Source organism: Meriones unguiculatus, chromosome 11 (assembly GCF_030254825.1).
Source record: "Meriones unguiculatus strain TT.TT164.6M chromosome 11, Bangor_MerUng_6.1, whole genome shotgun sequence".
NCBI lineage: Eukaryota > Metazoa > Chordata > Mammalia > Rodentia > Muridae > Meriones > Meriones unguiculatus.
In genome coordinates, this window is record NC_083359.1 from 77,995,227 (window position 1) to 78,067,315 (window position 72,089).

The 72,089-nt window shown below is 45.0% G+C and overlaps 1 protein-coding gene across 4 annotated transcripts; it reads right to left on the reverse strand.

Moving 5' to 3' along the window:
- Positions 1-370: 370 nt before the first annotated feature.
- Positions 371-42,893, reverse strand: Fam20b (FAM20B glycosaminoglycan xylosylkinase). Of its 4 annotated transcripts, XM_021660294.2 has the most exons (9): positions 30,774-31,020; positions 30,082-30,150; positions 29,495-29,995; positions 22,792-22,878; positions 18,713-18,822; positions 13,500-13,671; positions 10,867-11,058; positions 9,784-9,843; positions 371-4,084 (listed from the first exon to the last, which is right to left on the reverse strand). In XM_021660294.2, the coding sequence occupies exons 3-9, from the start codon at positions 29,869-29,871 to the stop codon at positions 3,853-3,855; spliced, it is 1,230 nt and encodes a 409-aa protein (XP_021515969.1). In that variant the 5' UTR covers positions 29,872-29,995; positions 30,082-30,150; positions 30,774-31,020; the 3' UTR covers positions 371-3,852. The 4 variants fall into 4 exon arrangements, with proteins under 4 accessions (XP_021515969.1, XP_060220478.1, XP_021515962.1 ...); XM_060364495.1 differs by lacking the exons at positions 30,082-30,150; positions 30,774-31,020 and adding an exon at positions 42,645-42,893; XM_021660287.2 differs by lacking the exons at positions 30,082-30,150; positions 30,774-31,020 and adding an exon at positions 42,189-42,391.
- Between the last annotated feature and the right edge of the window lie 29,196 nt (positions 42,894-72,089).

A 72,089-nucleotide genomic window follows, 5' to 3' on the forward strand; every position in this document is an offset into this window, starting at 1 on the left:
TATTTAGTATTTATAATTCTTCATCTCCAAGCGGCTGCAAAAAAGGAGCTTTTTTTCTTAGTGGGTGCTAGGAGTTGAACCTGGGTCCTCTGGAAGAACAGTCAGTGCTGTTAACCACTGGGCCATCTCTCCAGCCCACGAAAGGAGTTAATAATTAACATCTCAGAGGCACTAAAGACTGGTCTGGTACAGCTATGTGAGGGCTTTTCAAAGACCTGTGAGGAAGACTAAGGCTCTCAACCACTGGAAGTAATCCCTAAGTTTAAGTAGAGGCAAAGAATGTAACATCCTTTTAAAAACAGCAGGTAGGAAAATGAACAGAAAGCACCAGGGAGGAAAAAAAGATTAATAGGAAAACATCATACAATAATATATATTAAAATCTTTATTTTTTTTTCAGAATTGAAACCCATACAACACATTAGAAATTTGTTTGATGTCTTACCAAGTACATCCTCTATCTGCATAACAACTCCAAGAGGAAATCCTAGGTAGATCAAACAAGAGGGTAGTGATGCCTACACCACCCTTTGGACAAATAAATTAGCTTCCCAGTAAGTCACTCCCAGCTTCCCCCGAATTTATGAGGATCACCATAGGTCCTAAAAGCTTGTGGCAGACAGCAGCCAGGCCCCACTCACCACCCAGGCTGGAGAAATAGGGGGGAAAGGCCAGCCTCCCCACGGAGTGTATTTCACAGTCAGGCCACCTGGCTTATCAGACTGCTCAGGAAATGTTAGATGAACATCCTACCTTTAACAGCCAAGTCCTTTCTCAGTGTCAGTATCTCCTCGTGTCAAAGCAGGACCATTATCCTCGGCAGAACGCATAATGGCCACACTAAGCCAAACACTACCACGTGCCTATCCTGAAATCCAGATCTCTTGGGACTCCCAGGAGAGCTTGCTGACAACAACTGTTCATGATCACAGGATAACCAGAGAGTTGCAGGGAGGGATAGGAGGAGAGACTGAGGGAAGATAATGCATGGGGATGGAAAGCCAGTGTGAGCATTTTAAAGAAAACCTGAATTTCTTTGGATGGCAATGCTGTCTCCAGCACTGGGAAAATTGAGAAACCGTCAGGATTCACTTGGCTAAAATAACCTATAATGAATGTACCTGAATTCCTCTATTTTCTTCTTAAAATTTAGATTGACACTTTAACCCTGAGTGCAAACAGGGAGACATACCTTAAGAAATACCAAACATCCTCAGCAAATCAGAGTCTACTGTTTTAAAAGAAAATTACTTACAACCCTCTCCAAAGTACAATGCAGCCTTAGATTAAGGAACAGTTTGAGAACAAAAATCCTATACCCGAATCTCCCCATTTCAACTTCAGAATACATGTCTTTAGGAAGGGGAGGGAACGAGGATAGAGCAGTGGGTTCTGGCTTCTTGGGTTTGTCCTGAATGCATCCATCTGTGTGGATATTCAGCTGCCAAACTTAGAGCTGACCAAATCTCCCCCCCCCCACACCACTGCCTTGACTGTAACAGCCCTAATTCTAGCAAACGAACCGAAAGAGGCCAGGGTTACAATACTTTTCAAATACGTATCTGTCTTTTTCCCCCAACAGAACTTCGTATCTATAGCTAGCCCCAACCCCGGCGCCACACCGAGACTCACCCAGATATGCCTTCCCTAGCTTAATCCAACCCCCAGCTTAGAACACAGAGTTATATTCTAACCGCATGTCACAGCTGACTCTATTGATGCAATTCTAACTTTGTCCACTGTGGAGGTGCCTGCTGATGCCAGAGGTGTGAAAATGAGGCGGGAGATGACTTTTCTGTAACTGCTCTGAAGGAGAGAGTTTTTCGAAGTAGCTTTCCTGCCTGCTCTTTTCGCCAGGAGGACTGTGTCTTCAACACTGCAGCTGAGGCTGCTTGCCTGGGAACAGTTCCTACTCACTTCCCAGGGTGTCTGACAGAATGCCCATTGCCAGCTTAGTCAGCACTGAGGGCAGGGCTCACTGCAGTCCGCTCTGCTGGCTCCCAGCATCTGGCGCCCCCTTTCACAAGTGCTAACTAGGCTAAGCTCAAGTTCAACTGTGAATTTCCTTGGATGGATGTACATAGCATCAGTGTCCAACCCTGGAAAATGGACTCAATACCTCCTTTTGTTGACACCATTTTAGTGTTTTGTGCTAATATTTGTTTTCTTAAGTTCAACACACCAAAAACAAAACAAAACAAAAAACACAGCCTATTCCTTAATCTACCTCAAAATGTACATAAGATGTACAAACGTTCCTAATTTCTTGCCACTTAAATGAGGTTGTAGGCTATGAGGTTTCAGTGTGAGGAACCTGGGGGAATAAACTCAGACGGTGGTGGCCTCAAGCCAGGCTCCATGGCTGGCACTCAATGTCAAGCACAATGCTGAGAGGCTAGTCTTAAACTGGACAGGATGTAGAGGCAACATTCAGCTGAGTGGACACTGCCCCAGACATATTCCCTAGCTCTGCAGTTCACCGCAGCTGCCTACATGTCAAATGACTGCCACGACGGACATGGATGGAAGACTCTCCTCCACCATGGGCTCAGAACTCCAAACGAGACAGGACAGAATCTGGATTTGATATAAACCAAAATATTAAGGCTCTCTGTGGTGATCTCCTCAGTTCCAAGGCTCAGAAGGCTTAAAATCTTCCACTCTTCTACCTGTGGGGCTACAGCACAAACTTGGTGCAGCCACCAGCAGGACGCTTTCTCATAAGACAGACAGATACACGGCCATCAACCTCCTCGGAACAGCAGCATCACTCATCAAACTCCTCACAGGCCATTCACTTCCCAGGATATGAGCTCACCTCAGAGGAGAAACGCGAGCCGGCCATGGTAGCTCCTACCTACAATCCTAGCATGTGGAAGGCTGAGGCCAGAGGATGGCTGCCAGTTCAAAGCGAGCCTGGATTCCATAGTAAGTTCCAGATCAGCATGGGCTAGAGTAAGAGTCTATATAGTCTACCTCAAAATAAACAATGCTATTCAGAGAAAAAGAAAGGGGGAAAAAAGAAAGAAAAAATGAGGATGGCAGAGATCGAAGGTCCCTGACTTGTATTATTTTAGCTTGTTTTGCTACTTGGGGCAAAAGGTAGGTAAATTAGTGTCCATAGAGGATCATGCTTGGGTAGTAATAACAGTTCCTCTAGAGATGGTTTTGGTTAATTTGAACACAACGGGGGATGACTGTTTGCTTTGGACACATCTAAAACCTAAATCAAGGGGAAGCTTGATTTTCACTAAAATCGTCCTCCTGGTTCTACAGAGTGAGTCCCTCCCTCTTCTCTTCCCTGAGATGTCAGATCCACACCACCCAATAGCTAACAGCCCCGACACCTTCCTGCCCTCCCCCTTCCTCCAATCTACCTTAAAAATGGGTCTCCTGCAGCAGACTGCTATTTTGTCTGATGCCACAATGGAGGAGCAGTACATTTTCCACTCTTACTAGTCCTGTTTTTGTTTTTTAAAGACACAGGGGACTGCAAAGTGTTTCCACAGAATCCACGGGTATGGAGAAAGGATGGCAAGGTTCACCCAAGACACACACCCTGGAATAATTCCTTAGCCAGCGTCACAGCTGCTTATCCTTTGGTGTGGGAATAGAGACTGCACAGAGCTGGTGCCTGCTGCCTGGCAGCCGCCTGCCGAGGGCGTCAGGTGACTCGCTGACACTGGTCTTTAGCTTCCACTGCAGAAAACAACCAGCACTCCCAGGGCTACTCTGTCTTCTACCACCAGAGCCGGCTGCTGGCCACTCCCAGGCTGTCACATGCCATTTGGAATTCATTGTGCTGTTTCTCTATCTTTGTAAAAATCAGTTCCACTTGTTCCGTGCTGAGAGTTACAAGTGGGAGAGAGGCATCCTGTCTTCCACCAGCACAGTATCCATCCCAAACTGGTCCGTACACTGCTTGACAGTGGCCAGGACATTGCGAAGGCGCTGGTCCACAGTGTTCAAGTGTGGGTCGGAGAGCACGGGGGAGATGGGGTCGTGGGCCATGGCAGATGTTAAGGCAGACTTCAGCACACCATTCTTTAGGCAGTTCAGTCTATTCCAAGTCGAAACCCGAATACTGAAAGAAAAAGTTTGAAAATAAATCACAAAACACCTTACTATCCAATCAGCTTTAAAGCTTGCATGGCAGAAAAGTTTTTGTTGTTTTTGTTTTTAAAAATCACTTCTAGTTCAGACTTGTCTCGTATTAGAAGTAAGCTGTATTGCCATGATATACATTTGTGGGGTAACTGGAGATATATACAAAGATTACACATAATCAAAGCAGTAAGAGAAATTGAACCAATCTAAATGTCTAACAACTGAGAGGTACTTCGCATTATGGCTAATCTATCAGGAAACACCATTCAGCCATAAAAAGGTTTGAAAATTGAGTGGCACGTGGAAATGTCCATGTTATTATGTTAGGGTTGAGAAAGTTACAGAGAAAAACTTTCATTCCTTGCTGTGGGAAAACTAAAGTGCACAATTAGCATGATGAGACTGAACGAAGTACACTGTGTTAATAGAAGCTATCCTTAGACACCCAGGGAAGATTTTAACTTCACTATTCAAATGGTTCTGAATTTAAAAAGTCCACCATTGATAATAGAAAAACATTAACTTTAAAAATATTTTTTGCTGAGCAATGTTAGTGCACACTTGAGCCTTTAGTCCCAGCACTCAGGAGGCAGAGGAAGAGGCAGGCAGATCTCTGTGAGTTCAAGGGCAGTCTGATCTACAGATTGAGTTCCAGGTCAGCCAGAGCTACACAGAAAAACCTTGTCTCAAAACACCACCACCACCAAAAAAACCAAAACCAACAACAAAACAACAACAAAAAACAACCCTACTTTCTTGGGAATGGAGATGGCTCAGCCCTTAACAAGCATTTATTGCTCTTGGAAAGGACCTGACTTCAGTTCCCAGAACCCACTTTGAGCTGCAACAGCTGCCTGTTAACTACAGCTTCAGGGGACCTAAAACCTTCTTCTGGCCTCTGCAGGCACCGGCTTCAGGAGCACATAGTCCCACACACAGACAGACAGGCAGGCAGGCAGTAACACACATACACACACACACACGCACACGCGTGCGCACGTAATTTAAAAATTTTAAAGAGATTATCTGTTTTCCTAAGTGACTTCACTAACTACTTGCTATTTATACTTACTACTACTAACTACTTGGTACTTATCACTGATAAAACTCATACGGGAATTTGGATGCCATCATAACAGTATTAAGAGCTGAGACCCTCAAGAGGTGAGCAACTGGTGAGGGCAGAGGTCTCAGTGGCGCTGATGCTACTCTCTGCTCTTCGGTTTCCTGACATGTGGTAACAGTGCAAAAGGTCTTTTGGGATGCCAGTATTTGGATATTGAGCTTCTCATCTTCTAGAGTTTGAGCCAATACATTTCTGTCTGGGATTGGTAAGATAGCTTTAAATAGGTAAAGGCAGTTGTCACATAGGCCTAGTGACCAAAGTTTGATCCCTGGAGCCCAGTGTAAAGGTGGGAGAAGAACCATGTGAATAGCTGTCCTCTGACTCCACCCCCACAGCACAGTACACAAACCCACAAGCCCACACCTACACCATGCATACAATGCAAATACTAACAGCAAGATAAAATAAATGGAAGAGAAATGTCTTGGTTTATATCTTTCTGTTATAGCGGAATGAAATGGACTAAGTGACCAACTAAAGAGAATTTATTATGTCAGAAGAGACGATTTAACCTCTCTGTAGACAGAGCAGAGGTAACAGACAGAATGTAGATCTGTAGCAGCGGTAACCAGGCAGGCAGAAATGTCTGGCTTGTTGTTGTTGTTGTTGTTGTTGTTTTTATCAATACATTTTTATTATTAATACTATAAAAAAAAGTTAGCAAGGAAAAGTTAATTTGTCTAAGAAAACATATTCATTGTCACTCAGAACTCTCTGGCCTTCAGTCATTTTCAATAGATATGTCTGTGATGCCAGAAGGCATTGTTGCTCATTTCTCATGTACACGCAATAACAAGCCAAGGCCATCCCTATTAAGACATGTAACTTACAAGACTAGACTCTGAAGCAAAACCAGCCTGCTTTTGTTGTTAATTTTCTCTACTGCTAATTTTTTCTCTTCAAAACCGTTTTTTTTTATTTTAATTTTATTAATTACAGTTTATTCACTTTGTATACCAGCTGTAGCTCCCTTCCCCCTTTCCTCTCAATCCCACCCTCCTTCTTCTCCTATGCCCCTCCCCCAGTCCAATGATACGGGAGGTTCTCCTCTTCCTTCTGACCCTAGTCTATCAGGCCTCATCAGGACTGGCTTCATTGTCTTCCTCTGTGGCCTGGTAAGGCTGTTCCCCTCTCAGGTGGAGATGATCAAAGAGTCAGCCCATGAGTTCATGTCAGAGACAGTCCCTGTTCCTACTACTGGGGAACCCTCTTGAACACTGAGCTGCCACGGGTTACATCTGTGCATGGCCCTTGTTTGGAATATCAGTCTCAGAAAAGAAAAGACCCCTGTGCCCAAATTTTTTGGTTCTGTTGCTCAACTTGTAGAGCTCCTGTCCCATCAGGTCTTTCTATCTCTCCCTTCTTTTGTAAGAGTCCCTGCACTCTGCCCAAAGTTTGGCTATGAATCTCAGCATCTGCTTCAATATCCTGCAGAATAGAGTCTTTCAGAGGCCCTCTGTAATAGGCTCCAGTCCTGTTACCTCTTTTCTCCCTCTTCCGATGTCCATCCTGTTTGCCTTTCTAAATGAAAATTGAGCATCTTACCAGGGTCCTCCTTCTTGATTAGCTTCCTTAGGTGTACAGATTTTAGTATGTTTATCCTGTATGTCTAATATCCACTTATAAGTGAGTATATACCATGTGTCTTTCTACTTCTGGGATCCCACCATTTGCCTGCAAATTTCATGATTTCCTTGTTTTTAATTGCTGAGTAGTATTCCATTGTGTAAATGTACCACAATATCTGTATCCATTCCTCAACTGAGGGGCATTTGAGTTGTTTCCAGCTTCTGGCTATTACAAATAAAGCTGCTATGAACATGGTCGAGCAAATGTCCTTGTTGTATACTTGAGCATCTTTTGGATATATGCCCAGGAGTGGTATAGCTAGGTCTTGAGGTAGCAATATTCCTAATTGTCTGAGAAAGTGCCAGATTGATTTCCAAAGTGGTTGTACAAGTTTACATTCCCACCAGCAGTGGAGTAGGGTTCCCCTTTCTCCACATCCTTTCCAACACGTATTGTCCCTTGTTTTTGATCTTAGCCATTCTGATGAGTATAAGGTGAATCTCAGGGTGGTTTTGATTTGCATTTAGAAGTACACTGTTTTAAAAGAAGGAAGATCTGTCTTTGTACAAAGCACAGAAGAGATGGACTAAGTATGACTGCCAGTTTTCTTATTCTGAATTGTGCTTTAAATGCCTGAGAGCTTTGTCACTTGACTGACTCAGCACCAACTTCACTCTTCAGTATATGCTTCTCCCAAATGGACAGAATTCCTTTAAGGATGTCTGCTCAGCCAGGCACTGTGCCACACACCTGTATTCCCAGCACTCAGGGAGGCAGAGGCAGGTGGTTCTCTGTGCATTTGAGGGCAACCTGGTCTACAAAGCAAGTCCAGGACAGCTAAGGGTACACAGAGAAACCCGTCTCAAAAAACCAAAACCAAGCCAAACCCAAACAAAACAAAAAACATCTGCTCATAAGCCTTCCTAGTAGAGGGCAGTGCAGCAGGAAGGGGCTGTCTCACACCTCTGGCTACTGTAAGGTAGATAGCTCAGTGGTGCAGGAAAGAGGTCACCAGACTCTGGCCCAGCCACATCGTCAGAAGACTTCATGCAAGCTCATGAAGCTGCAGCCTTGCCTGCTGATAACTTCCCTGACCCTTTCTCAGACAGGGTCTCATGTAGCCCAGACACTGAATCTGCTGTACAGCCCAGAAGGACACTGAACTCCTTCTTCTCCTACTACCACCTCCCAAATGCTGGGGTTACAGCACTCTGGCTCCTGAGGCTGTCTCGACTATAGGATGCAGTATGGCATCTGCCTGCTCTGATTCATTCTGCAGGCCCACAGATGTGCCTTGAAGGGGGCAGATCAGATACCAGTTGCTAACTGCCTCTATCCTCCCTGTTCTCAGTTTCCCAATACTGGTAAGGATTAGGGCTAACCAGGAAAATAAGTATTACCTTCTAGAGAACCCTGTTTCCTACTGAAAAAGAAAAGGCTGAGTATCGTGGTACAACCTGTAGTCCCGGGACTTGGAAAACTGAGGCAAGGATCCTGGGATTTTGAGGCGAGTCTAGACTATATATGGAGAGTGTGTGGGAGGGAGGGAAGGAGAGAAGGAAGGAAGGAAGGAAGGGGAAAGGGGAAGAAATAGAAAAGGAGGGAAAAGAAGGAAAGGAAGGAAGAAAAAAGAATGAATGGAGATGGGTAGGCTGAAGAGATAGCTCAGGAGGCTGGAGAGATGGCTCAGTGGTTAAGATCACTGTCTGTTCTTCTAAAGGCCCTGGCTTCAATTCCCAGCACCCACATGGCAGTTCACAAAACTGTCTATAACGCCAACTCCAAGGGATTTGAAACCTTAACACCAATGCACATAAAATTAAATATTTTTTTTTTTTTAGAAAAAGAGAGATGCTCACTGAGTAGAGTGCTTGCCTGCAAGCCCAAAGACTCGAGTTTGATCCTTACAATTCATGTAAAAAGAAGTTGGGCATAGTGGTACATAATCTCAGAGTCTAAGAGATGGAGACAGGGAGATCCTTGGGACTTACTGGCCACCAGCCTAGTCAGTTCCACCACAACAAAAGACCTTGTCTCAAAAAAGGGAAGAGGTGGATAGTGCCTGAAAATGACACCCAACATTGTCCTCTAGTCTACACAGACACTAGGGTACACACCTGCACACCTGCACAAATATAACAAAAGAAGTCGGGGGGGGGGGGGGGTCAGGAGGAACTGTAGTATAGCTCATTGGTAAAGCACTTGCCTAGAAGGCACAAAACCTGAATGTAGTCCCAGCACTGGAAAAACAAACAAACAGACAGGAAGAGAGAGAAAGGAGGCAAAGCCACAGGTGCTGTGTTTCTAGGCTGACCAGCAGCCAAATGAGGCAAACTTCAAAGTCAGTCCAGGAGCAGGACTGAAGCAGGAGCAGGCCAGGCTTAATTTATTTAATCTTCTTGACTTCTCAATTTCTTTATTCTCTAATATATATCACTTATTAAGTACTTAGAGAAAGTTATTTTTTGGTTTAGGTAATTTCAACCTAAAATACTCAAACTCTAGGTGAGAGGACTTGAAACCACAAGGTAAACCAGATACAGCAACTAAGAATACAGATTGTAACAGATTAAAAAAATTTTTTTGAGATTTTTTTTCACTATGTAGCCCTGGCCATCCCAGAACTCACTATGTACATCAGGGCAGCCTCAAATTCAGAGATCCATCTGCTTTTGTCTCCTAGGAGCTGGGGCTAAGGCCCAGCTAGACTGTTTTTAGCAGATGCTAGGGATGTTAAGCCAAACACACACACATTACTATAGATACTACAAACTTACTGATAATTCAAAATTCAAAATTAATTCTGAGCTTTGGGTGACCTGCCTCTGCCTTTCCAGCAGCTCTGTCAGGATTCACAGGGTTTCCAGGTTGTAGAAGAAGGAAAAGCAACTGGGATGTTTTAAGGTCAAGAAGACTGATGTGCCGGTGCCTGACCCTGAAGGAGGAAATGCAGGCAGGCACAGCTGCTGTGGGTAACTTACATGCAGCACTGATAGAGAGGGGCCAGAATGCTTCTCTCATCCAGCGAGGGGTTCCCAAAGCTGAAAATCAAATTCAAACAACCAATGAGCTGCAAGTACTTACTTCCTTCTCAGCATCAAAAAAGAACATATTCCACAAAAACCCAACTGTGATCCTAGATAATTTCATGCTCCAACAGCTCAGATCATTTAAATTAAAAATAAGGCAGGCATGACTAATAGGCTCAGGATCATTAACAGCCTGAACTAAAGTATCAAACAGCAAATAAACTCATGTAACAAGGACCCTTTTCTTGCCAAGATGCTGGGGCATAACTGTGGGACCACACTGTGAGTTCTTAGTCCAAAGGGAGAATTCTAAAGGCCTGGAAAGAAACCCAGGCTCTCTCTGCTGGTTTCCCCAAAAGGCAGGTGGCTATTACTTCCAGAATCACTAAAACCTTATTCCTGCAAACAAGCCTGATGGCAACTTCAAACCACAAAAACTGCCCAGGGCTTTCACAGGCTGAGACGGCAGGAAAGGAATGGTGACTCTGGGAAAACGGTCACCCTTTCTCCCCGAGGACAGTGCAGGGAAAGCAGCTGCTATCCTTTGAATATTTGTGCTGCCCACAAATTGTTGCTCCTTAATCCCCAGTGCAAGGCTGTAAGAGGTGAGGCTTTGGGAGATTAAGTCCAGGACAGTCTGACCACCAGTCCTCCCGCCCCAGCCCCCATGCTCCTCTGCTAAGGCAGAGTGAGCAGCCTTGGACAGCAGCAAGAGGTGAAGAAGTGTCGGGAGGTGGGGCCCAGCAGAAGGAAGTTAGATCACGGCATGCATTCTTGATGGGGATTTCAGGACCTTAGCCTCTCTGCTTCTCAGATGCCACGAGGCCAGCAGCTTTGCTCTAAATGTGTTCCCATCGATTATGATTCTGCCTCATCAAAAGCAATGACACCAATAAGCTTCTGAAACCATGAGCTGAATAAGCATCTCATTCCTACAGGCTGATTCAGTCTTTCCGAAGCTGACTACCACGGTACCCTAGAGAATGGCCCTCTTTCCCACAGACACTGACAAAAGACAGCCCTGTTGCTCTGTACCTTTTGGCATTATCAAGAAGAATAAGCATGCTAGCGCCTTCATCATCTTGAAAGCTTTCATAGTGGTGGCGGTCGGCATTGCCAATCAAGTAATCAAAGACAGCAGTGTCGATGATGTCCAAGAGGCGCGGGCCTGAGTCATAGGGGGACGTTTTCTTCACAGCATCGCAGTAGCTCTCATCATATTCCCACCTGGAGGCGAGAGGCGTCGTAAGGGTTACTGAGTGCCAACCACACCTGACTGCAGTTTAGCTGCTAAGAGTCCCGTGAAGGCCATGTGCTAACAGTTTGGCTGCCAGCCTGTGATGTTATTAGAAGGTGGAGCCTTGTTGGGAGAAAGCCTAGAAGGTGGACACAGTCGCCTTGGCCTTCCTTCTCTCACTGTTTGCTTCCCAGCCACCACAAGGAGAGACGCTTTCCTCCACAGCCTACCTGTATTGCGTTGACACTGTCCTACCAAAGCCCAAAGCAGCAAAGCAGACCAAGCTGGGCTGAAATATCAGAAACTGAGTTAGAAGAACCTTTCTTCGTTTAAAGTAGTATGTATTTTGTTAGACAGAAAGCTAATGCAGAAAACTGGTAACAAGACAGGCTCATTGCTGTGACTCCCTGACAGTGAGGTTCTCAGGCCTTTGGGATTGGCTTGCAAAATTAGAAAAGTTTAGAGGAGCAAGCTATGGAAATTAGAGACTGCTGGGAGGTTCTGGTGGGGGATCAGAGGCTGACAGCACTACAGAGAGCAAAAGCTGTGTGCTGATAGGTTTGGGAGTAGACTGGGACTCCATTGAGAAATGGGCTAGAGGCTAATCATGCTACATTCTTAAGAAAACCTGTGTTTTGTCCACATGCTGAGGCTTTGTAGAATGTCTTATATGGCAGAGGCAACCTGAAGGCAGCAGTGTGGGACTTACTGGCTGCTTTTGGCCATATTTACTGTGAGAAGTGGAAGCAAAATGCAGAGTAAATAGACCTGAAACACTTGTAATTGAACCAAGAAGCACAAATAAAGTTCAAGCCAAGATAGGCACAACTGCTGAAGAGACCAGAGCCAATAAAAAAAGCAAGAGCTTTACAGTAGGATGGTAGGAAAGGTACCTTGAGGCATCTCAGGAACCTGCGAAACCCTGCCCATCCCAGGCTAAACTTTTGTGTTCAAGCATCAAGGCACTCAAGAGGCCACTGTGGTCCAAGAGGGCTTGGATGAGCTCAAGAGTGCCAGACCTTGGCATCACCCAAGTGATGCAAGTGTAGCAGGCATGCCTAATATAAGAACTGTGGACCACTTCCACTGAGATTCCAAAGTGGTCCTGAGAGGGGACAGACAGGGCTGAAATTCTGGCCAACAGCCCAAGAGTGTGAAGCTGGAGGATATAACATCTGTTCTTGCTTTTGTCTAATCCTGGCTCTTCTCCTATTCTTTGGAATGTCACTGCTTCTCCAGTGCCACTGTCTCTTTCGATCATATAACTTGTTATTTTAATTTTTAGGGCTCATAGCTTAAGATTTGCCTAATGTTTCAGGGACTTTAGATGTAGGCCTCTTAGCAATACCGGTACAGTTAAGACTTGAGAACTCTTGGACGTGGGCCAAATGCATGAGACAGACATGAGCCTGTAGAGGCCAGCCTCAAATGCTACGGCTTATATCTTAAAAACAACAACAAAAAAAAAATATTGTGTGTGTGTGTGTGTTGTGCATGTGTACATCACCTGTGTGTGTGTACATATATATATACATATATATGTATATGTATAACATATATATATGTATATATATATATATATACATATATATATACACACACACACACAAGTGTACCACGTGTACACAGGTGCTGGTGGAGGCCTGAAAAGGCTGTTGGGTTTCTGAAGTGAAGTTACAGGTAGTTGGGAACCCCAAATGTGAGAGTTGTAAATGAAATCCAGGTCCTTTGCAAGATCAGCAAGCGCTCTTGACCCGAGCTCTCTCTCCAGGTCCCCATGGTTTATATTTTAAATGTCCCCTAAAGACCACGTTCTAAAGCGCTGGCTCAACCTGGGAGCTTTCAGGAGCTCCTGGACCTTTACAGTACGATGGAAGCTTAGTCATGGGGAACATGCCTTGAAGGGGATATGGGGGGTCTTTCAGGAAGTCCCTGCTTAGCCGGTTTGCCCCGGCCTTTCTGTCTTTGCTTTCCAGCAGCAACAAGATAAGCAGCCTCTGCCACCACATGCTTCTGCAGTGATATACTGTACCACCAGGAGCCCAAAGCAATGTGGCCAAGTGACTACAAAGTGAACTTCTCAAACTCTGAGCCAAAATTAACCTCTCCTCTTCCCCCCCCCCCCACCAAGACAAGGTTTGTCTATGTAGCCCTGGCTGTCCTAGAACTCACTGTGTACATTAAACTGACCTAGAACTCAGAGGTCTGCCTTCCTCTGCTGGGATTAAAGGTGCCCAGTGTAATCCCTCTTCTTTTTAGTGATGGAAAGATGGTTGACACACTGGTACTGCTGAAAATAGGGCCCTTCTTAGGCAGGTTTGCCCTAATTCACAATTGTTCTTACTCTGGGACAGATGGCTGGCTCCCACTGAGGAAAGACTACTGGCCTGGTACAGCAAAGGATTAAGTCATGGCTCACAGGAGCATTTACCTGGCCAGTTTGCCTTCTCGGTAAGTCCTGCCCCAGGGGTGTCGATGCTTCTGCAGAGGCCACACATCTGGAAGCCAGAGTGTGACAGATCCCTCCATCATGTCTCCATCAGCACATGCTGGCTCTGTTTCTCGGCAATAATAGCACTTCCCATAGAAACAAGTATTGTTCCCTGCAGGATTGAAATGCACCAGGTATTAAGGAAGAAAATTAAGAATCCAATTTCTCCCCCAAACAAGAGTGAACAGCTAAATAAACAAGCCCCACGAACATTAAAATCCCGACGTTACTTCATTTCACACATGTGTTTCGCTATGGAGGTAATAAAGGCAGACAGTGTAACAAAATCTGCAGTGAATGAGAGACTATACTAGAAAGCAAATCTTCCTGTATCTCTTCCTACCCGGCCTCTCTCCCAGAAGCCAACAGCCATCACAGTCTTTCTCTCAACTCACAATATTTAAAAGAGAGCAATGTCTTCCTGTTCTTTATCAGAGATCAGGTTTTGCCCAAAATACCCTGAGGAGAGAGAGCAGACACATACTTAATTTGGTCACATATGGGGCAGGCAGGAGCCTGTAAGTAAACAGACTGAGGATAATGGAACGAGACTTCTCACAGATGGGAAAGTTAACACAGAACATACTATGGCAGGAATAAATCCTGCCATGAATTAGAATCAGAGATTCTGATTTCAGTACACACCCAGAAATAAAGACACAGATGTATGTGTGTACATTCATACATGTTCCTGTGCGTGTATGTGTGTGTATGCATTTCCTACTCTGCCCCTTAAGAGAACCTGGAAACAATGAAATCCAGGACCTGCTTAAACCTCAGTTCCCGTCCTCCCTCTCTTCTTGTAGTAACAGGGCCGCATGGATGCAGGGCAAGCGCTCTTTCCACTTCTAAGGCTAGCCCGGAAGCTTATACCACAAGGCCCAGCTTCACATATCACTTTCTAAAGACCATTTGTTTTGATATGTTTTTTCTTTTTCTTTTTTTTTTTTCTTTGTTACTCTTTTGTTTTTCCAGACAGGGTTTCTCTGTGTAGCCCTGGCTGTCCTGGAACTTGCTCTGTAGACCAGGCTGGCTTTGAATTCATATAGATCTGCCTGCAGCACTCCCAAGTACTGGAACTAAAGGCATGCGACACCAGCCTGGCTCTAAAGACCATTTTAATTCTACATTAAAAAAAAAAAAAAAGGCCGCTTGTTGAACAAGCAACTGCCTCCAGGCCCGAATCAGGGAAGGCACTGTTGAGCTTGGACCATCCTGATACACCAGTAAGGAAGTGCTCAGAGAACACTGAGACTGGTCCAAAAGGACATGGAGCTGGTCTGTAGGGTTCCCACTGGCTATGTCTTCAGTCAGAATATCAACATAAAAAAAATTAAAAATTGCAACTCAGAAAGTTAAGTCAGTGAGTTCCTCATGATATGAATAAGGAAATGTATGAGGGCTGTTCTTGTCTAAACAGAATGCCTACGAAGAAGTCTATAAAGCAATGTCAGAATTATAAATTACCATTTCAAAACAATCATGATAACTGATTCAAACACAGGTGATCACTGTGCTAAACGGGCGGGTTAAAGCTTGGTAAGAAATGGAATGCTTATATAGTCCTACCTGGGATGTGATGCTCAGGGGTGGAGCTTTTGCTTAGCATACCCGAGGCTCTAGAGTCAGTCTCCAACACTGGCCAATGGGATGGGGCGGGGAAGCAACTAGATGTTAAATGGCCTGTCTATAAGAAGCACCTCTCCAGCTCTGCAATTACACGTCATCACCACCCTGGAGAGCTTGAGGCCTTTTACATTTTGATAGCTAGTTAACAGTTCCCTCTTGATGGGGACTTTAAATCCAGCACTTGGGGTAAACAGAGGATGTCTGTGACTTTGAGACCATCTTGGTCTACATAGGGAGTACCAAGAGAGCCAGGGCTATACAGAGAGGCCCTGCCTCAGAAAACCAACCAAACAACCACACAACCAAAAGGCCCCCTATTTGCTCTAATTTTAGGATCATTTTCACAGTTCCTTACTTTTTCTCTGACCTTTAAGAGTCTTGTCTGTCTTTCTCTAAACTATGTTGGTATTTCTAATGTAATCAAGTTAAATTTTTTTATTTAATTTTTCTTACTTTTGGTTTTTGTGAGACAGGGTTTTTCTGTGTAGCCTTGGCTGTCCTGGACTCTCTTTGTAGACCAGGCTGGCCTTGAATTCACAGTGATCTGCCTGCCTCTGCCTCCCTGAGTGCTGGGATTACAGGCATGTGCCACTGTACCCAGATAAATTTATATTTTTATTGTTGTAATTATAATCATTCTATGTGTTACTTTTAACTGGTTGGAATATATATATATATATATATATATATATATATATATATATATATAAAGGTTGCCCTGCAATGGAACAACACACTTTTAATCCCAGCACTCAGCAGGCAGGGGCATGTAGATCTCTGAGTTCAAGGCCAGTCTGGGCTACAGCTGAAGTTCCAGAACAGCCAGGGCTAGAGAGAAATCCTGTTAACAAACTAAATTAATTACTGATTCAAAAAAACGAAAACACACAAAACAAAACAAAGCAACTAAGACACGATATGGGGTAAAATCCAAACACTTGGTTTTAGTAAATAAGAATCTTACTTAGGGACTGGATAGCTCAGTGGTTAAGAACACTGTTGCTCTTCCAAAGGACCGGGTTCAATTCCCAGCACCCACATGGCAGCTCACAACTGTCTGTAACCTCAATTCCAAGGGGTCTGACACCTTCACACTAATGCACGTAAAATAAAAAATTAAATAAATTATTTTTAAAAAGAATCTTACTTAGGCAGGGTGTGGTGGCACATGCCTGTAATCCCAGCACTTGGGGAGGCAAAGGCAGGTAGACCTCTGTGAATTCAAAGCCAGCCTGGACTACAAAGAAAGTCCAGGACAGCCAAGGCTATACAGAGAAACCCTGTCTCAAACAAACAAACAAACAAACAAACAAACAAACGAATCTTATTTAGGAAAAGTATAATGTATTAGCTAAGAATTTATGGCTTATTCAGATTTCTGGAGTAAAATACATGTGGGAGTTGGGGCTGGAGAGTGACCCAGAGACTTGCGCACACTAAGCAAGGACTCTGGCACTACGCTCATGCTTAGCACGACGCTGAGCATGCAATTACAGCTCTCAAGCATGTTCATTCCTGTACTGTGAGCTGGTGAGCAGGAAACAAGCCTATTCAATGCTTGGTGTGTGTCTGACACTAAATGTGTTTTTTTCCTGACTTCAGTCCCCATTACACTCAGCCTCTGAGCCTCTGTCCACTAAGTGGACATACTCAACTCTGGAAATGCTTATCTGATCACGAAGCTCTCGATACTCTGCTTGACTGAACTATCAAATCTAAGCCTCCATCTCAGGCTTTTCTCCTTTAGTTACTAAATGACTAGCTCAACAACCTCTGAGATGATCCCGAAACAAAATATCCCAAATCAGATGCGGTATCTCTTTCTGTAGCACTTCCCTCCTCCCTCCCCCCGACACCCGGCTGAGCGCTTCTATATTCACTTAGCTATCCAATCTAGAAACCTGGAGTCATTCCTAAGTCTTCCTTTCTGCTCACTGCGACGTTCCAGTCCTCTTAACTTCTATCCACCCTTAGCTTCACTCTGCCTCTCAAAATCCCTTCGACAGCCTGCAAGGGCTCTCACCTTCTGAGTCTCCCCATTGCCATTCACCCTCTACAGTATGGCCACAATTGGCTTTCTAAGTTCAGATCTGACTGCCCGTGTTCAGATTCCCTCCGCAGCTCCCCAGTGCCTGAAGAAAGTGTTGACCACTGAGCAGGAAGCATAGGCCCTTCAGTGACCTGTCCTGACTACTTCCCCTGCTCATTGGCTAAACCCACACGCTCCTTCCACCTGAGCTCACACTTGTCCTGCAAGTCTGTCCTCAGCCTAGATCAATGTTAACTGGAGGGCTGGTGGGGTGAACTGGACAGGAACAAATATCCAGCTTTACTTTCTCTAACGTCTAACGCTTCTCTAGTGTTTCAACCAATTATGACAATAGGAACCATAACTTTCCTGTCACTTGGTCACTAAGAGAAATCAGAGTTTTCTGTATTACATTACCATTCTTATAGATTTTTTTAAACAGGTATTGCTTTACCTCATTTTTAAATATGAATCTATTCAGTCTAGTAAAAAGCAAGGTGAAGTTCAATTTTCAAAGTCTGTTTCAAAATTTATACCATGAAGTAGAGCACTGACTCATCAAGAAGCCAAGACAAGAGAGCACGGCACCTCTATATTCTTCTGTTTTATCTTTCACACAACAACAACAAGACTGAGTAGGTCGCCTGCATCACAGTACGGTAACAGGGACCTGGGCCGGGAGAGTCATGCCTAGGTCCACGAGTCATAAGCTAACCCTTCACGGAAGAGCAGTAGCCCGAATGCTACAGCAGAACTTCCGGTCACCTTAGAGTCGCTCAAGTGTCAATTCTTTATCACGTATTTCTGTTTATGTGTGCGTATGTTTCTGTGGAGGGGGAAACGTGCAGACCAGAAGCTGACCGAGTGCCTTCCTCAACTGTTCCCCACCTTAGTTTTTGCCCAGGGCCTTCCACTGAACCTGCAATTTGACTACACTGGGCGGGTAGTGAGTGCCAAGGATTTGCCTGTTTCCTCAGCACCGGTATTACACGTGCCCACTTCCATGTCTGTTTTTTCACACAGGTGTGGGGACCCAAACTCAGGTCCTCATGCTTGCACAGCAAGCACTTTACAGACTGAGCCCTCTCCTGGGCCCTTGGGTTTCACTTCTCAAAAGACAGTTTCCAAGAAAACACATATATTAAAAAAAAAAAAAAAAAACAATCAGGACAATGATATGCAGATAGTAATTGATTTAGGCAAATTCCTGCATTTGAGACTTAACTGGAAGATCAAGCAGAAATAAAGTTACTGCTTTCACTATTGATAAATGACTTCACTTCTTACTTCAAGAAAATATATTAGGGAGAAATTCTCATTTCCCACCCTCACTATTAGATCTAATTTCCACACTAACACGAGACCAGGCTGCCTATTTGCTTTTATGTTCCCTTGAGTTCTTTAGGAATGAAAGATGCAACTGACTTGCTCAGTGATGCCCCAGTTGTTTACCTTCTGATCACGCCCTATTTAAACACCCTCTACGATCTCTTACCTACAGTTAGGAAGGTGCTCAGCAGCTGCTCCGTGGCAACAGGCTTGATCTCTGTTCGCAGATTAATATACCTGCCAACGACCAAGGGAGCTCGGCGGAAACCCAGAATCCTAGTTTTGACGGTTGAAGAGAGAAGAGAAAAATCTTTGGAGATACATTTAAGTAAGTTTCAAAAACCATGGTCAATCCTGTTAAAGATATCAAGCTCTTAGAGGTGGGTAGGCAGGTGAGTAAATCTTGGGTTTTAGAGGTACATTTATCCACGAGTTTGTCAAGATGTACATTATTCAGTAGTTCAGCAAAAAAGAAAGGGGCAGGTCAGGTGAAATGTAAGAAACTGTTAAGCCTAAAGGACAGAACATGGGTTTGTCACAGTACCCTCTGCTTCTGATAGAAATTTTTCATAATTAAAACTAGAATAAGTGTTAACAAAGCATTAAAAAAAAACACTGTGCTTAGACTCAGATGGATTAAAAGCTTTGATAAAACACACCCACAGGGCAGTTTAAATAAACACACATTTGATGCTCTTTCTAATAGTTAAGCCCTAGAAAATAATTCTTTGTTTTTATTTCTTTGCTTTTTTTTTTTTTTTTTTAAAAAAAAAAAAACAGGGTTTCTCCGTGTAATAGCCCTGGAACTGGCTTTGCAGACAAGACTAGTTTTGTACACACAGAAATCTGTGTGCCTCTGCCTCCCAGTGCTGGGATTAAAGGTGCCACCATGCCCATTTGTTGTTGTTTTTATTTTTTGAGAGTCTTATTATGTAGTGTCTGCTGGCCTAGAACTGCTAAGTAGGCCACGAGGCCTCAAACTCAGAGATCCTTCGCCTCCCAAGGCTGGGTTAAACTTGTATACCACCACACCTGTTACTGCCCTTTAAAAATGTCATTTCCTGGTCAAAAAATACATATTCCCTAAAGAAAATTTAGAGAGGCAGAACTTAAAAACAATGATGAAGAAAACTAAGGTCGTCCTTAATTCTCAAGCTTAGCAACTACATTTTGACATAAGCATTTTCTCTCACATTTGTAAAAACACACGGGTATGTATAAACATACACCTAAATTTGACTTATCTTCTTTCTTTCTAAACAGGATCTTACTCTGTAGCCCAGGTCACCTGTGAATTCTTGCCTCAGCCTGCTGGGCTCATAGGCATGAGCCATCATACCTGGCTTAATAGTAACCGTAGCTGTACAGAGGATAGTTCACTACTTAAGAAACAAATGCTATGGAAAGATATATATATATATCTATATATATATATAATGGGGAGGATACAAGATAAAATAATAATGATACCTCAGTCTACATACATTAGGCTGATGAAATTTACTATGTTGGGTATGCTGATCTAGACGTGAATAAGGCTCTCTTCGTGATCTGCTAGTGTCCAATAAACAGAAAGCAGAAGGAGGGAAGAAAGTAGACAGAAAGGTAGAGGACAGTCTAATTCTAGTGTGCCAGTGAGTGAGGGGTTGGATTTATGGAACTCTGCCTGTAGTTCCTCTAAGAGGCTGCAAACATCCACAGTATTATAATCATGTAACTTTTTCCCTATCTAGAGATTTAAGTTACTATCAAGTTTTCTCTACTATAAAACACTAGTAAGAAATGTCTGTATCTACATACTTTTTAGTTTTCTTTTGTACTTTCATAGTACTTCTTAGAAATATCTTAGATATACACTAAAAGGTAGTTACATTTATTCAAAGGCTATGAACAGTAAGACTTCTGATACAAAATGACATAGTTCTTAACAGAAAGAACAAAATTAACAATGCTTTAAGCCATATGAATTCAATATATGCCTGACAATAAAACATTATTTAAAAAAAAAATCTTTGTCATTTCAGCAGGTGAAAATAGTAAGCCATGGTTTCCAAAGGATTTTTAAACATTTCTAGCAACAAGAAACCTGTCCAATGTTTATTCGCACTAATAATTGCTATCTATTCTCTTACCTATGAACGGTATTTAGCCATGTTACTTGTTTTTACAGTAGCCTGGGCTAGCCTCAAACTCCTCCTGCTCCTTTCTTAACTGTATAAGCACAAGAATTACAGGTGTGCACAACCTGCTCAGTTCTACCTGTGTTTTCTTCTTCTTTTTTTTTTTTTTGGTGTGTGTGGGGGGGGGGGTGGAGGGTTGAGCCAGTGTTTCTCCATGTAGCTCTGGCTGTCCTGGAACTCTCTCTGTAGACCAGGCTGGCCTTGAACTCACAAAGACACACGTGCCTCTGCCTCTGGAGTGCTGGGATTAAAGGCATGAACCAGCACCACCTGGCTTCTTTCTTTGTTTTTAGGTTTTCAAGTCAGGCTTTCTCTGTGTAACAGAAAAGCATTTATTGGGGCTAGATATGGCTCAGTAGTTAAGAACACTGACTGTTTGTCCAGAGGACCTGGGTTCAAATCCCAGCACCCATAAGGCAGCTAGCTCTAAGTGATGTGACACTCTCATACACATACATGCAGGCAAAACATCATTTTTAATAAGTATTTATTTTAGGAGCTGGAGAGATTGCTCAGAGGTTAAGAGTACTGACTCCTCTTCCAGAAGTCCTGAGATCAATTCCTATCTTCTACATGGTGGCTTGCAACCATCTACAATGAGATCTGGTGCCCTCTCCTGGCATGTGGATGTACATGCAGACAGAACATTGTATACACAATAAATCTTTTTTTTTTAAAGTATTTATTTTACTTTATGTATATGAATGTTTTACTTGCAAGTCTGTTGGCTCCCTGAAACTGAGGTTGCAAATGGTTGTATGAGTGCTGAGAATAAAACTCAGGTCCTCAGAAAGAGCAGCAATAAGTGCTCTTAACCATTAAGCTATCTCTCCAACCCCCAATTCTCTGTGTTCATGGCCCATATTCTACTTCTCTCTGTGTGTGTGTGTAAACATGAGAATTCTTCTCAACCAAGAAAAGGACAAAAATTTGCCTTTTCTTTTCTGATTTCCTCATTTTATAAACAGCTTCTCTTTTCATGCTTTCTTTTCACTGCTAGGGGTCACCTACTGGACAAGTGCTCTACCCCTGAGCCACCTCCCCTCCCTAGCCCACAATCACATCTTTTAGTGTTTGTCACTATAAACTGAGTGCATTTGGGGGGAGAGGGGACCACAATTTGGCTAAGAGGTACCTGTAGAAACAGTATCAATCTTTCTACAAAGCCCTATACCTCTAGTTTTCTGAAACAAAGTGTTGCTATGTGTGGGTTGGTTTTACTCTCACTATGTAGGCCAAACCAGCCTTAAATTCCCAGTCCCCATGCCTCTGTCTCCCTCATACTGAGATTACAGGTGTGTGCCACCACAGCCAGCTACTGGTTTTATATTAGAATTTATGGTGATTTTGTTGTTGTTGTTAATCACTCTGATTTTGAAGCTGTATGTATATTTTATAAAGAACAACAAAATCCATTCTCAATTCCATACAATATATTTTCAGTTATGGGAGGTATTATTTACAACAGAAACAAAACAAGTATGAGGCCCAATTAATGAGGCCAATTCAATGTAGAGATTTGAATTCAACTTTCTGCTTTCATTCTGACATTTTATTTACCAACTAATACCTTCAACCATGATAACATAAGGCGTGCCAAGAACGAAGTGAAGTAACAGGAAGTACAAGTCTGTGGTTGCAAGTATTTAACCCCATTGTAGCTGGAGAGATGACTATGGTCAGGAGCACTTGCTCCTCTTGCAGAGGACCTCAATTTGGTTCCCAGCATCCCCACAACAGCTCACATCTGTAACTCCAGTTCCAGGGACTCCACTGCCCTCTTCTGGCCTCCCTGGGCACTAGACACACATTGATACACAGACATACATGTAAGTGAAACACCCATAATATAAAAGAAAAATAAATGCCTTAAAAATTTACTGTATTTTTTAGGCAGCACGCAAGTATTAAGTACTTACAGAACTACAATGGTACTAACTGATCAGCTATCAGCAGGGAACGAGCCCTGGTACTGCCACTTCACTCACTTCCGGAGGAAGCCCACAAGTTCTCTTTGAAAGAGATGACGAAAAAGAAGCAAGGAAATGTAAGAGGTTACACATACCTGTCCAAATGAAAGGCTGCCACCTCTGCATTGTGTCTGTCATAACCAGCGTATGGCTCCCCTTCTATCACATAGTCTCTACTATACCTGCAAAGGGAATGGGAGGCACAGACACAGACGTCAACTACATCAGCATTGGCAGTGACAGCACAGAGAGAGAATCCACACTTCAGCAAGCCTGATCCGTTCCAGACTCCTTCTCTGTCAGCCTTGAGCACTGGGTGTTAACACAAATGGCTGGCAGATGAAGATGAGTTGATAAGAAAACCAGACTACTGCTTCTAACCTTAGAAATCATTCTTTGAATAAAACATGGATGACATTAGGTTATATATATATAAAAAAGTCCGTATAGTTTAAGTAGAACCACAAGGTGAGTTTCTGGAAGGAAAGAACCATCTTTGTATCTCCAACATAGTATTCTACCCAGAGTCATGCTGCTTAATAAATGTCTTTTAAAATGCTTATTAAAGTGACTGAAAAAAAGAAAAAAAAGAATGACTTTACTTAGAAGAATGCCTATTGTAAAGCTACTGAAGCTTAAACTTCTTGGGGACGCTCTTCCTGACACCTCTGTTTTGATGATGGAAAGGCAAAGGTGCTTCTGCAAGCAGCAGTTTGAATAACCATTCCTTTTCTCTTTTCAAGTTTATCCTGGACTGGTACTGAAAGGACAGCCCTGAGCAAACCTTTCAGTGTCCCAGCGATCTCTTATCTGTAAGACCAGGACTGGGCTTTCCTTCAAGGACTCATTTTTAAAGATACAATTTAAAGTTGCTAATTGGGAAGGAGAAAGTATTAAACTCACCCGTGGCTGTGTGCCTGCATTTCTGAACCAAAGGGATCTACAGGGCAAACTATGACATAGAAGCTGAGACTCAGTGAAGAGCAGTCCCACTGGACATGGGATTTCTGATGCTGAAACAGTGGTCATCAAGTGGAAAATGAAACCACTAGAAGTAATGACTGTCAACGCTCTTAGAATACAAAGTGAAGCTTTATTCTAAAGCATAGTTTCAAGGCACAGTGATGGAGGAATCCTATCAGCAGGCAACCGTGCATCTCCATCCTAGCCTGAACCACATACCATGCATTACAGTTCCTAGTACAAGTAATTAGCTTCTTAGGTGTACACTGGCTGCCTTGACATTGTCAGTTTAAAGACACCACTACAGCAAAAGCTGACACTGTAACACGCACTTCTCCTTTACACAGGTGTAGGTGGCCATACAGCCCGACATCTCAGGACTTCAGCATAATCACAAGAAAATACAAGCTGAGGCAGCCTCCCATTGAAGCATTACAAACCTCTCCAATATATCTAAAGGCTGCTCAGGAAGAAGTGCATGGACCTAGAGAAACCTAGGAACACTGAGGGTAGGCTTGAGAGTAAGGAGGAGTAAGAATTAAAATGAAGAAAATGACCTGGAGGTGACAGGAGCTTCACAAGAAGACCAACAGAGACAATGAACCAGGGCCAAGAGGAACTTGCTGAGACTGAAGCATCAACCCTGCACCTTGCATGTAGGGGACCTAGGCCCCCTACAAAGATGTAGCAATGGGCAGCTCAGGCCTCATGTGGGTCTCCTATAAAAGGGAGCGGGGGATATCTCTGCCATATCTCTCCTGGCAGCTTTTCAATTACTTCCCCCTGGAGGGACTGCCTTGCCAGGCCAAAGGGGAAGAGGACTTGCTCAGCCCTGATACGCTGATGAGCTGGGGTGGATAAGAAGAGGGAGCTCCCCTTTTCTAAGGAATAGGGGGGAGGGAGAGGAAAGCAAGGGTGGGACTGGGATGTAAGGAGGGATGGGGCTATAACCAGGATATAAAGTGAGTGAGTGAGTGAGTGAGTGAGTGAATGACTAAATAAATAAATAAATAATTTTTTTTTTTTAAAACGAAAGAAAAAAAATGCAGGAAGCACACTGAAGTCAAGAATTCTGTGCTGAATGTGTTTGTGTGTTTTTGTATGTGCACAAGTTTGGGTGCGAACGCATGTAACATGCTTGTGGAGGCTAGAGGATAACCACAGTGTTATTCCTGAAGCACCATTAACTTTTTAAAGAGTGTTTCTCATTGACATGGAACTTACTGGTTGGCCAGTGGGACGCGGGGAGCCACCTGACTCTGCCTCCTCAGTGCTGAGATTACAAGCATATATCACCATGCCTGTCTTTGTTCACACAAGTGTGTGTGCACAGATGTGTTTGCCTGTGTGTGTGGCCAGAGGCTAATGCAGGGGATCTTTCCTCTATGCTTCCTACCTTATTATTTTTGAGACACATCTCTTACTGCTTTAGCCAGTGTGGTAGTTTGAATAAGAATGGCCCCCAAGGGCTCATATATTTGAATGCTTAGTCATCATCAGGAAGTGGTACTATCTGAAAGGATTATAAGGATTAGGAGGTGTGGCCTTGTTGGAGGTTTGGACTTGTTAGAGGAAATGTGCCACTGAGGATGGGCTTTGAGGTTTCAAAAGCCCATGCCAGTGCCCCCACCTTTGCTTGTGGATCAGGATGTAGCTCTCCAGCACCATGCCTGCCTGCCTGCTGCCTTGCTCGCTGCCAGGAGGATAACAGACTAAGCCTCTGAAACTATAGGCAGGCCCCCAATTAAATGCTTTCTTTTAACAAGAGTTGCCTTGGTCTTGGTGTCTCTTTATAGCAGGAGAACACTGACTAGGACAGGTAGACGGTGAGCTAGCAAGCCCCGGGGATCCACCCGTCTCTACCTACCCTGTGCAAGGACTGCAGTCACCCTCCTGGTTTTTCACATAGGTGCTAGGGATCCAAGCTCAGGCTCTCATGCTTTGCACACCAAGCAGTTTACCCACTGAGCCATATCCCAGCCCACTCCTGTTGATTTTTATGTGGTTTCTGAGGATAAAGTTAGCAAATGAACCACCTTCTTAGCCCCAAGGTCTGAATTCTTTTTGTCCCAGGAGACGGGGTTTCTCTGTTTAGCCTGTAGACCAGGCTAGCCTCGAACTCAGAGATCTGCCTGCCTCTGCCTCCTGAGTGCTGGGATTAAAGGTGTGTGCCACCAGGCTCTGCTCAAGGTCTGAATTCTTAGCTCACATTTTAGCTAAGTGAGATAGAAAGTCAGGATTCTGGATCTTGCTTTCCTCACCTGTAACCTCCAAGGGCCCTTTTAGCACATACTAAGATCATTCACTCACTTTTACCTAGTCTTAGGTCCCTGCTTTACACCCTTTTTCCAATATAACTGCAGTTTTTGCCTATAAAAATCAATTTACTTCTAGAATGGATACATCTACAATGAAAAAAAAACTTTTATAATGTAGTAAAAACATAAATAATAGTGTCACACTGATCCCTATATAGCATCTACCTCTATATAACTCCCACCTCTGAAAAAGGGGCATGAACAACCAGCCTCCAGAAAGCTAAGACCACAGAGGCCATTTAAGAAAGGTGTACGTCTTGACTAGACCTAATTCTCCTCTCAGCAGGGAATGATCCATCTTAAGTCACTGACAGAGCAGCAGAATTCATACAGTAACTGCCAATAAAATCACTCATCCTTCTAGTGAAGGACATCAGAGTCTGACTAAGGACATTAGTTTGCAGTTACAGCAGGACTATGTGTAGCTTTTGAGACCCTACAGGTCAGAACAGCTCTTTGCTGAGTATTCAAGGGCTACAGTGAGTTTCTCTGAGTACCTCAACCTACATCTAGTCTCTCTCGTTTGTGACAGTGTCTGGAGTGAAACACATGTTAGTGTGTCCACCTAAGTCAGACACCTTGCTAGGTAGGAGAGGAGACTGCCTGGAAATGGAGTAGAAATGTTCTGTTCAGGAGATGGCAGAGAAGAGCTGCGGCACCTTTCCTGACAAAACAAAGGGCAAAGGGAGAATAAGGCTGAGCACAGACAGGAAGGCCAGACTCTGGGGACCTCCACCACTAGGCTGTGGAGGGTGGATTGTGTGGGGCACAGTGAGATGACCCTGAATGTTTTACAGCTGGGGAGCACAGCAATAATAGGAAGGAGCTAGGCAGAGTGGCACAGGTCTGTAACCCCAGCACTAAGACGCAAGGCAGGCAGAGCTGAGCTAAAGGCCACCCTGGTCTACATAATGAGTTCCAGGTCAGCTAGGGCTACAATAGAGACCCTGTCTAAGAAACGAGGGGAGGAGAGGGGAAGGAGAGTGGAATGGCATTCTGGATCTGGACGGAGAAGGTAGTGGACGGCACAGTGATAAAAGAATATGAGATGAAGCAGAAGTGAGAAGGGCTTATGCATTCACCCTTTGCCACCTCTCCTACTCATCAGTCCGGTCTTTCTAGCCTCCATTATACCTTCCTTGAACACCTCAAGCACATCTGCAAAACCCATGGTCTACAACTGCCAGAAATATGTCTTCCCACATACTTAATACTGTATCACCCTTCGTTTTCTAGTGTACAAACAGTAGTTGTGGATCATTTAAACACAGAATAGTCATAATTAATTTCTTTCCATACAATTTTTCATCTCCATACTCCACACGTCCCTGCACTGCCTATGCTATTAACCCCTTAAGCTACAAACCAAGAGATCAAGAACTACACTTCAAAACTAACTTACTAGGCTACTGAGATGGCTCAGCAGGTGAAAGCACTTGCCACCAAGCTGATGACATGAGTGCTTTCCCCAGGACCCACATGGTGGAAGGAAAAAACTGATTTCCACAAGTTGTCCTTGACTTCCAAACACACATGGCACAAGTACATAACGTATACACGCAAATGTACACACGTATGTGCATAACATATACAAGTGTATGTTCGTGCGCGCACACACACACACACAAACCCTCAGTTAATAATGTCTGATTGTCACAGTTGGCCCTCCTCATCATCAAGCTTACTGGAAGAAACTCTGTAGGTAGAACAGCTCTTTAAATTCTGATGGATCTGGGGACAAACTCCAGCTCTACTAAATCACTATGAGGAACGTCCAACCAGCTTCTTGTCGTAGAAACAGAAACTGAATTGACTCAGGCATGTTGGCAAATGGTGTGAACTCAAGAGAAACTAGATCTCAAGCCTACATAACCACTTACCCACAATAACAACCAGCCAGACTTTTTTTTTCTTCCTTCTCTCTTCTTCCTTTTCCTCCTTTTAAAATCATTACCTTGAACTGGAACTCTTACCTCAGTGCTGGGATAATAGGTTTGCATGACCACAACAGCTCGACTAAATTCTTTGTTTTGTTCTTTGAGACAAGGTCTCTCTATACAGTTAGCTTAAACTCGCTATGTAGACCAGGCTGGCCTCAAATTCACAGAGATTCTCCTGCCTCTGCCTCCTGAGTGCTGGGATTAAAGATGTGCACCAACACACCTAGATTCTGTGTTTTTTTTTTTTTTTAACTTGTCCAATACTTTCCAGGTTCAGAAAAACTGACCCCTTTCATTTCTGCTTTTTACCTACTGATAAATGCATAATAAGGGAGTTAAATTTTATACAGCTTTCCCCATATTATATTCCCCATATTATATCCTCTAGCAAGAAATCTAAAGTTTCACAGAAAGATGAAAAAATGTTCAGTGTCAGACTCTGAAAACATTCATTGCTGACTTATTCTAGCAAAAGAATGTGAATCATCACACATTCAAACTTCACTCACAGAAAACTAGGAAAACAATAGAAAGATCAGCAGGTATCAGGGGTTCAAGAGCAGACAGGGAAGCATGAAGCCCAGAGGATTTTTAGGGCTGAGACACTATTCCATAAGATATTACAGTGATGAACATTTATTTACACACAAACTAGAACCTCCAAGAGTGAACCATAATGTAAACCATGGCCCTTTGTTTTTGTTTAGGTGTGTGTGTTTAAACAGGGTCTCACTATGTAGCTCTGGAACTCACTATATCCACCAGACTGGCTTCAAACTCAGAGATCTGTCTGCCTCTGACTCCCAAGTGCTAGGATTAAAGGTGTGTGCCACTAGGCTCAGCAAACCATGGACTTTAATGAACAACATTAGTAATGGGAAAACTGAAGAGAAAAGTCAATAATGGGACTTATGTGTATTCTTCCTTAAATGTTCCATGAACCTGAAACAAAAACAAAACATAATGGAAGCCCTAGATGAGAGAATCAAGGCCTCAGCATTGATAGGCAACATCCCCCATTCAAAGTCCATTCTAATTCTATACCCTGATCTTTGGCTATCCAGTGTTTTAGCTGTACTTTAGGAGAGAAAGGCAACAAATTGTTTATTTTCTACTCAATTCATTTTGTATCTCTCATCCTTGCCACACTGAAGATATTTAATATATCAGAAATCAACAGCCAGGCATGGAAGCTCAGGCCTGCATGATGGAGGAGGATCACCAAGTTGAAGCCTGTCTGGGTGAAACTGACTCAAACAAAGCCCCAGAGAAATCAAGATCAGCTCTGTTCAAAAGTTCAGTTATTTGTTTGTGTTTTACTATATACAGCCCAGGCTGCCCTCAAATTTGTAACAACCCTTCTACTTCACCCTACTGAGTGCAGAGGTCTGAACCACCAAAATCGGCTATCATATATTTCTTCAAAGAATCACTGAACCTTCAAAAGTAGAAAGACTTTGGGATGTTACAGTCACGCTCCGTCATTTTACTGAAAAGAACAGCAAGAAGGCTCTATATAAACCCCAAGCTAAATGGCTCAATAGCCAGCATGTACACCTTCCGGGACGAAGACTCACCGCTTAGGTTTGAAGACAACTTTCTGTCCTCCTTCAAGTATCAGTAAAGCTTTCAGCTGTGTCCCTTTGTAGCCCACATCAGCTTTAATGATTTTCTTAGTGGCCATGGCATGCATGACGGCTCCCAGCTCTGGTGTCTCTTCAGGGTACACTTCCCGGGGCACCACCCACTGGGCTGCGATCTCCCATGGAGACTGCAGGGTGTGGTCCAACTTAGGTGCCAGCTCCACCCGCAAGCCAGCCATCATTCGGTGAAAAGCCCTCTGGTCCTCTCGGTTGGCAGCTGACGAATCTAGGTTATCTATCAGGAAAACTTTGGTGAAGATAAAGATGACGAGGAGTATTGCTAACAGCACAACTCGCTGCTTTAGCTTCATGTTGGCCTCTTCTCCTTCTCCTGCACCCACTTTCTTGCTGGCTTGAACAAGGAGAGCAGGTGGTGATGATTAGCAAGGCGAGTCCATGATTACATGTTTCTTCACTGCAGTGCCTCCGCAATTCCTGCAGGCCAAAGTACAAAGCACGATTTGATGAGGAATTCCATCCTTCTACCTCTACGATTTGCAAGCCTCTAATATGTTACTTACCCTTTTAGTGATTCACTGCTAATACTGAGCTTGAGAAGGCCCAGTAACTGAAAACAGCATGGGGAAGGCCTAAAAAGGAAGAATTGGGTACATGGAAAAATATGAGAAACACATTCCCATTTTAATTAGGAAGGGGGTGATCTAGGAGCCATTCAGCTGCTATATATACTTCAAAAAAAATTATCAAAATGAGGAGAGTAAAATGAAAAGCAAAACACTGAGCTATGCATCGTTCTTAACTCCAAGTTTTACTGTTCAAGATCTTTAAGTGAACCTTTGTCACGTCTGATCATTTCCCAGTCCCTTTCTACACATAAGTTTTTGCTACCTTGCGCAAGAGGAACTCCCAAGAATACCAACAAGGATCCAGGAGAGAGCTTATCTCTTTTTCAAATACAAACAGCCAACAATCAGACAGACCATAGCTGTTGTATGTGTGATTAAGCATAACACTCAGACACTCTCCGTAATCAGACCTCCACTAATTATTTTTCCTGGTAAAATATCGATAATCAAATCTGGATGAAAAGTAAGGAAAAAATATTTCTCCAAACCAGCTGGCAGTTGAGAGAATATGTTCAGACAGCTCACGATCTAATGACAGCAACACTGCTATGTCTTGAATGGTGAGGGGAACAGCAAGGATGCTAATGTCATGGACCAAAAGAGTGCTGCTTCCAGTGTGGGCTTACCATATTCTGGGCAATTCTCAAGACAGAGGGTGTCAAAACATGCAATTCACTTTTATTTGTATGCTGAAAGGCTGCTTTCCACTGTTTTTTTTTTTTTTTTCTCTTCTGTTACAGTTGTTTGCTTGCTTGTTTTAAAAGACTAGGTGTCGCGTAGTCAAGGCCAAACTCGTGATCTTCCTGCTAATATCTCCCAAGTGCTGTGATCACAGACATTTTAAAATGTGCGCAGGCCTACTCTGCTATATGCCTACGGTCAGAACAGCAATGGGACAGAATAAACGACAAGGTATTAGGGTGTTGCTTCATTCTGCAATTCATTCAACAACTCAAACCATTAATCTAAGAAATAAGACCAGTACAAAACACAGAGCAAACAACTGCACCGCGACACTCCCGTCTACATCTGAGGCTTCTTCGTTAACAAATGGAAACAATCCAAAAACAAAATTCTGAGCAATGCCTTGCCTTGAGCCAGATGATATGACATTCATTTGCAACAACCGATCACTCCTTCCTGTTCTTTCCATGTAGGAAGCAGAAAGCGAGAGTTAAATTCAAGTCCTAATTATGCCCAGCCACCTGTTCTGTTTCATCACCATTTCTCATCACACTGTTAAGCTGGAACAAAGGCTGTGTGAGTGCAACTAAAAATGTAATTGTTTTTATTTAGTTATTTTTTAAGTTAGCACACAAAGTAATGGGTTTCATTATGCTAACTGTAATTGTGATGGTATCGGATCTGGCGTGGAACTCAGTAAAAGCAGTTCCTGGTAATTAGGCACACCAGCAGTGTTAGGAGAGTGGATTTCAATATTAGCTCTAATGATCCTGTTGTTTCATTCATTTGTTCAATAGTACACATTGCAGGGTGCAGTGACACAGGAAACAGGAATCCAGCAGCATCTTTAGTGCCTCCAACCCAAATAGTCACAGATGAACACTGGACAGTCTGGCTGAAGGGGACAGCTACACAGGCTTTGCCTATGAAATATACTTTGGGACTAAAGTCTGGTTACCTAGACTTTGATAGTACATATCTAATGGCTGTGCATATTTTATGCAGAATAAAGACTCTTCCCTCTTATTACAGACACGGAGCACATCCAGACCTGTCTTTGTTTTGTTGTGGCTGGTCTTCCTCCATCCCCACTTGGAGAGACTGCACACGCGTACCACCCATCAGGCTTGGGCCTGTTTTGTTTATTGTGCTAGGGATGGTACCCAGGGCCTTGTGAATGCTAACCAAGTGCTCTACCACTGAGCTATACACCCCAGCCATACCTGTCTTTCTGTCTAATCACCAACACAACAGGAAGCTTAATCAGTTCCAAAATTAAAATAAAGGTTCAAATCCCGAAACCCAATTTGTAGGTGTTTAAGTTTTGAAAGCTCATTACCTTTTGAAGAACATACTCATCGATTCAGGGTTGCAAAGAATTCATTTATTCAGGCAGAACAGAAATTTATATTGGGGGAATTGAATTCAATCCTTACATTATCACTATTCATCTTTGAGGAATTATAGTGACAGCAGATGTGAAAAAAGGGAGGTGAGCTTTCAAGTTTGTGACTGATGAGTTGCCACATCCAGTAAAATAAGACTGCAGCATAGAACTATTCTATTTTTTTTTTACATTTCTTTTTTTTTTATTTATTTACTATTTATAGTTTTCTGCCTGCATATACGCCTGCAAGCCAGAAGAGGGCACCAAAACTCACTATAGATGGCTGTGAGCCACCATGTGGGTGCTGGGAATTCTCTCAGGACCTCTGGAAGAGCAGTGCCCTTAACCCCTGAGCCATCTCTCCAGCTTCTCTTTTCTTTTTTGGAAGAAGAGGAACTGTTTCAGACAGGACTTCACTGTGTAGTGCAGGCCGGCCTTGATCCACTGCCATCTTGGCGCTAGGACTGCAGGCTATGCCTGCACATCTGCCACTGACTGCTTGGCCCTGTTCTTTACCTCTCTTTTCCACTTACACAGCTCTAGCTCAGTTCCTCTTACCCGACCCTGGAAAGAACAGGTTTCTGGACCTACAGGCTTCAATAAAGCCTAACTGGTAATGGGTCTTGACCCTGTGGGGTCAAACAACCCTTTCACGGGGGTCGCCTGAGACCATGGGAAAACACAGATGTTTACATTACCATTCCGAACAGTAGCAAAAATGAAGTAGCAAGGGAAATAATGTTACGGTTGGGGGGTCTCTGCAACATGAGGAACTGTATTGAGGGGTCTCGCCATTAGGAAAGTTGAGAACCTCTGCTCTAAGTGATTTTGAGTGAGGCGGCCCTCTCCCTGGCCATCTTGGCCTCCAATGAACTAACTTACTGATGCTGGTTCTCCCTTGGACGTATGCCCTCAAACACCCCCTTTCTCCTTATCTCTGCTCTCAAGGCCCAGCTCAAAGGTTTCTAGGCCCGCCCCACCCTCTGTTAATACCTCCCTCCCTCTGACCAGTGCACAGCTACCTTCTGCCTTGAATTGCCTTGTCCATGGTTCCTAATTCCCTGCTCAGAAACAAGGCTCGTTAGGAGAATCCCCCTCGCTCCTTTACATTGAGAAAGGGTGCCAAGACCCGGCTTCCAGGTTATCTCACTGTCCTTTTCTTTTTGACTGAGAAAAGCAGTAAACTATATACTCTGCAAGCTCAATTTTTAAGATCCTCCACTTCAGATACAAGAAAACCAAAGCAGGGTCGCTGGGTATATTCCAAGCTGTTCAGGAAAACCCCCTAGCGTTCCCAAAGTAGCACTGCACGCCTGCTCCCCTTTATGTCCTCACCTCTCGCTGCAAACGCTCGCACAGTGAGACACTGTCCATTACACGAGTCATTTGTCTTCATGCTTGTTGTGTGGAGCACAGCCTACTTCAAAGAACAAGTAGACTCACCTCAGAAAGTGTTAAAAGAGGCGGTGCACACGGAACATTGCCAGCAGTCTCCATGCTACAAGCTGGATCCCTTATGTCACTCCCCAGCAGCTTGGGGCTGGGGCTCGCCACACGCTCACTCTTACACATGTACACCACAATCCTGCGTGTTGACACGTTTGGAAGGGCAAACCTTTGACTGTAAAGAGCTTCACAGATTCAAAGGGAAGGAAATGTTTTATCTTAGTATAAAGGTCTCTGGTCGAGAATCTAGTATTCTGCAAAGATATATAGAAACGTCTATAAACTGTACATGGGCCTATAAACTGTGCGACTAAAATTCACGTACGTGGCAGCTATGGAGCGGGAGAACACCTGGCCCAATACTGGGGGAGGGAGGTCCTTTAAGTCACAGCTCTAGGGAGGCTTCCGGCCTCATTAATAGCTGAGCCCCTTTGACTTGACAATGTCACATAATCCCAACTTTCATTCACAGCAATGAAAAGTGAAAGTTCCAGTAAAAGTGAACAGAAGTTTCACTTTTTTTTTTTTATATATAATGTCCAGTCATATTAGGCTCTTCCCACATAAATGGAAATCTAAAGACTGTACAGTACCTCAAAACAAGTAAAAATTCAGTCACAAGCACTTTGTACAGAGGACTAGGGGATCTGTGACACAGGGAGACGTTATTAATTAGCAAGTATGGGGTCATATTCTCTCCCTGTCCCCATCCTGAGTAGAAACTATAAGGTCCCTTTTTTACCAGTCAATCACTTTGGAAAGTTCTGGTTTCAGCGCAACTAAAAATCTGGTAAGTGTAAGAAAAAAATAAGATCTCAATGCAAAGTTCTTACATTTGTATATTTATTGTGACTACATGGAGGAACCTAAGAGTCCTTGTGAGGCCTGGGGATTGAGATCATGGGTCATCGGGGCTGGAGCCAAGTGTCTTAACCTGGAGAGGCTATCTATACTCAGATAGCTCTAGACTGCATTTAATTAGGATTTTCATGTTGACTGTTTCCACAGATAAACATCAATATAATGCCTCCCACCAAAGGGCGGGGTTTATTTTTTCTCCTGATTTGAGCTGGCTTTGCAGCTTGCTTTGATCAAAAGGCTATGCAAGTGACTGTGTTCCACTTCTGAGCCTAGGCATTAAGATACCTGGCAGCTTCCGAATTCACTTTTTGGATCTAGCTACTATGTAAAGACACTTCGGTTAGAGAGTCACATGAGTGACCTATGTGGAGGCTTGTTGTGCCCAGTCTGGCCATCCCAGCCGAAACACCAGAAGGTGAGTGAAGTGATCAAAGGCATTGCAGTCCCAGTGAGTTCTGAGGTGAACGGAGCCACACAGGAGACCTCAGCCTGTAGCGGGTGGGCAGTAACCAACCAGCTGAGGACGCAGAACCTGGGACCACATCCTGTCTTCAGCAAATCCATTTCGAAGCAGCTGTACATTGTTATGTCTCCTAATAACTCTTTCAGTGTTGTTAAATGTACAGGGGTAAGAGGGGTAGAAAAAAACAAGGTACAGGCTGAAAACAATTTAGGGATGGGGGTCAGTGACACTAAATTGATCATTAAGCGTAAAGACCAGACTGGAAAATAGTCATATCGGGTTATATTTGTAAATGATTATCGATGCCGTCTATGGAGCAACAGTTATTATAAAAGTGATGTGCCCTTTCTTTCTGCCATGTATTGTAGACATTTAAGAAGAAACAGTCACAAAAAAAAAAGAAGAAGAAGAAGAAGCAGAAGAAACAGTCTCTAAGAGTAACACAGGAAGTAGATCCTCAACCTGACTGCGTTATTCAATGTCACGGCTGTGATCAAATGCTTGACAAACTAACTTAAAAGAGGAGACATTTATTTGCGTGTGGGTTTGGAGGTTCCAGCCCATGGGCAGCCAGTTCCACTGCTTTTGTGCCCAAGATGAGGCAAAACATTATGACAGAAAGCACTTGGCAGAGCAAAGACACTCAGCACATGGTGGCCAGAAAGCAGAGAAAGAAAAGGTCTAGGAATGAGAGATACACTCTTCAAAAGCACCCCATTGACCTACTTCCAGCTAGGCCACTAATAGCCACTCACCTATGAACTCATCGATGGATTCTGATGAATCTAGCACACTCATAATTCAATGAATTCCCAAGAGCCTCACCTCTAAACACTGCACTGGGGCCAAGCTTCAAGACACAATTTTGGGAGAGTCATTTTATATCCAACCCTAACATAGATCATTTACTAAAATCTACTTACAATTTACTTATAATTATACAGTGCAATCAAGGCTAACACCTCATATTCTTACAACTACACATGCTCAGTGTATACTGCCTACCCTCTGTATTTCAATCAAAGCCAATAGCAAAACTCCTAACCCTTTAGCACAGAAGGAAAAAAAAATACTTTCACCCCAATGTACTGACCCCTGAATTTTAACTGGCACTGACATTACAGCAGCAAGTCACATTATTATTAGCTGCCCTTTAGCAATAATAAAATTCTACCACGATCAGTGTAACTAGAACAGATGGGAAGCATGGGCCTAAGTTCTATTTCACACGAAAATCAGAAATACAGCATGCCCTTCACAAACAGTTCACTCAAAAAACTAGCTGTGTTTAAAGATAATGACTCTGTTCTTAAAACTGTTTAAGGCTTAAATCTCCTAAAACTTAAAGCTACAGGTATAAAAAAAAAATTCTAATTCCTGCACAGTCCAAATTGGTCTATTAGATTTTCCTTAATATTTTCACTTCCATTTAAACATCCATACAATATGTATAAAATAAGAATCTTCCATGTGAGGTCTTTTAACAGTTCCCTGTGAAGGACGTCAACTAAAAAACGACCACCAGGCTTTAATGAAGCATTAAGGAAACCACCCCCAGGTGAAAAATGGCAACAAAAAACTATTGTCTCTTAAAAATAAATACATAAAGCAAGTAAGAAAACATTGCACCCTACCCCCAGTTACACCTTAATTCAGGACAACCTTCTCACCTTCAAAAAAATAAAAATAAAATAAAGAAAGAAAGAAAAGAAAAACAATTATACCTTTACCAAGACAGAGACAGGCATTATTCAGTGACCCAGACACTCAGTTGAAAGTGCTTTACAGAGTGTAACGAGGCTCCTCTGTCCTCGGTGTGTCATTAGTCAGTTACCAGCACATAACCACCATTTAAGGCTGCGTAGAAGAATGTTATTCATATATACAGTGGGAATATGGAATTTCAAGTATTTCCCTCTAGTTTTTTTTTTTAAGTCAGAACTGCCTCCAGGTACAAATCACTAGTTCACAAATATATATATGTGTATGTGTGTTCGTAATAATAACGCCTCAATATTTATTGATTGATTGCCTAATTGATTGACTAGACAGAATCTCAGTATATTGCTGCCCAGGCTGGCCTAGACCTCTTGGGCTCAAATGACCCTTCTAGCAGGGACATGTAAGTATCTGCCAGGCCCATTTAGCACCTTAGTTTCCACCCGTATGCTTCATGGTATGCCAACGTGTCAAGCTGACACACCACAGGAAATCACTTTAGAAGTAACAGAAAGTCGTGGGTCTACGCTGAAAGGATGGCTAGGAAGCGCCAAATATGATCACTTTTTTAGAGTATGAAGGCTCACGTTTGTACAAGCACACATGCACCTTTTTGGCAAACCCAGCTCTTCTATAGTCTCGTGAGTTTTTTGAGGACAGGAGATGTTTTACTCTTTGTCTTTCTCAAGGGCCTAAGAGAAGTGAGCAGCAAGGGAGAGAGGCTTTTATGGCTATAAGCATGGTTTAGAGATGGCCTTTCTTTACGGACATAGAGAAATAAGCCCTATAATGAATTCAGAAACAGAGTACAGTAAAAATAGTAGAAATATTTACTATGTTTACCAGTTTTACAAACTCAACTTAAAATCGCCTAAGTTGCTGCCATCTGCAAACCATGTGTCCACCGGTCTAGACTGCCGTTACTGCTAACCTGTTGCTGGTGTTGGCTGATACTGGGGGTAGAGACAACCTAGAGACGCTAGGAGAAAGACTGAAGCAAGTCCAAGAAGACATTGCCCGAGAAAGATGTACGAATGATACACAAGGCAAGGCTGAAGCCAGATCTTCAAGTATTACTAACTCTGCTTTCTGAGACAGGATCCAACATTAGAACTTCCATGTTTTCTTTTTATGCGTGTGTGGTATTCATGTGTATGCGTGTGTGTGCCTGTGTGTGTGTGTCATTCTCAATCCTTCTCTACTTTATTTACTAAGGCAGAGTCCCTCTCTGAACTTAGAGCTCACTAACTGAGCTGCCCGACTAGCCAGCTTGCCCTGGGGACCCTGCCTCAGCCTCCGGAGCGCTGGGATTAGAAGCTGCCATGTACTCTCAGTTTTTTTATTCGGGCGCTGGGGATCTGAACTCAAGACCTCATGTCTGCATGGCAAGAACCTTATTCACCAAGTCGCCTTCTCTCTGGTCCTATTCTATCTCCAGGAAGAACTACACAATGTAAAATGCACACATACAAGGATGCAATGCAAGGAAAAAGAAATGAACTAAAAAGGTCTTTGGGCAACCACAGCCATGGTTACAAAGTTCGCTTGTTAATGCTTAGGGAAGAGTCTACGAACCTAGCAAGCCCATTTACGTAATCATCTCAGACTTGATCTGAGGAAGCAAAACGACCTAGGTTTCTACTCCACAGAAGGTCAGAAGCTGTACAGCTTTCCCACCCACGACAGGCAGACTATGAAAAGCAGATCCAATAAGTAGAAAAGCAAGGGCAAACGGCCTACATCTCACAATCACCTCAAATCCTTGTTCAATCACTGTCAATAGTGGATGCTACTAATCCTAAACTCCAGACAAGAAGGATTAGACTGCACTGTTTCAAAAGAAACAAAGTATATAACATATTGTAGGACTTTTCCTACAAGAGCATGCCTAAAATAAGCATTAGCGCTTAATACACTGCCTCTCGACATTAGATAAATGAGGCAAAGGTATGCGCACACATCAGAAAGTCAACATTTGGCAGCACAGAGTAACAGACTTCTTTATTCTGCATTTGGCTCTTTCCTTCTTATGCATTCATAATTTCATATTCCTTGGCCTCCTTTTATAATATACCCAAATTAACAGTCTCCTCTCACGCGGCCAGTACCTCCCCACAAAGTCCAGATGTCAAACATACCAAAGCACACTGTCTCCTCCTGCACCATCTGACACCGAGCTCTTGCATCCCAAGATTCTTTACGTCTAGAGACAGGCACTTTTTCTGGTTTTTGGCAAGAAAAATCATATCAGAGGATCATGTCATTGTTTACAGAATAGTTTATTAATTTCTGTAATCAAACCCACATAGCAGAGGATCTCTGCATTACATTCTCTTCTGGGCAGCTCTCACTGTCATGTTGACATTTGAAGTTAGTCAGAAAGGAATTCCAGTAGCAAGGGAAGGACTTCTGTTCTGCACCTCAGGCCCACGTTGCTGAACTCATTAGTCACAGAGGCTCAGAGAAGCAGAAGAGGAAGAGAGGGGCAGGTGCTGGAGAAGCACCTAAGGGAGGAAGAACCTTCCTTCACCTCCAGGGTAAGCAATAAGAGGGTAGTTGGCACTAAGCTGCTACTACGCTATTACCAAGAACGCCAAGGTTTCCTATTAACTTTGAAGCACTGGCTAGCCAACCAACTGCTCAGCTGGCCAGTACAGGCAGGAGGGGGAGGCAGCTCTCCGTGACCAGGGCTCCGGCAGGCTGCAGGTGGCTGGCACACTTGTAATCACAGGACGGAATCTCAAGACAGTGCCGATAAACAGTAGCCTTTGCAGACACCCACTTTAATAACACATCTCCAACAGAAATGTGAAACGCACTGGCTTGGCCTTTTTTTTTTTTTTTTTTAATTGAAAGGAAGGGGCTAAAAAAAAAATCTAGTATTGGCACTATAATGTTTATGCTTCCCTCACCCTAATTTCCATTTATTAATTCAACCATCATGTAATTCATGTACACCTACTATGCACCTTATGAATTACAACTGTGGGGTCTCACTGTAAATGTGCCCCCTCCCCCGATCTACAAAATCACCTGGTATTCAAGCACAGATTGACCTGACATCCATAGCTCCTCTTCACTGCTGACGACTATTGAGCACTGTATCAGCAGTCTCTATGATGAGCTCTCGGCACTCACCAAGGGTTAAATTTGAAACAGTTATCAATTTGAAGGCTGAAGTTTCTGGCTTCACACTTACAACACTGAAATGATAGCCATAGGGAGCTAATTCATGTCCTAAAAGAAAATTTTAACAGAAAATTTCACTTAGGAATTGAAAACTCGGGTGGGGGGGTGGCACACGCCTTTAATCCCAGCACTTGGGAGGCAGAGGTAGGTGGATCTTTGTGAGTTCGAGGTCAGCCCGGTCTTCAGTGTAAGTTCCAGGACAGCCAGAGCTAAACAGAGAAACCCTATCTTGAAGGAAAAAAAAAAAAAAGGAATTGAAAACTCAGAAGAGATTTTTTAAAAAACAACAGAAGCTTTAAGGCTGTGTGAAAAAGTTAAAATGCATAAATGGAAATCAAGAAAACTGACTAAAAGCAAATAATCGTTAACTTAGCATAAAATACTTCTGTGACATAAAAGACTATGAAATATAAGAATCTTGTTTTTTCCAAAGTATACTTCTGCTCAAAATATATTTAAAAAAAGCAAAGCATGTAGCTATTTTCTCACTACTTCTAAGGAAACAAAGCAAATCAACCATATTTTCACAAGGAAAGCGATGAATCCCAGATTTTTTTTTTTTTCAAGACATGGTTCCTCTGTGTAGACCAGGATGTCATGGAACTAGCTCTGCAGTAGACCAGGCTGGCCTCGAACTCCGACATCGGCCTGCCTCTGCCTCCCGAAGGCTGGAAATAAAGGCCTGCGCGCAGGTACCGCTGGCGCCAAGCCACCGCTGCCCTCCCCCGCCCCCGACATTTTAAAGTTATCCATTTCTTCCATCTATTTTCATCTTTGTTCTTTATTATGAGTGAGGCTAGAAATAACCACCAGCACCTTTCTTATTTTCCTCTATATACTGGTTTCTAAAAAAGGGTCTTACTTTGTAGCCCTTACTGGCCTGGAACTCAAGGGCTGCCTCTCTGCCTCAGGAGTGCTGGGGGGCACACCTAAGCCTGCACTGTTCTCCTTTGATAAGCATTTTTAGTTTTTTTGTTTGTTTTTAATTTTATGTGCATTAGTGTAAAGGATCTGGGGTTACAGACAGTTGTGAGCTGTGATGCTGGGGAATTGAACCCTGGTCCTTTGGAAGAGCAGACAGTGCTCTTAACCACTGAGCCCAATAAGCATTTTTAAATGTGCAGTGGGCATCTGGTTGATGGGTAACTGCTGGTTCTGGGACACAAGTGCAACATCACAAACTTTCAGAAAGTTATTAACTCAATGCAATAATTTAAATGTAAAGTTACCTTAAATTGGTTCGGAGCCTATGCAAATAATCTAGCATTTTAATACCCAAACCTGTTGTCTCAGGACCGTAAATAACAAGAAGTGCTTTCAGCTTAGCTCAAAGGGCATGCATAAATCCGAGGAATGGGAAGCACACTGAGATCACTGGCCCAGTGAAATTACAACACAAGCAATACGGGCATGGTTAATAAATGACAATCTTGACTTTACCCCATTACTGATTGTATTATAAAGTCCTAGACTTTAATAGTGAAAAAAAAATCGTAGTATTTCTCCCTTCTGACGTGAGCTATCAAACCTCCAGAGGGCAACTGGCTGAGCAGAGATGACCCCCAGACCTGACTCTAGATGCAAGTGACAGTGTTAAACACATCCCTTCCCCAAACTGTAAACTCACCCATCCTACGGGAGACACAGGCTTTGAAGGAAGTCATTGTATAAGGACCATCCACGCCCTGTTCCCCCCCCCATTCTTCTTTTTATCGGGCGCCCGACCGATCCCTGCCTCCTGATTAAAAAGAATGTCTTATCAGACTCCCCAATCAAGGACACGGCTTGAAACGTCCACGTTCATCTCTCAGGCAGCGTCTGGGCTCGCTCTTAATCGCCTGGCCATCACACCCGGAAATGCAACAGCCAGCGCAGTCCACCGGTCTCATCTCAAGTTGTGCCCCACGGCGCGCCGAGCGCACGACCCCTGGACACGGCTGCCCTCTCGGGCCCCGGGCCTGCAGCTCACCCGCGCCCCGCGGCCACCAAGCGGGCCCGCCGGGGACCCGGCGGCCAGAGCGCGCTGCTCTGGGGGCCGCCAGCACCCGCTCGGCGACGCCAGGGCCGGGAGCCTCCGGGGACCGCGCTGCGCCGCAAGCCCCGGTCACCGCAAGGACTCCCGCGCCTCGGCAGGGCCGGCCCCGTCGGCCGCGGCCTCGCGGGGACGCCCCGAGCCCCGCATCCGGCCCTGGGGGGCCGTGCCCCGCCCCCGCCGCCCGCGCCCTCCCGCCGGGCCTCCCTCCCGCGCCTCCCGGGCGGGGGTCGCGCGCCCTCTCCCGCCGCGCCGCTCACCTGGCGGACCTCAGGCTCGCTCCATGGCCGCCCGCGCGGTGCGGTGCGGCGCGGCCCCGGCCGCCCCCGCCGCCTCCGGGGAAGGGCAGCCCCACGCCGCGCTCACCGCCCCCGGCCGCCGCCGCCGCCGCCGCCGCCACTGCGGCTCCCGCCCACCGCCGGCCCGGCCATTCCCCGACCGCCGCTCCCCGAGGAGCCGGCCGCTCCACACCCACCCCCGCCTCCGCGCCGCCTGCCTGTTGGTACGGTCCTAGCGGAACGCCCTCCTCGCGGCCAATCCCAGCGCGCACTCGGCGCGGCCACGCCCCGATGGCGGGTGGGCGGGACTACCGGGCTGCTCCGGACCGCCCTCTTTAACCCCTTCACTCCCACTCCCGCCGCGCGGAACTCCGCGGGCAGGGTCGGCGGCTTTCTCCTAGTCGGTTTGCATAAACTAGCTTCTGGCTTCTTTCTTACCTCCACTTTTTCTTTCCTGCAGTCAGCTAGGTGAAGTTTTGTTTTGTTTTTTTTTTTTTTCGGAAAAAAGAATTTTCTTCTTTCTCTCGCTCTTCTGCCTTGACTTCTCCTTGGAGATTCTGCCTAAAAGTGTCCTTCCCTGACCAAAGGAGGCCGGACTTCCCACCTTGGGAATCGCTCCAGCTTCGGGCCAGAGTATCTTTTTCAGCAGCGCTTGAGAAAATCCTGATTATTTTCTTCTAATAGCAGTTGTTTTAGGTTTATCCCTTGCGGGGACTGTAAGCCCTAAGAGGGCAAATCAGACGCGTCTTGGTTTCCAGTGCCCCGCACCCACCCACTAGACTCCTGGTGAGTGAATGAGATGCTCCTCCCCTTAACGTGTGTCCTTTCCACTCACTCCAGGCAAACAGCCTCTGCTGTGTAAGGCATACACTTATTCACCGTAGAGTCAGCTCACACATAGTTTGCCTGACCCTGAGATACTATGGTGTACATTCTGCATGGAACACGATTTGTAGGAGGGAGGATGGGGACTAAGCAGGCGTTTCTTTCAAGAAGGGAAGAAAGCATCTGACTTTTTTTTTTTTTTTAACTCTCCCTGGCTGTATGCTATTGGCTCTGCTATTTAATGTCTCTGAGATACGGTTCTTTGGAAAATGGCAGTTAATCACAATACCTACCTCTCGGGCTTCTGATGAGGCTTAAATAAAAAAAAAACGTGTGGAGAAAATACATTATTGTGTGAAGTTGGTCTGCGTGTGTGTGTGTGTGTGTGTGTGTGTGTGTGTTTGTTGAGCGATTTCAGAGAAACTATTGGACTTGACATCCAACCCCAGACAACCTAGTGAGGGAATGCAGCATTAATCACTACTGGAAGCATTAATCACTGTAAGCACACAGGCCAAGGCAGAAGGCTGTGTGTCAGCCTTTTACTGGATGGAGTTGAAAGGGTCTGGGGTCATTATCTGACCTTGGAATGCACAATTCTTAGGGAAATTGGCTGGGTGGTGATGAGAATCTGCCTTATTTCCCATCAAGAACACGGGTCTTCTTGCAGCCAGCTCTTCTTGCCAGACCAGAGGATCGTGAAACAAAAGAGGAAGTCCGACAGTTCCTCTGAACACTATGCCCCAAAGTGTCCCTTCCTCTCTGTCATTCTAGTGACACTGAGGATGGACCTGCCCCTGTCATTGCTCATCCTGAATCCTAGCTTCTGGCGGATGATGCCCCTCTGTGTCTGAGGATTCAGAGAAGGAGGGTTTGGTCCATGGGAGCAATCCAGTCAGGTGCTTACTTTCATGTCGATCCCATATATTGCTGTATAGTTTTCAGGGGGTTCAGAATCTCGGTGTCAAAGGCTGTCACACAGAACTAGACTGTCTCTCAGTTTTCCAGGCTACCTTACCCAAGTTCTCTGAGGCTGCGTGCAAAGCACCAGCACTGAGCCTAACCTTCCACGACAACAGTTTCTGTCCCTCAGGTCTGGAATAGCACTCACAGTCAATATAGTCTCAGTGTTGTGAGGGATGTGATCGTTTAAGTAAGGAACACACATGCCTAGCACACAGGAAGCAGCTGCAGGGAGGACAGGACACCCAAATTATGCAGCACAGACTCTGAATCAGAGTCTGGGAAGCGTGTGGGCTGCTGTTGTCAGGGAGGAAGGATGGAGGTGAGCAAAATGGGGGTGGGAGCGGAGGATGACAATATGAACACAGAGTTGGGCAGTGTTGTGAGAAGCTCTGACATCCTGAGCAGATAATACAGGGTAGATATGTTCATCCATTCATTTGTACATTCATTCATCTTCCGAACATATGGCAAGTGCCAGGCATCAGACTGAACCTCAACCATTTGAAGATGAAGAGGCCCCATCCCCCAGAAGCTTCAGGCTCAGTGGAGTTCCTTGTAGAAGCCAGAATACTTGTAGGGTTGTATTCCTTCCCCCAGTCATGGGGTGTGCTGTGGTTTTCAGTATCTAGGTAATCTCTTGGCCTTTCTCTTTCCTGCCCCCAAACTGCCAAGGTTCTTAAAGCCACAAACTATAACTCTGTGTAATGGAGCGCCTTCTCCAGGTACCTGTGTCACATGCAGCTCATGTAGTTGAAACCAGAGTCAGAAATGGGTTGCCCCCTCCCAGGAAGGGCAGTGGACCACCCTCAGCAGGGAAATATTAATAAGTATCCCCAGTGTGGACCTCTACCAGAGGCTTGCCTGTGGTTTGCACAATTCACCAGGAACCTTCCTGCTTAGCATTTCAGTCCCAGCAAACCTCCCTAGTACATTCTGTAAACTCCCCATGGGGCTCACCAGCTCCACTTACTCTGCCAGTGAGACTCCTCCCTCCTCCAGCCTCAGGAGTGCTAAACATCTCTCCATACACATTTGTCCTTGAGGTCTTTGGTGGGCTTTTCAGCTGTGCTTCTTTCCAGAACCTCTGGGAAGCCCCATGCTCTGGTGGCATGGTGTATTGAGACTCCGGGGGATTTCTCTGACACTGTTCCCATGGGTACAAAGCCTTTCAATGCCAAAGACAGTGTCATGTTGATTCCTGCCTTCTGTAGAGTCAGCAGGGTACACGGATGTGTAATCATGCCCCTTGAAAGAGAAGCTTGAGGACAGCAGGGCCCACAGGACCAGGTGCCTGCTCCTCGCTCCCTATATCACTTTAACCATTGTCTAAAAACTGCTTCAGAACCTCCAAGCCTCAGTCAACTGGTCAAGTCTCAGGCCTCCAGTAAATGCAAGGTATTAGGAAAGCATTTTCCCCTAGGTCCTGCGTATAGCCGGTGTTTGCAACTCGGTGGGTTCTTCTTTTTCTCTTCCACCCTTCCCACTAGGTAGGTGGGATAGAAGGATAGAGGGGAAAGGGGGCACCATTACCATCTGACTACTCCCTGCTGATTAGGGGTGCCCAGTTCCTTGGGGGCAAGTTTGATCTTTGCCATCAGGATATTCAATTTCTTCTTCTCGTCTCTTTGTGCACAACAACAGCCAGCAACAGCCAGCAGAAGCAGCAGCAGGAGCCACCACAGCCCCTCTTTGAGCTCTAGCATTTATACATAACTTTTCAAGAGTCCCCGGAATTCCAGATATCATACACTTGCAGAAAATCACATCCCTGCCAGAGCAGGAGGCGAATCATAGTCAGCTGCTGTGGACAGTCTGAAGTGACCCCATATCCCACATTTGGGATTAAAACAAAAACACATTCCCGTAACATTTCTGTGTTTTAAAATAAACCAAAAAAATCTCACTATACATGAACACACAAAGGCAACACACACTGTTTCTTTAAATCTACGTAATACACCCATTATGATGGATTTCCCTGAAACTGATTAAGTGAATTGTACATCAAACAAGTTGAGGGCGGCCCTCAGAAACGTCTCTCCAGGAGCCTGGGGAAAGAGTGTCAGGGAAGGTTAGGGAGTGATGAAACACACACACACACACACACACACACACACACACATGTTCTCCCATTCCCTGCCAGGAGCAAATGCCCGTTCTCAGCTGCCTCTGGGAAGGCTTGCTCTCTACAAGAAGCTCTCTGTGGACAGTAGCTTCTGCCTTTCTTTCATTTTGCTATCAGCTCTGCAGAGTTGCTCCCAGCCCTCTCCTTTCTGAGCAGCAGACAGCCCAACTAACACTTCTGCTGATACTGTCATTCATGTCCCCGGCAGTGTCACGTGCCACCCATGCACGCGCAGGCAGCTTCTTTGCTGACAGTGGTAGAAATCTTCCCGTTATTTTTTTCTACCCGTGTAATATTTTTTTTTAAAGAGCTGCTTTGTTGAGATATATAACACATTCTATACATTCACTAACTTAAAGGGATTCACTGCCCCTTTAGTATATTTACAGAGTTGAGTCAACATTGTTATACCTGAATTTTAAAGTATGACCATCACTCCTAAGAGAGTGTGGACCACTTTCTCTCACTGTAAAATTTATTTAGGTCTATTTTGAAAGTCTGCACATTAAAGAAAGCAGAGAGAAAAGCAGTAATAATAAAGTCTTGTGGTTAAGGAGAACACCGAGGAACATGGCTGTCAGAGCTGTGATTCCCTTCACTGCCCTGCCTGGCAGCGACAGTTTAATGACCAGGTTGTACACTCTGTTGTGGTGTGCACTCCTCAGTAAATGTTCAGGGCCATATCTTTGAACATTCTCCAGTTTGCTGTGACTCTCTCTAGTGCTCTTCTGCTGTTTGAGCAGAGATCATTCTACAAATCCCGATGGCCAATTCTCAAAGGCAGCCATTTTGTAATAGGGCCAGGATGGCATGGCTTCAAGGCTGCAGCTCACCATGTAGACCAGGCTGGGAATCTCAGAAGCCTTTGCCTGCTTGGATTAAAGGTGTGCACCAGGGTGCCCCCACCTAAACGCTTTGGTTTTTATGAATTCAATTTACTGCATGAAGTAATTGCAGTTACATGGAAATTCTGGGTTCTTCATTCTTCCTCAAAGCCAGGCAGCCTCTTTCATAAACAGTAAATGTTCCAGCAGACACTCTTTGAGTCTCTCTTATGGACCCTCTTGAATGTTCTAGCAGGTGCCCAGGCAGTTGAAGTATCTTTCCACCTGACCCCATACTAAAAGATTGGAATATAATTATCATCGGTCAGATCCTAGAAGGATTTTTTTTCCCCCAAGTTTATTCTACCATGTAAGCGAAGCTGGCAATCATTGTCTTACTAATGACTAAGCCAGGCAGAACCGTGCGAGACTGGTGTCATTATAGGACAAAGACAAGTTGAGCTGACAATTTTATACAGAGTTCAAGCTAATTATGGGTGGCAGATATTGGTTTTCAGGGTAAGCCAGTTGGGTTTTGGAAGACCTTGACAAGAAGCCAATCATTTCTCAATAGAGAAACAGAGCCTGCCGTGAGCAAGGGTGAGGAAGACGGGCAGGAAGCCAGCACCCTGTGTAGTTCAGCCGCCCCTTCGCAGTGGCCCAGATCCCCATGGTGACTTCCAGTGAGCCTGACCTTCCAAACACCTGCAGCTGCCAGGCCCAAAGGGAAGTGGAGCAAGACAAGACTACCACAGGCCAGAGAAATAAAACTGCCCTCTTCTTCAAGTCACTTGTTAAATTTTAGTGTCTACACACACACACACACACACACACACACACACACACACACACGCAGTGGGGGGGTGGGGCTGGAGATCAATCCTACTGATTCTGTCTTCCAGGAGAACCCTGACTAATACAAATTTAATAGTACAGGCTGACATACTTCCCCCACTCCAGTTCATACATTCCATCTAAAATCTTAATGTGGTAGTATGACTTTGGGAAACAAGTAGGTCATAAATGTACAGCTTTCATGAATAGGGTTGGACATGAGAGAGAAAGAGAGAGAGAGGGACAGCCGGTCTCTGCTCTCTGCCATGGCAGAACCCAGCAAGCTGGCCATCTGCAGACAAGGAGGCAGGCCCTCAGCCGACTGCCTGATTCCTGCCAGCACCTTTACTGTGTATCCCTCAACTTCTGGAAAGTGAGAAGCAGATTGATGCTGCTTAAACTCCCTGTCTGTGATGTTCTGTTAGCCTAAACTGAGTGACAGTCTCCTCTTTGGTCTCCCTGTCTCCAGCTCACCCCCATGCTATCCAGAGAATCTTCATAGAAAACTTCATCTAGAAAGCTGAAAGGAAGCCTGTATCACACATTACCTAAAATCCTGTAGTGAGCAAAGAACAAAGGCCAAAGTTCTCACTGGAGCATAAGAAGTTTCAAGGGCCCCTCGTGCCTCTGCAGATTTTTTTTTTCTTCCTTCCACGTGATTTGCACTCTGGGGAAAATGAACTTCATGCCGCACTGCAAACTCCAAGCTAGTTCACGTCTCTGCTTTTTCTGAGGCTCCTGCTTCTGCTAGGAATCCCCCCCCCCCACTTTCCTCCAGGGTTACTCATCCTTTAAAATGTCATCTTTGCTGAAAAGATTCCCCTAGCAACCTGTGTATCCCTCTCCTTTGTATCGATCTAGCTCATTCTTTTCTAAATATAGGGCATTCACAGCTATACATTCTTATATGCTCTGTGCTATCTACATCCTGCACATTTTGATATCTCGTGATTTTGTTTTAATTCATCACAAAGTAGCTTCTAATTTTGCTAGAGATTTATTCTCTACCCACTGATCATTTAGGAGTGTGCTGTTTAGTTTCCACGTGTATGCCTATTTCAATATTTTCCCTCTTGTTATTGATCTCAAGTTTTGTGTCACTATGGTCAGAAAACATGCTTGAATCCTTTTAAATATATCAGGCCCTGGTTTGTGATCTAACACACGAACCATCCTGGGAAACACTCCTAGTGAACCTGAGGAAAAGTCCAACTCTGTCGCTGCATGCAACAGCTCTCAAGGTCCACTGGACAGGGTTGTTATTGACTCTCCTGTTTCCTTGTTGATCTTTCGTCTGGTTCTGCTATCCAGTACATAAAGGGGGGACTTTGAAGTCTTCAACTACAACTGCTGGACTGTCTAATTCAACTTTTGAATATGTCAGTTTTTGCTTGAGGTACTTGGGGCTCCTATGACAGGCTGCATACATGTTTATAAATTCGACATCTTCTTGCTAGATTGATCCTTTATCCCTATAAAAATGGTCTTTTCCATCCCTTGCACCAATTCTTGCTGTAAAGTTTGTTTGTCTGAAACTAGCATAGCCACCCAAACTGCCTTTTGATTGCTGTGTGAGGGTTGGTGGTGGTGGTGCTGTTTTGTTGTTGTTGTTTTGCCATTCTTTGACTTTTAATTATCTGTGCCTCTGAACCTAAAACTAAGTCTTCTAGATATAATACGGCAAGATCATGCTTTTTCTTCATCCTGTCACTGTCTTTCCTATAATTATTCAATATTACCAGTGTAACTTTGTATAAGCTGAGGTTTATGTAGATCAGTTTGATATGTCTTCTGTGCGCCTTGTGACTCTTTCATTCCTTTGTTATTCAATTATTGTTTTCTTTCCATGCTTAGTCACTTTCTTTTCATAGAACTAGTGTTATGGTTAATTTTATAAAACTGTGTTTCTGTTTATTTCTTAACCCGGTTTTCACACAAATAATTGAGATTTTTTACATTTGTTTAATAATAAGATTCACAACACAATAACTGAGCAGTTATTACTCTACTCTTAACCCTCTAAACTAATCTAGTTTCTTCCCAGAAAACTAGCATATAGTTCTATGAGTTTATGGGTGAGCTGTTTGTTTGATTTTCTGTGGCACTGGTGATGAGACCTAGAGCTTCCTGCATTGTGGTTGTTAGAAAGAAAGTATCCCATATAGGTTTTTGTACTTGAACATTTGGTCTCCAGCTGGTGGCACTCTTTGGGGAAGTTATGGGACTTTCAGCACATAGAGCCTTGCTGGAAGAAATCAATCACTGTGCGTGAGCTTTAAGGGTATATAGCTTCACCCCACTTCTAGTTCTGACTGTCTGTGCTTTCTGTGTGTTGTTGATCCCTCAGCTTCCTGCTTGGCCTCTCACACCCCTCTGGACTCGCCCTCTGGAACTGTAAGCCCCAAACAAACTCTTCCATATGCCACTTTTGGTCATAGGTGTTTCATCATAGCATCAAAAAGTAACTAATACAGATAACAGGGCATGTACTCTACCACTGAATTAAATCATCAATCTCTCTTCTACTTTCTGTTCTGAGCAAGAGTCTTGCTAGGTTTCCCAGGCTGGCCTTGCGTTCATTCTGTAGCCCAGGTAAGACTTGAGCTTGTGATATTCTTGCCTCAGTTTCCAAGAAGCTGGAGTTATAGGCCTGTAACAGCAGATCCAGCTCCTGTGAGCTGCTTTTAACCCCCTTTTCCACCCCACTCGGTGTGTGTGTGTGTGTGTGTGTGTGTGTTAGTGACATCCCAAGGGATTATAATTAGCATATTAATTTATTTATCATAAATTAATGGCAGCCTTGTTTCACTTGTGCGCTGTTCTTCCCCTCTTACTTGTGCCCTCCCTACTGAGTGCATTATACCTTTATGTCTTTCTGCACCCATCAACACAGATTTACAGTTTCCTCTGTCTTACCTTGAGGTGGCCTGTGTCCTGCGTCGACAAGAAGCTCCGATGGGATGGGGTGTATCTTATTCATATCAGGGTGCCAGACCCGGCAGTATCGTTAGACACTCAGTAATTTTGTTTGGAAAGGTGCAATGAACACCGACCTGGCCAGCTGGATCTAGAGACCTTTCTCCAGCTCTCTGAGTAAGAATACAATTGGTCAGCGGGGCGTGGTGGCACACCCCTTTAATCCCAGCACTCAGGAGGCAAGCGGATTGATGTGAGTTCAATGCCAGCCAACGATACACAGAGAGACCCTGTCTCAAAAAAAAAAAAAATACAATTGGTAAAAGCAATTTTATGTCCTTTTCAGCTGTGATATTCATGACTAGTGGAGCCAGCTAGTAGCTGGGTAACAAAGTAATTCTCGGGCAGATCCTCTTCTTCACCAGCTCTAGGGAAGTGTCGATTTTATCAACACACCTGATGCGAAGTGAGAATCTGCTCCCCAGCATCTGCTCATGTTGGGGAGGAGCCGCTTCCTGGTTTGGTCTGGTGGAGTGAGAGACAGGCAGACAGAGGAGGGTTATTGTAAGGAGCGTTGTTATGAGAGTGGTGCTTTTAAACATTTCCAGAGAGATGCAAAAACATGAGAAGAGAAGACTGTTTAATAGTAATACTTGGACAACACTGTCTGATGTCAGCAATGACAGTTCAGCGTCCTCCATCCAAGAGTCTCAGTGATGGAGTCACGTGCAAGGGTGAAGCAGCCTCGGACTTAGCAGAGTGTCTCAGTCATCCTGGTGCAGAAACACGCAACAGCTGCAGAACTGAAATAACCTGGCCGCAATAGCACAGCTCTTGAGCGGTTTCAGACTTACGAACTGCATCCCAAGCCTAGGCCTGCCTAGACCTACATAATGCCTACTGGATGCTGCTGCCTGGCCACCAAGGCACACCTTCCTGCCCTGCTCAGTCTCTACCAGAAAGGAGTTGAGAATGCCTTTCTGGTGTGGCTTGGACTAGCTCACAGCACTGTGCATGCATGGTGCCTATGAAATGGTGTGAGCATCTTTTCCCCACACTGGAGCCATTACTTCTCCTGGTGGAGTAGCCGCTGACAGGAGCTGGACAAGCTGGGTAGATGATTTAGTCAGAACATGGCAACGGGGAGGAGTCCTCATCAGGGCTTCTAGGAAAGGTTTCCTCTTTTTTTTTTTTTTTTTTTTTTTTTTTTTATAGCCAGGTGTTGATAGCACGCGTCTCCCACCACTCAGACGGCAGAGGCAGGTGGATTTCTGTGAGTCCGAGGCCAGCCTGGTCTACAGAGTAAGTTCCAGGACAGCCAGGGCTACACAGAGTCACCCAAACCTCAGAGTAAGAAGGTCAAATGGAAGTTACCATTAGCTGGGGAGAGGTGAGAATGAGTATTAGTGGGTACAGTGTTTCGGTTTCTCCAGAAAAGGTTGTGGAGATGGTTGCGCAGTGGCTGCACAGCATTCTGATATATTTAATGCTGCTAAAGACTGCAATGAAATGGGCTGGAGAGATGGCTCAGAGGTTAAGAGCACTGGCTGCTCTTCTAGAGGTCCTAAGTTCAATTCCCAGCAACCACACGGTGGCTCACAGCCATCAATAATGAGGTCTGATGCCCTCTTCTGGCGTTCAGGCACACATGCAGGCAGAACATTGTTTACATAATAAATAAATTTAAAAAAAAAAAAGAACACAATGAGAATGGTTGAGACAGCTTTTGAAAGAAAGGAGAAAGACAGACAAGCTTAAAACACCCTACTTCCTGCTGTTAGATGCAGTTCAGTAAGTAGTTACATGCATAGTTGGGCAGCAACTCAAGAGTGAGGGTGGAAACCTGAAGACGATGCCAAACATTGAACAAGGAACTACAGAGGGTACCCGGCGCTCATGCTCTCATTTTCAGAAGTGTAGCAAACACTCCAAAAACTGCAAGCACACAGAGCCACGAAAGCCACGAAAGGTCACAGAGCAAACACTGCGTCACTAGCATCTTCTCACTGCTTGTACCCAAGGACAGCCAGCCTCTTTCTGAACACCGGACATTGCTGGCAGCCTTTCCTGCTTTAGGGCTTTCGTACAGAGCCAGCGGTTCTCAACCTTCCTAATGCCATGACCCTTTAATATAGTTCCTCATGTCGTGGTGAGCCCCAACCATAAAATTGTTTTGTTGCTACTTCATGACTGTAAGTTTGCTACTGTTAAAATCATAATGTAACTATCTTATGTGCAGAATATCTAATAGGAGACCCTCAAGGGGGTCCTGACCCACAGGTTAAAAAACACCAGTCCAGTAAGAACCTGGCTGGTCCTGATGGACACAGCCCTTTTTTAAGCATACAGTACTCTTCTGCATCTGGTATATTTCTTTTTACTGTATTGGTGAGATTCATCCATGTTTTCTATCACTATAGATCATTATTCCTACCACTGAATGAGATTTTATTTGGAGAACATGCTTTAACTTATCCGTTTTGATTCTCAAAACACTTAGATAGTTTCATAATTTGGGTTCTTGAAACCAGTGCTACTGTGTGAAATCTCTGCAATTAAGACTGTTTGGATTGAGTATCTTCTTTAGAGTCCTCCTTCTTTGTAGCTTCTTTAGGAGTATAGATTTTATTATGTTTGTTTCATTCAGAAGGGCAAATGGGATAGACATCAGAAGTAGGAGAAGAAAGAGAAGAGAAAAGACAGCCTCTGGAAGACTCTACTGATCAGGGTATCGAAGCAGAGGCTGAGACTTATAGCCAAACTTTGGGCAGAGTGCAGGGAATCTTATGGAAGAAGGGGAAGATAGAAAGACCTGGAGGGGACAGGAGCTCCACAAGGAGACCAACAGAACCAAAAAACCTGGGCCCAGGGGGTCCTGCAGAGACTGATACTCCAACCAAGGGCCATGCATGGTGAGAACCTAGACCCCTTGCTCAGAGGAAGCCCATGGGCTGCTCAGTCTTCATGTGGGTTCCCTAGTAAGGGGAGCAGGGACTGTCTCTGGCATGAACTCAGTGGCTGGCTCTTTGATCACCTCCCCCTGGGGTGGGGAGTACAGTCTTTCGAGGTCACAGAGGAAGATGATGCAGCCAGCCTTGATGAGACCTGATAGGCCAGGGTCAGATGAAGGGGAGGAGGCACTCTTATCTAAGGGAAGGTCATTGCCCTTTAAGGCCTAATTCCTTTCAAGCCTGATGGTCACTCCCTGCCATGGCTGAAGTGGGCACAGGGAATTAAGTGACTTCTTTGGGAGTGGCTCATAGTTTGCTCATTTCCACTTAGTACCCCTAGAGGCCGCTCCTCTGGGCTTGCTGATCCAAGCCTGGACTGTCACACCATTCTGCTGAGGGACATGCCCACCTGACCTCCGCACTGGCATACAGCCTTCAGACCACCCACAGTACTAACTGCCCCGTGCACACCTCAGTCAGACTCTCGCGGTCTTCGGGAAAATCCAGCAGTTAGCTGCAGCTGGCCTCGTTGAAAACCCCCTTAGCTGCCCCAAAGCAGAAAGAGGAGAGGCCTTGACGACAGTCATCACGCATTACAGCGACTCCAGCTGTGCGGGGAGTGTGGAGATGAGCTTTACAGAGGCCCACAGGGAAGAGAGAGTGAGGCGTCCCCTAGGCTCCTCCCGGAACGGTCCTGAGTCACTGCTTACAGTGTTATCTGCTAGAAACTCCCAGAACCCTAGTGAAGTCTCAAAGCGGATCTGAGGCTAAGGCGGTGACTGCTTCCCTCCTCGTAGTTACACCAACCTGATGGATTGTTACTGGTATTCGTAAAAGAAAAGGTTATTTCAAATGACCTAGACATATGCTTTCTATATACAACTGCACGACATACGTACATAAGTAACGTGTAAATCGTTGTGTTGCCTACAGAATAAGGACGAGAGAAAGTTTGCGCGTGCTCAGCACACACACAACATCCGGAATGTCCCGACCCACTGCCTGAATCTGCAGATTATCCTTGGATCCAGGCCGCGATAAGCCGCACCATGCTAAACCTTGGCAGTAGAGGGCGCTAGAGAGGCGCCACCCGTGGGACCATCTTTACTTGTGAGAGCTTGAGTCAGCCAGCGTGCCCACACTCAGTCCTCTATCTAGGGCCGCGTTTGTCACCTCCCCAGTGCCCTTCCTCCTCGCGCCTCTGCCGACTCACCTCTTCACTGACGGTCGTCCCTGGCAATCCCAGAGGGTGGAGTTTAAGGATTTCAACATTCAAGGATTTCCAGCACTCCCCTGACTGCTGGGCTGCTCAGAGAACCGGGACCGTGCTCCTCCAGCTAGTGCATTGTCAACCCCTGCATCTCAGACCCGGGCGGGTGGGAGGGAGGCCTGGCGTTTCTTTTTGAACCTTAACTAACGTGCATTTTCCGCTTACCTTCGGGGGGTGGGGTGGGGGGGCTTCCCTTTCGATTCAGAGGGAGTTGTTGGCTGTTTTTCCGTGGAGCTTCTGTCCTTACGATTTCCATCTGAGTTTGTAAGGAGTTTGCAGCTCCTTACAAACTCAAGCGTCAGTTATTGTTTCGCCATTTCGAGTCTTTTTTTTTTTTTTTTTTACCTGCAATGTAGACCAGCTCCCTGGAACTCACAGAGATACCTCTGCCTTTCCCACCCTTAGCGTTGGGATTAAAGACATATACTACCAGGCCCATTCAGTTTCACCTTTCGGTTTGTTTGTTGGTTTGTTTTTGTATTTTCAGGACAGGGTGTCTCTGTGTACACTTGGCTGTCCTGGATTCACTCTGTAGACCAGGCTGGCCTTGAACTCATGGAGATCTGCCTGCCTCTGCCTCCCTGAGTTCTGGGATTACAGGCATGCCACCACACCTGCTTCACTTTCACCTTTTTTTTTAAATTTTTTATTTTATTTTTATTAATTACATTTTATTCATTTTGTATCCTAGCTGTAGCCCCCTCCCTCCCTCCCTCTTCTTCTCCCTCCCCCAGTCCAATGATAGGGTCCATCCTGACCCTAGTCTATCAGGTCTCATCAGAACTGGCTTTATTGTCTTCCTCTGTGGACTGGTAAGGCTGCTCCCCCCTCAGGGGGAGGTGATCAAAGAGCCAGCCACTGAGTTCATGTCAGAGACAGTCCCTGTTCCTATTACTGGGGAACCCTCTTGGAGACCGAGCTGCTATGGGCTACATCTGTGCAGGGGTTCTAGACATATAATATAGGATAAACATACTAAAATCTGTACACCTAAAGAAGCTAAGCAAGGAGGACCCTGGGTACGATGATCAATCCTCACTCAGAAAGGCAAACGGGATGGACATCAGAAGAGGGAGAAAACAGGGAGTTCCTATCACAGAGGGCCTCTGAAAGACTCTACCCAGCAGGGTATTAAAGCAGATGCTGAGACTCATAGTCAAACTTTGGGCAGAGTGCAGGGAATCTTATGAAAGAAGGGGGAGATAGAAAGACCTGGAGGGGGACAGGAGCTCCACAAGGAGAGCAACGGAACCACAAATCTGGGCATAGGAGTCTTTTCTGAGACTGATACTCCAACCTAGGACCATGCATGGAGATGACCTAGAACCACTTTCACCTTTTTAAGCCTGCTTTTTCTTGCCGCTTTCTGACCAACCTACACTGACTGGCTGTCCTTCACCCTCCACACCTGTTCACTATCCTCACCTGGGCTCCTCCTCTAGGGGTAAGCTGGGACCCTGTGAGGCTCAATCACCCGGGTGTACTCACATTTTATCATTTGAGCTCCATTTTGTTGGAGACAGGGCTACAGGTAGGCCAGGCTGGCTTTGAATTCCTGATCTTCCTGACTCCACCTCTCATGTGTAGAGATTTCAGGTGAATGCGACCGTATTCAGCACTTGAAAGAGTTTTATTTTTAACGTTTTATCTATTTTTGCAGGTATATAGTTTTACAAACATCCTTTGAAGCTGGAGGTAGTTGGCCCGTGTTTATAATCCCAGCATGTGGGGAGTTGAGGCAGGAGGATTGAGGCCACCCTGGGCTACAGTCACAAAACAAGCAAACAAAGGAACAAAGGCTTATTTTATTATCCATTGTGGGGCTTGGAGAAGAGCCAAAAGTACACAGGTGTTTATTCTGTCTTCTTCCCCAGGATTCCTGTGTGTAGTCTTTTGAAATTTACTTTTTATTTTTATTTTGCAGTGCCAAGGGGTTGGCATTCAGGGCTTCCACACATGCTGGAGAAGCGGTCCACTGCTGAGTTATACCCGAGTCCTAAAAACCTACTTTTGATTTTTAATTTAAAAGCGAATCAGTCATATATATTCTTTTGTGGTCTCTCTCTCTGTCTCTCTCTGTCTCTCTGTCTCTCTGTCTCTGTCTCTCTGTCTCTCTCTCTCTCTCTCTCTCTCTCTCTGTGTGTGTTTTGAGACAGTCTCAGTCTCACTGGATAGCCTATGTTGGCTTCAAATTCATGATCCTCTAACCGCAGCCTCAAACCGCGGGGTTACAAGTGTGTGCTACCAGGCCCAGTTTATCAGAATGTTTTCTAAGATTACGACCACATTTTAAAAGGTCTTTGCTAGGTCATGCTGAGGATATGATGGTATTTATTTAACCTGTGCCCTCTTGTTGGACATTTAGGTTGATTACATTTGCTTGTTGTTGAGAATTTTTATAAAGGTCATGGGCAGGCCTGCATAGAGATGGAGGTGCCCTCCCAGGACTCCACCAGAAGTGACTCAGAGACAGCTTGTCACAGACACAGCACAGTTCACTCCCAAGGGCTTCTAAATTGTCTGCTTTGATGCCCCACCCCACATCAAGGACAGCGCATCCAAATGGCCAGATCCAAGGAAATGCAAGGCTAATTATTTTCAGTGTGTCCAGAGTTTCAATGTCTGTGTCTGTGTGTGTCTGTAGGTGTGTGTAGGTTGTGTAAGTGTGTGTCTGTAGAGGTGTATGTGTGTCTATAGGTATGTATGTCTGTGTAGGGTTGTGTGTATCTGTGTCTGTAGGTGTGTGTATGTCTGTAAGTGTATGTGTGTGTAGAGTTGTGTGTATTGTGTGTCTGTGTGTGTGTGTACATAACATGTGTGTGGACATATGCCATCACACACATCTAGAGGTCAGAGGACAATTCTGTGGACTCTGTTCTCTCCTCACTTTTGAGTGATTTGATCTGAGTGAATTTGATTTGGGCATTGAACTCAGATCACCAGGCTTGAAGCAACTCCCTTCCCCACTGGGCCATCTTGCTGGCCTTCTCTTTTCCCTTTGTTGCACTTAATATCTAATTTTGCTTTTGATCTGAAAAATAAATCTGCTCCACATTTCTCTGGCTTACAAGGAAATAGCGTGTAAAAATGAACTTCTGCCTTGGATTCATTTTCGTCACTGTTACACAGTGTTTCTGCGTTCCTCCACGGAGCTGAGCTGGCCTCATCCGGGACCACGTTCTAACTTCTGCCGGGTGCTATGTGATGTCTCACCCTCTAGTTTGTTACATGAAAGAAGGCAGCTCTCTACACCTCTGGTTATAAAATGCACCAAACAATGATGTAATGGCACAGGAATAAATATGGGCTGCTCCATGAAATGTTAAGCACTGGAGAAACTTACACAGAAACTGAAAACAATTTTGACCCTTTAAGTCTTCACCCTCCTCCACTCACAGATACAGACAGGCAATTCACAAGTAAATGCAAACTTTTCAACAGCCATAGTTTGCAGTCATGAAAGAAAAAAAAAAAGCACCCACAAGACAAACATTTCATACAGAGCCTTTCTTGTCCTTTCCAGAGCTCAGAGAAGGTCATCCAACAACACAAGCCTTTGGGGTTGAGAGCAGCAGAACCCAGGGAGGCCCAGGACAGTGCTCCTTTCATGACCTGAACGGAAGACTGAGCTTATTCATGGGATTTGGGGAGCAGCTGAACATGGAGCTCTCCAGAGCCCCAGCTGTAATCCCAGAAGAGGCTGGGCCCTGAGGGCTCGCTCACCCTCTAGAGAGCAAGGTGGGGTGTGGGTCTGAGCCCAGCATCTGCTGTGGGGAGGTGCCGAGGTAGGAACACTGATCCCGAGTCTCCGTGGCTGCCCTTGAGACATTTGCAATGCACTTCTGAGCTGATGCCAGCATTTCTGGGACCCCAGTCCTGCCTGAGCTAGACATGGATTCCAGAGTCACTATAACCTTTTCATGCCGCTCACTCATGGAACAGGCACCTACGTGCCAGCTATTTGTGCCAGCTACGTGGTTCCAACAGAGGAGAGGTTAGGAGAGTCTGCCAGGTGGGAACGGGGTAGGCAGGGTGTCTGGAGGGGGTAACTTCTTAGAGAGAGGAAAGTGTCCAAAGACATTTTCACTCATGTCCTGCACGTATGACTGAGAAAAATGGCAGTTTCCATCCTTCACCACACTAAATTCTTTAATTAATTAGGGTGTGGGGGCATGTGCCCATGTGTGTGCGTATGGAAGCCAGAGGTTAATGTTGGGTGCCTTCATCTCCTTGCCTTAGATTTTGAGACAGTCTCTCACTGAACACGGAGTTCAGCAATTGGCCACTGGCCAGGCATCTGCCTGTCTGTGCTCCCCAGGCTAAGCTTTTTATGTGGGTGTTGAAGCTCTGAACTCAGGTCCTCATGCTGGGACACCTAGCATTTTGCCCACGGAGCCATCTCCCTAGCTTCTGTTCTTATTTCCTTCTCCACTGAGGTCGGTGAGGACACACTGACAGAAGCTGAGGCAGACAACAGAATCCTCTCAGTAGGCCCTGTGTGTGCAGGATGTGGCCTCCACACCAGAGTGCCTCTCCCTCTAACAGTCCTTCTGTGTTTATCCAGCACCTACAGACAGCAGGCCACAGGCCCTGCGTCCTTGTTCTCGGAACTCACAGGACAGTGGGATCCTCAGAGTAGGCTATGTTTTAAAATAAGAAGGTGTTTTTAAAATAAGAATATCCTCTGCGCTGTTTTCATTTGCTAGGTCTGACAAGCAGGACACCATTAAGAATACAGAGTTTACATCCCAGGGTCCCTTGTCCTTATTGCCTTCCTAACTCTTTCCGGGCATTCAAGATGTTGCTCTGAGGACATGTTGGGTCCTCTGAAATGAAATTCCAGATTTCCCTGGGTCTTCCGGTAGGAGTTGTGGTCAACTGTGCTGACAATACAGGAGCCAAAAGTTTGTGTATAATCTCTGTGAAGGACGGCCGAACAGACTTCTAGCTGCTAGTGTGGGCGACATGGTGATGGTCACAGTTGAGAAAGGCAAATGGTGCTAAGGAAAAAGGTCTATCCAGCAGTGGTAATTTGACAACGAAAGTCATATAGAAGAAAAGATGGGGGTGTCTCTCTATTTTGAAGATAATGCAGCAGTCTCAGTCAAACAATAAAGGAGAGAGGAAGGGTTCTGCTAAGTTGCAAAGGGGTGTGCAGACGTGTGGCCAAGGATTGCATCCACTGGGTGCAATGGCATTGCATACACAGCACGGCATGGTTCTCCAGCATATTTGCAAAAATATGTTCCTTAACAAGTCTTTGCTCCAAAAAGATATATACAAGGTATGAGGCTGAGGGTGTACTTCAGTTGGTAGAATACTTGCCCAACACATGGAGACTGCAGCGCTGTATGAGCTGGGCATTTAGGGCATGCTGGTTGGTGCTGTGATCCTGCACTCAGGAGAGTGGCAGGCCTTGCCCCATGCCCCCACCCTCATGTCTTCTCACCTTAATTATCCTGAAGCTGCTTCTGCATTTATGTGCTATCAGCAGCCTTTCCCGGGACAATGGAGGCTCCCAAAGGGCAAAGTCCTCCATCACTCACTGTCTGGATTTCTAACAAGGATGCTGACTGCTTATTAGACAAATGACTGCTCCTGGGCCCTAGGGAAGGAGGGTGTGACAGTCAGGGAAGGCTTTACTGAGGATGTGGTGTTGACTGAGAGCACACCAAGGCCCAGGGGTTGTGGTAGTATGGAAGAGCAGAGGGCCTGTGTTCATAGTTATTAGGATGTGTCTGGGAAGGGTTGGGAGAGCGGATCCTGTGTGCCTTCCCTGGGGGAGAGAAGCAAGGAAGGTCTTAGTGTGGGGTATAGCAGGGAAAGCAGCCCAAGGGCCCTCCCAGGCAGTGGTAGGACAATGTTCCAGGCAAGAAAAGCTGAGTGCCAAGTGAACTCAAGTTTCCAAAGAGTCTCCAAAGCTGATTGACTGATTAGAGTTTGAAAAGGTGGAATGGTCCAGATCTGGAACCAAACTGTCCTGGGTAATTGCCCCTTTGGTAGCTTCTCTCTGTCCACTATTGTCTGCCTAACAGGTACATGAAACATTTCAGAATGTTTTAACAGACTTAATCATCAGCTTCCACCAGCCCCAAAGCTAAGAATGTCGTGAGATAGCATCTCATAGACAATCCTTCTTTGCTATAAGCCTCCTATGATCTTTCTACCAATATGTTTAAAAATTGCCTTGTTTGGGGACTATCTTTGGGGATTACTTTCTGTAATCATAAAAACTCCATGACACCACTGCCATGTTGGTATTTGGGGGCAGCCTGAATCCATGCGCCTGGGCTGTGACAACCAGAACAAACTACCTCTTACTCCCTTTGAATTGAGAGTCTGAACCAGGCAGGGGATGGTGGTTCATGGGGCGAGGGAGAGACATTGAGGTATTTGAGATAGAGAGCCGATGAGATTGCAGCCTACAGGTGAGAGAGTGATGAGCCACCAGAGTCCCAAGGTGGGCAGGGGCAAGGGCAGGGGCAGGGCCACGGGCAGGGAGGAAGTAGCTGTAAGCTGAGCAACATACATCCACATGGTGGGTCCACCCTGTACCTCCCTCCCAGCAGAGAGCAGACAGGGACCTTGAGTTAGAGGTCTCTGTCAATTGGGTAATAAGAGTAAGATGGATCAATCTATTGGGCCATGTGGTGGTTTGGAGGAGAATGGCCATCTTAGGCTCATATATTTAGATCCTTAGTCACCAGGGAGCAGAACTGTTCGAGAGAGATTAGAAGGATTAGGAAGGACGGCCTTGTTGGAGGAAGTGTGTCATTGGGTGTGGGCTGAGGTTTTGAGAGCCCACAAAAGGCCCGGTATCTGTCTTTCTGTCCGATGCCTGTGGGTCAGGATGTACAGCTCTCAGCTACGGCTCCACCACCATGCTTGTTCCCCGCCACAATGATAATGAACTCGCCCTCCAAAACTGTAAGCATTTAACCAATTAAATGCTTTCTTCTGTAGGTTTCCTTGGTCATGGTGTCTCTTCACAGCAGTAGCAGTCACTACGGCAAGCCATAAGTTCTCCTCTGTAGCCAGAAGGGAATTTGCACTTGGGGTGTCAAAAGGCAGACCCATCTATTTTTGAGTGATGAGGTCCAAGGACGGAAAAGCAAAGGCTGAGCAGTGAGCTGAGAGTGTTCCAGAGCACAACAGTTATTCTATAGCCACAAGGGCAGAAAGCTGAGAAAACAAGTTCATGACTGTCTGCTCTGTGGCAGGACATGCCTAGCTCTTTGGAGGCTCCGCCAGCCTCTGTTCTTCCCACCGAGGCTCAGAGAGCAAAGGTCAGAGGCCACAGGAACACAAAGAGCTTTGCTGTGGGTTGTATACAGTTTTTCTTAAAAAAAAAAAAGTAAGTGTGGTGGTAACTCAGTTAGCAGATTTCCTTCCCAGCATATACGAAACCCGGGCTGGATCCCCAATATAAACCAGGTGTGGTGGCACACTCCTGTAGTCTCAGCATTTGGGAAATGGAGGCAGGAGGATCAGAAGTCAAAAGTTCAAGGTCATCCTCAGCTACATAGTATGAGACCAGCTTGGGCTCTATGAAATTCTATTTAAAAATTTTTTTTCAAATAGTATACAAACACTAAACAGCGAAATCTGTTGTATATTGGAAAGTGAACTTTCTGGTGTGCATGATATGCATTTTATACACATGATTCTTGTGAATGTCATTCCAGGCACACAAGAACAATTCCAGTGCCCCAAAGAACCTCCTATCCTCCCTTTTTTGGCTCAGGCCCAATGACAAGTGCTGCCAATCTCAGAGCTTCATGTAAGTGGGATCCTCAGCATGCCCCCTTAGCCCTAGCTTCCATTCCATCAACACTATGAGAAACTAGTCAGAGTTTATGTGTGCTGCTACATTGTAGTGTCTTTTGTATCACCGAGCAAAAGGTTCTGCATTGTATGTCTTCGTATATTTAATCTTCTCCTATGGTGGACACTAGGGTAGAGTCCAGTTTGAGTTAGGAACTTACCTGGAGGGATGGCTCATTGATTAAGCATACTGGCTGCTCTTCAGAAGGATCTGGCTTCGATTCCCAGCACCTACATGGTGGCTCACAAGCTTCTGTGACTCCAGGATCAGAGCTTCTGATGTCCTTTTTTGGTGTCTTCAGATGCCATAAACCTGCAGGCAAAATATAAGCATATACCTAAAATAAAAGCAATAAAAATTAAAAATTATAAAAGAAAGAACTAACCCTTAAGCCTGATTGGGATGACGGCCAGATCTGCCATTTCCTCTAATGCCCTATTCTCTCTTCTTTCTCTGTGGCTATCCTCAACAACCACCTCTCCCTCTCCCTCTCCCTCTCCCTCCCTCTCCCTCTCCCTCTCCCTCTCCCTCTCCCTCTCCCTCTCCCTCTCCCTCTCCCTCTCCCTCTCCCTCTCCCTCTCCCTCTCCCTCTCCCTCTTGGGCCACAAGCACATGCTTCCACCACCTCATGGCAACAGCTTCTTTGGAGAAAAGGTGTCTTCAAATCCCCAACAGATACTGAAATAATCTTGATTGGGCAACTGAACAAACCAGCCTCTGCTTCACGTTTTAATATCATTAAATTGAATGCTCATTCACCCTTCTTCCTAAACTAAGACCCAGTGTCTAAGTTTGCTTTCCTCTTAGACATTGGCACTTACTCCCTCAAGAGTCTTTATTGAAACCCAGTGATCTTTGCTGAGGATTCCTGAAGCCATTCGCCGGGCAAAATAATATGTTTTGTTTTCTTTCAACATATATTTTAAATGATTTACCTTTATGTCAACAAAAATAGTTTAGTGGGATTTTTTTTTCAAACTTTTTATTGATTCTTTGTGAGTTTCACATCATGCACCCCAATCTCACTCACCTCCCCATCCCTCCACATTCACCTTTCCCCCTTGCAACCTCCCCACAAAAGAAAACAGACAAACATCTCGCCATGGAAGCTACAGCGTTTCACACAGTAGAGCCTTTTGCCCAAACAGCTCTACTGCAGATGTTCATTGCAATGAGTCATTAGTCTGGGTCAAGGCCTCTGGCTTCTGCTACACTATCAATACTGGATCCTCACAGGGATCCCCTCGGATATCCTGTTGTTGCCCTGTGTCCTGGAGATCCTGCAGCTTTGGTTCTGTGGGACTGGCCTCTTCACACACTCCAGAAGTTCATAGATGGCGTAGATGTTGGGGTGGGCCAGCTCAGAGCCCTAGGCCTAGGCCTGGGTGGTAGCTGAGTTGGTCAGCCCACCAGCTCTCTTGTGCCCATACCTCCAGGGTCAGCTCTCTCAGTGCCACAGCTGGTACGGAGTAGGGCCAGCTCTGCACAGCCCTCAGACATTAACATGGCCCCAGGCAGCAGCCCAGACCAGGGACGTCCTCGTGGCCTTTGGTGGTAACACGGGCCATGGACATTGCCACAGACCCACTGCTGCAGGGCCATGGCTTGGTGGGATTTTTCTTCAATTAAAAAATATGTGTAGCTGGACACAGTACAACTCAGGGAGGCAGAGGTAGGCATATCTCTGTGAGTTTGAGGCAAGCCTGATCTACAAAGTAAGTCCAGGGCATCAAAGACCACACAGAGAAACCCTGTCTCTAAACAAAACAGAACAAAACAAAAACCTTACAATTTCCTCTGTACTAAGCACTGTGTTAGAGGCTGGTGATCTTTTCCTTGGTGAAAGCCAGGGCCTATAAAGACTCAAGTTTGGACAAGGAAACACATAGGAACAGACACTCCATCGGCACAGAAGTCACCTGACCCAGACTTTTAAAAAGGTGTTTATTTTGGGAATGCCCGTGCGTATGTAAATACTGAGGGCCAGCACAGTGAGTTTTATTGAACGTGTCTCCCACCTCCAATAACGACCAAGATTTCACCATTTGTGTTTCATTTCTCTAGCCCACACTCTTTTTCTCCAGTGTTAAAAAAACAGATCCCAGACATCATGACATTTCCTCTGTCTCTGTCTGTTTCTCCAGCAGATAAGGTCTAATCAAAGGAGGCAAGGAAACTGGGATAGAAACTGAGGCCTTAGCGGCCAGGTGGGAGGCAGGACAAAGGGGGCAAGGAAGAGGGGGTGTTAGATGGGAAGAGAACTTGGGCTGGCATCTAGCTACTCACCTGGGGCTGTGGACTCTCAGAACTTGCATCATGTGGGAACTTGTCAGAACCTCAGAACCCAGAGCCCACCAGGACCTGTTCTTTATCTACGACCCTGGAGACTTTTATCTGCCCGCTGGCACCTGAGTGGCCGGTTAGTCAGGGAGCTTGCTCAGCTTCTCTGTCTAAGAAGAAGCTTGCGAATGGTGCGGCTGAAGTAAGTGGCAAGGTTAAGAAGGTCCCAGACGTGGGCTTGGTGGCCTAACAGTGTCGTCTGTCACAGCGATGAGAGAAGAGCAGCCAAAGAGGCTGACAATAAGTACCCTCTGACCAAGCCTCAGGTGGGAGGAGCTTCAGGTAGGAGGAGCGTTAGAGAGAGTTTTAATCAGGGGTGGTGTGTGTGTGTGTGTGTGTGTGTGTGTGTGTGTGTGGTGGGTAGCTGGTCTCCTTTGCTGAGGCAGTGGTTCTGCGGCATGGAGTGTGTGGGGTGGGAATTCAGGCCTGAAGCTGAGTGAGAAGCAGATACTGTCTGCTCTCAGCCTGTGGGAATCCAGCGTGTCCTTTGAGCGCATCTCACAGGTACCCCTCTGTTACTCACAGCCGCCGCCCACCTCCTGGATGAGCTGAGGTGGCCTGCGAAACCACGGCCCTGTAACAGCCCAGACTTGAAAGGGTCGGAGGAGACGCGTCACCAGCGAAGAAAGAGTCAGCAGGTCGCGGGGCTTCCGTGCTGTGACTGGGAACAGAGCTGGGTTAGTCAGGGAGAACGGAAGGGGTCATTTGGCTTCGGTAAAAGGAAAAAAAGCTCCATTTGAGGCCTCTTTTATCCCCTCCCCCTTCTTGTTGCACTTCTACCTATGGCCACATGGGGTCAGTGTCCTGTTAGGCTTAGCCAGGAGAACTGTGAGGAGGGACAGTCCTGGGCTCCCGCGCTTTCTCTGCGGTCTTTCTGCAGATTTGAAATAACTGCAGACTCCTCCCTGAGACTGGGAACGATGTGGCCTCCTTGGGTCGGAGGGACCGACAGTGAGGGTGAAGGAGGGTGGCTTTCCTGAGACGACACAGGGGCAGTACAGGTGCTGCACGGGCTGGTTCTAGCCACACTCACGTGGGCTGCCTGTCAACGACAGGGAGGAAGACCAAGGTATGCAGCCATATGTCCCCGTGGCACACCTGGGGTCCCAGTCCACCACAGACCGTGTTTGTTTGTTTTCAGCACAGGGGTTCTCTGTGTAGCCTTGGCTGAACTCTTAGACCAGGCTGCCCATGAACTCACAGAAATCCACCTGCCTCCGCCTCCCAAGCGCTGGGATTAAAGGCGTGTGCCACAACCGCCCGGCTTGTTTGATGGTTTCTAACATTTAGTGTCTCTCTGTGTGTGCATGTGTGAGAAGGCAGTTGGTTCCTTCCTCCCGCCTTTGCGTGCTTCCCAGGGACCATGCACAGCTCATCATGGGTGCCAAGCGCTCTCATCCACTGAATCATGTCTGGTCTGAGCCAAGCTGGACCCGATTTTAATGACTACAGGAGACTCAGCCTGCCTCCGGTGTCGCTAGTGTCATGGCTTCAGCCAGACCATTGCCCTGGGGCTTACCCTCTACCAGAAGGCAAAAGCAGTGCTAATGCAATGGCCAGCCACCATGCCACACAAAGCTCTTTGGAGGGAAATGCCCTAGAGGTCCACCAAGCAAACGAATGTCCCCCCTGCCCATGTGCTCCCCTGCCACCCAAGGGCAAGCTTTCCTCAGCCTCTAGATGATGATGGCTTCCAGGGCCTGGAGATGAGGACTGCGGTAGGGAGGGACCCTGAGAAGGAGTGGGCTAGGGATCAGATGGAGTCCCGAAGGTCAGGATTGGCTGTCGACATACAGGCCTGGCCAGTACCTGGGCCAGACGCAGGTCGAGCTTGAAGTTTGGAGGACTTGTAAGAAAGAGAACACAGGACTGGAGAGATGGCCCAGTGATGTAGAGCACTTCTTGCCCTTCCCCGGGACCTAAGTTTGCCTCTCGGCACCCACATGGCAGCTTGCAACAGTCAGTGACCCCAGGTCCAGGTCCTCCTCGGGCATCATTGCACACACAAGATGCACAGATACACATGAAGGCGAAACACCCATGTGTGTAAAATGAAAACAAACAAATCTTTAAAAAAGAAGGAACTGAGCACCATATGACAAGTAAAAACATAAGTGTAAAGGTAAACACCTTTTAGGAGAGACCATGTCATATCGATTCACGAACTTTTGAATCAAACATCATAAAATCAAGGAATTAACATTTGAAGGTGGCTCACCCCTGGAATATTTTTTTCCATTTAACTTTGGATGTTTAGGCTTTGATCATCGCTTCCTATGTCGACAATGTCGTCTCCTATTTGAAAGAGAAAGAACAGCCAGCCAGTGCAGTCTCTTCTACAAGACTGTTGATCAAGAATTCGTGTAATCCGGACAAACCCTGCGGATGAAAAGACTTTTTCACACTCTGACTCCTGACTCAGAACAGGTTCCAGCTCCATTTCTCACACTTCCTGTCCACTCCTGGCCAGAAAATAGATGCAGAAGAGAACGCAGCTCTGCTATGTAACCTGCTCTCATCTTCTCCTTCAGGTGCCACCAAGATACCATAGCACACACAGAGGGAGATGGTATATCTTTGCCTCTGAACAAAGGGCTGGCTAAAAATTATTGTTACATACCAGAGGAAAGCAGCATTTATCTTTGGAGGTGGGGTTGCAACACGAGTAGGAAGAGATGGGAGAGACGGGGGTCATGGCTACCGTCTTCCTTGGCTGCATCAAACTGTGCCCCTCATGGCTCCTTTGATGCAGCTGTCTTTTGAGCTTATTTATTTATCTATGTGTCACCAATCCCTCGCACAGTTCTTGGTACACAGATGGTGCTTGATGAAGGCAGAATTTGAAAACCAGAACAGGGATGGGAAATTAGATTGACAGCTCCCCAGTAGCCCCTGGGCAGCAGGGTACTTCAGTGGCTATGAGTATGTGAGGGACAGGGGCCTCCATCCATGTTATCATCCATGATGCTATTTTGTTTTGTGTTTCGTTCTGAGGGAGAGTCTTGCTAAGTAGCCATGGTCATCCTGGCGCTCTATATGAAGAACAAACTGATGCTACTTTGTTTACCAAGAGTCTCCTCTTAGCAGTCAAAGAACATTTCTGGCTAGCGTTTCCGTGCAGGAATGTCTTCCAAATCTTGACCCCTAAGAAAGATCAATTGGTAAAACCGAGGAAAAGCTATTCTAATTCTAATTCTCCTGCAAGCACTGAGGCTTGACCATCAACTTGAAACACCAGGGGTTTGAAGGACTCTGCTGACATTCAGCCCTTAGCAGAAGCAAAATGCTCACAACTCAAAGGTGAAGGTGAAGGTTGACACTTTTGAGAACAATGACAAAGGTACACATTAGAGAGATGGTTACCAACCATATAATCATTTCTCACTGTTGTTCTGGTGGGAGAATTTGTGACCTCTTCTGGTACTGTGAACTATTGTTGGAGTGAAATAAATGCTCATAGATTTGTATTTACAGTGTAAGCTGTCCCCAAGTCCTGTGAGCAGGTTGGGTCTGGTGCAGGTTTGGAATCCCAGCTGCTCAGATGGCTGAGGCAGAATTGGTAATTTGCAGGCCTGCTTTAGGGAAGAAGTGAGCTCAGGGCCAGCCTGGGCTACTAAATGAGAGACTCTGTATATTATTATTATTATTATTATTAAAATGCCAGTGGTGGAGTTCCAAGAAACAACAAAATCTGAAAGCGAAAACAAATCTGAGAGGCTGGTAAGATGGCTCAGCAGGTAAAGGCACTGCCACTAAGTCTGATGACCCAAGTTTAATTTCGGGGGCCTGCATGGTAGAGGGAGAGAACTGACTCTTGTAAGTTGTCCTCTGACCTCCACACACATTCATACACCCAAAACGGGGGGAAAGGTAGTTTAAAAAAGTTCCAAGATTGATAGTTCCAAACCGCTATTCTGTATAGTGCTATTTCCTTTGCTGGAGATCTGAACAGTGTATTATCTAAATATTTCCCAACCAACGTTCACGGCCCTTTTCCAGTGTTTGAGGGTTTCCTTACAGGTGGCAGTTCCATATAAATACCCTAAATTTATTATATATTGTAATACAATAAATTATAAATTTATTATATATTGTAATATAATAAATTGTAAAGTTATTATATTGTAATATAATAAATTGTATTTATCACATATTATAATAAATTGTATATTATAATATGTAATAAATTGTAAATTTATTATATATTGTACATATTCTATATATATTATATATTGTACAAACATATGTATGTATATATATATACATGTTTATATATACATGTATATATATGTTTATATATACACATATACATAGATATGTTCGTACAATATATACTATATATACAATATACACATATACATATATATACAATATACATTTTATATATATATAATATACAATAAATATATATACATATATATACACACACACACACACACACACACACACACACACACATGAGCAATGTCTCCCGAGATCACCCTAGTCCTGAGTGCAAACTGGAGTTTAGACTGGTAGATTCAAATCACAGAATCAGAGAGCTGGGAAATGGAGGATTCTGAGGGTCTTCTAGGGCACCCGTGACAATGGCCACGTAGACGCTGCCATTGCCCACGATGGCCTGGCCCCTGAGTTCCCACCTCCTCCCAGGGCAGTCTATTTCTTCAGTCTCTCTCAGGTCAGGAGCCCCAGAGAACTAGGCTACAGCAGAGAGCATGGTGCGGCTCTCAGAGGCAGGTGTGAGCAAGCGTAAGCATCTTCTCAGCCCCATGAACCATCTTCGTGGCTCTCACGCTGCACCCCAAAGCTGCTTTCTCTCTCCTTTTTGGAAAGTGGGGTTACAGGGTAGCTGGAAAGTTCTTTTTCTTAGGATGGGAATGATGAGATAAAACTATGAGCTGCAAGGATTCCACAAGAGAGCTAAGACATGTTTTTTTGTTTGTTTTGTTTTGTTTAGTAAATGGGATTTCTTGTGATATTACTAGAAAATTGGAGCTTTACAGCTGACAAAGGACAAAAGCCCTATATGGCTTAGGTTTTAGTCACAGCTACTCACAGCGATCTTAAAATTGTCACTTGAAAATATCTCTGTATAAAAAAAAAATACCATCCCTGAATTGGTAACCTTCACAGAAAATGCTATTTGTGTTGGAATTCTTGATTCCCAGCTAGCAAGAGGCTTGCAACATACTATAAGTTTTCTTACGGAAAGAGTTCTAGACCCGATTTTAAAACCTAGATTTGGGTTCTGGGATCTGCTGATTGGAAGTTTTATCTCGCTAGACTCTGACAGGTCTGTTTATAAGAGCTTTCCACCGGCTGTGAGGACAGGGCGGAGCGCTAAAGAAACACCGACTAAGTATATAGAGCAGGGTGGACGGATGAGCACTCTGAAAGGCTCTTGAAAAGGACCAGGGTCTGACACAAGCCTCATGGCCAGTCTTCACAAAAGAGAAACAAGACCTTTGGGTCTGAATGCCTTGAACAGAATGCCTTGAACATGCATATCTTTCTCTCCTTTCCCCAAATTCCATCTGAGAAATTTTTTTAAAAAAATGAGAAAGGTGTAAACTCCCAAGAACGTAAAACTGTACATCAGGTTTTTAAATATTTAGAAAATTATCCTATGTACATGTGTGTTTTGCCTGCACACATGTTTGAGTGCCATGTGTGTGCCTGTTGGCCACTGAGCCCACAAGAGGGCATCAGATCCACTGAGACTGGAGCTACAGATGGTTGTGAGCCACCATGTGGGTGCTGGGAATTGAACCTGGGTTCTTTGTAAGCACAACAACTGTGTTTAACTGCTGAGCCATCTCCCAGCCATATATAAGTATGTATTTACACAGATACATAAATACACATACAGATATATAAATAAATACATACATAAATATATATGTATGTATTTATTCAGTGCAGACCCACATCTGTAGGGATGGATTTGCCCACAATAGGCTGAGCCCTCTTACAGTAAGTAGCAATCAACACAGTTTCCCACAAGCCAATCTGATAGAGGCAGTCCTTCCACTGAGAGTACGTCAAGGTGACTCTGGGTTTGTGTCACCTTGAAACTGACAAGTTCTCACTTTTCCTCAGTAAATCTGTGTTGATTCTCCTTACTGCTTATCTGTGTTTTCTTTTTCTCATTTCGTGTGAGACAAGAAACTTGGGACCCACTGGCTCTGGGTGGCTTTGGTTATTATCTGATTATCAGGGACCCTGAATTAAACTCCAAGAACAGGGAAAGGCTCTTTCCTCTCAATAAACGGCTCTCAGTTTCACAAATGGTAGCCAATTCAAAATGGAAGTGCTGCTATGCACTTTTTATAATACAAACGAGATTTAATGCAAATGAATTCCTTTATTATTCTTGGGGTACCAGGAGCTTCTAAAATATAGTCCAGAAAGTACAACACACAGCAAAATGCAATCTAATTTGAGATTTTTTCATTTTACAATAATTAATTTACCTAGCTAAACATTTTACTGAGTTAAAAAAAAAAAAAAAGACCAGATTTTTGTCTCCTTAAAAGGGAGCTTATACAATTTAATTTCTTTTCTGAAGGGAGGCTTTTCATATTTTGTTGTGGGTCCCCCCTACCCAACCCTCATTCTAGCTCTTGTATGTTTTTAAGCCATACTACATAACTTTCAATGTTAAAGACAGGCACCAGAACAAATAAAAATAAACAGAGAAAGGAATTCAGGAAACAAAGGGAATGAAAGATCCAGAAAGAAAACCACTCAAATAATTACAGTGATCCTCAGAAAGATCAAGTCCAGTTTTGTTGCTTTTTCTTTTCTTTCTTTTTTCTTAAGACAGGGTTTCTCTGTGTAGCCTTGGCTGTCCTGGAATTTACTCTGTAGACCAGGATGGCCTTGAATTTACAGAGATCTGCCTGCCTCTGCCTCCAAGTGCTGGGACTAAAGGTGTGCACCACCACCAGGCCAGTTTTTCTTTCAGTGTTTTGAGAGGGTCTCACTGTGTAGCCCTGACTATGTAC

What these genes read in the sequence shown, in the direction of transcription:
- Fam20b (XM_060364495.1), bottom strand. Translation starts at nt 29,871, where the DNA reads ATGAAGCTAAAGCAGCGAGTTGTGCTGTTAGCAATACTCCTCGTCATC. An exon ending in GTTGTCTTCAAACCTAAGCG is followed by an intron (nt 22,879 to 29,494) that starts GTGAGTCTTCGT and finishes TTCCCTTTGCAG; the next exon opens with GTATAGTAGAGACTATGTGA. An exon ending in GAGCACCTTCCTAACTGTAG is followed by an intron (nt 13,672 to 18,712) that starts GTAAGAGATCGT and finishes TCAATCCTGCAG; the next exon opens with GGAACAATACTTGTTTCTAT.